We start from the raw sequence: 72089 nt of genomic DNA on the forward strand, positions 1-72089 counted from the left end.
TTTTTCTCTGCATCCCCATCAACAGAGAATTTTTGAGGGAACTACGTATCAAAATTGGAAGATCAAATACTCGTTCAATTAACACAACAACAATGAATTCATCAGGTATGTTTTTGTCGTTTTCATTCTTTAATTTTTTTCTTTGAATCAAGATGGGAGATCCAAATAATGTCAGGATTAGTAAATTTTGTACACTTGGACCATACTTTTCACTACACTTAAAGCATAGGCCCAATTATCTCCTCTGCTCGATTGTTTGATTCTTGTTGAAGCCTGGGTCCATAGCATTCTTGGCTCCGCCTTGACTTGCTACCCATGTTACACGCTTGAGATTACCCCAGAAGATGCATTTATACCTTTACTAGGCTGCATCCACACCTTATTTTTCTTGAATATAGCCTTCCATGTCAATTGTTGCAAGTTGGCCTTCTCTGTCGCTTGTCTAACTGATGATGGCCCCAGCATCTTGACCACCGATCGCAAATCATCTCTCAACCCGTTAATGAAACTCGAAACAAGGTAAGGCTCAAGCAAGCTCGGATGGACCATTCCTATCAAAGCCCTCAATTTTTTGAACCTCCTTAAGTAATCTTTCATCAATCGATCTTACCTCAATTTATTAAATTCTTCCACTATGTCTACCATGTTTTTCTCACTGAATCAGCCACACAACTCTTCCTTGAATGCCACCCAAGACACTACTCCCCCATCTGATTGCTTCTAGCTTTGGTACCAGGCGTCGGCGATGTCATTGAGATACACTACTGCCATCGTCACCTTCTGCTCTTATTTGATCCGGTATAATTCAAAAAATCGCTCACAACGACAAACCCACCATCTTGGCTTCACCCTCTCAAAGATTGGAATTTCCAATCAAGGTGTGGGGGTATGGCCAACACTCAAAGAAGCCAAACCTTTGCCATGGATTTCCCGTTCCCATGCAACCTTATCCTCCGCCATCCTCAACCCCTCTGGCTTGGGCAAAATTTCATCCTTGTATAAGATTGATTTCGGCCTCGATCTTGGAGGGAAGTCCTCTACTAATCGAAATTGCGGCAAGGTGAACATGTTAAACATGTTGATCTTCTATTTGCAGAAGTCTGCCTTTTCTTAGCCTCTCTCCAACTCCCTTATGCTATCCCTCAGGGTCGCCATATCCTCCCGACTTTGGTTCTTTATGGTCTCGATGTCCTCCTGCGTGCGCGCCACACCTGACTCCAAAGCCTTTATACGCGACTCAAGTTACTTCAAACTCTTACCTTCTGCCATGGCTTGAATCATTTGTTACCAATTTTCGACTGTTCGTAACCATTACTCGTCCATCGTTACTCGTGCCTGGGAGTCGCTGAAGATCAGTGGCTCTGAAACTAAATTGTCAAGCCCTTCAATTAAGGACTGGGCAATTAATGGAATTCTGAAAGGAATTCTGAATGAAAGATAGAAATTTAGGGAAAGAAAGAATGTGTGAGAGAGAAAGAAGAGAACGAGAGAGGAAAGAAATCTGTTATTCAATTAAAACGTAATTTCCCTTTCTACAACAACCTACTTATTAGGCGTGTACCACATCTGTTGGGAGGCTTATTGTCCTTCCCGCTAGTTACAACAACCCTCCTTCTGTTATTTCTACAATTACAATCACTCACTTATTACATTTATAAACCCTAAACCCTAACATTTTCTTATCTCTCTCTCACTCTTGATCTTTCTTTAAATCCATTGTTATTTGATAGTTCCAATTGCTTTCTCTTTCTTTTTCTCTTGAATGTCTCAACTCTTCACCATTGAAGTCGACTAGTGATGGTGGCGCTTGAAAAATCAACTATTTCCTTTTATTTTTTATTTTTTGTTATGTTGTTTTTTTTTTTATTTTAATTAAATATTACTTAATTATGGTATAATCCATTAACTTGATTAAGATTATTTATGACAATTATTTCATTTTGATTAATAATTAACAACAATAGCTCTTAATATTAATGGAGAAGGTGTGAATGGAAAGAAACGAAACCATAGAGACTTTCAAGATTACTTCTGAAGTAGATGAATTGTTCTTAAAAACAAGTTAAATCATAGGAATGTATATGTCATTTGCCTTAAATATAATTAACTGATGTTATGATATTAACATTATGCACACATTTTTACTTTTTAATATTATTTAACTCATATTTTAATATTTTGCACTCATTTCTGCTTTTAACATTTAGCCTTTATTCCAAAATAGACATGAAAAAATGCACTAAATACCGCCATGAGTACCTTAAACCTTATAATAAACCTCAACCCCAGGTGAAGAACCAATGGTGGAGAAGAAAGATTGGAGGTGTAGAAGAGAACAAAATAAATCTCCACCGCACGATCAGCTGTGATCTCTAGTAGTTTGCCCCAATTGTTTTTTCTTTTCAAATTCTTCTATGAAAAAAATAATTTCAAAAAATAAAAATATATTTTTGGAATTACATATTTAGTTTATGTTTAAAGATTAGAAAATATACTTTAATTAAATGTGTATTTCTTGTAATAGGTAGAGGAGGCTTAAAATTTAGGATTTATATTTTATTTTTTAAAAATAAAAAGATCATTATTATTTTTAAAACGTAAAAGATAATTCTTATAATTAAGATGAACCTTACAATGGTTAGCCTATAAATATACTACCCCTGGTTAGCTTTACTTTTTAGATATGCTAGATCAGTTAATTATTATTAATTGTTAAAATAAAAACTAAAATTGTCCTATAACAAACTTAGTCCAATTATTATAAATTGTAATATATATATATATAGATATAATGAATGCAGTAAAAATCAAGAAACTTTGAATTTTAATATTTAAAGATAAAAATATTTATAAAATATAAAACTTAGTAAAAATCCAAAAATATAGAAGAGAAGCATGATTAAATAAGCATAAAATGAACATATTACAAGGTTGAAAAAAAGAGAGAGAGATTTAGATATATGGGGCCTTGTAGCCTAATGGCTGCTTATCAAAGATATTGTTCTTGTGAAATAAATAAAGAGTGATTTATTAAAACTCCATTATCCAAATAACTTGAAAACAGTTCATGATTGGTAATCAATGGTATTATATTATTATATCAATTAAAAAAAAACAAGTTCAGACAACTCATTTGAAAGTCCTAATTAATGGTAAAAATTCTCTGAAAAAATTTAGGTGTTTCATTAAGTATATGCCTCAAGTGCTTTAAGAGTGTAAAAAGCACAGTGCAACACCTAACATATATAGACCACAAGAAGGCAGTGAAAATGCATGCAGTTCATAATAAGAATTCTCTTTTCTAGCTTTACTTGCCATTTAACTATGATAGATACCATACAGAATTATAATTCATGATAACAAAATTGCTACTCATGCATGAATCCTCCTCATCCCTAGTTTAGAATGACAGATTATGCTGATTTTTTTTTTTTTTTAAGAAAAAAAAATGATACTAATATCTGAAACAGTGGAGTTCACTCTACTCCCACTTTTTCCACAAAAATATATATTATTGTAAAAACATTGAGGATGTATACACACATAAGCACACAATCAACTAATTGTCTTCAATCCAACCAAAACATATTACAATGAACCATCTTACAGATATACACTACTTTGAAATGTACACATCACCTCCAAGAGTATTGTAAAACCATAAGCTATGGCTAGACTCGTGCTATATAGACATGCTTCAAAACTACAAGGAAAGGATCTTCTTGTCATTGAGTAAACTTCTTCAGATGAGCCCCCAACTTTGTTTCATGTCATTCTGAAAGTTTAAGTAATATAATAATGAGTACCTTGACTCAGTAGGCATGAAAATTAAATAAAAAGGAAAAAGGTACCACTCCACATCTAGGCATAATAAGGGGGAAAAAGGACTTGTGCTTGATGATAATTTTGTCCAAAGATTACTTGTTCTCTTCATAAATGGACATCGTAAATGTGGCATTTTATTGGTCAATGGTTGTGTTGTAGTGGACAAGCATTTCATATAATTGTTACATGTCTTGTGCCATTAAGACAGGAACTATATGTTCGCTATACTTGTTTGAGAGAAGTGAATTAAGGCATGAAAAGAATGAAAATGGAAAAGCGATTGGACCGAGTAATGTCTTGATAGAAGTATGAAAATGAATGAAAGAATATGCATTTTATAATTAACAAAATTATTAAGATCCAATGTGATTATCAAGTAAGAGAAGACGCATAACAAATGGAGAAAGAGAATTTTAATGCCTATTTAAAGAAAAAAGGACATGTTTAGCGTTGTGAAAATTATAAAGGGATTAATATTATGAGGCACAATATGAACCTTTCGAAGATAGTGATTGAGCAACAGATGAGATGAAAAACCGAGTCGTCTAAATATCAATTTGTTTCATGCCTAATAGGTCAATTATGGAGGTTACATATTTGTCAAGGCACTTGACAAAAAGGTCAATAGATAAACAAAAAATTACATATGGCATAAAAAAAAAGTATATTGTCACGACCCAAAAAATTTCCAAAGATAGATCAGTAATATGAATTACATGTATTTCTATTTTAGTTGTACTCTTATGATGTAACTGTTAGTTTCTTCATTTGTAAAGCCTATAAATAAGCTAAGATAGTTAGAGAATGACATGTTTTGAATGATAACTGAATTTAGTTATTTCTTTCTCATCAATTATCTCTCAATTTCCCTTTAATCTCTCTCTAATCTCTCTCTTTCTCTATTCTATCTATTATCTCCCCTCTTTTTGTCCAATTCTCTTTCCAATCATTTTGTTCTTGGTCCTAATTTCCTCAGATTCTTCTAATTTCCAATCCAAACCCTAGGTTTAATTCCTAGGTACCGGACAAATTGATATCAAAGCCAATGTTCCTTGGCTATGGTTCTTGCAATTTTGATAGTTGATTTCAACAACTCGACAGAATTGATCGAGCAGTGACTCGTGGATTTCGACAAATTCAATAGAGTGGGCGAATTTAAGAATCACGACAATTCAGCGATCTCGACAGCTAGTAGATTTAGGCGATCTTTGATTAATTTGCGACTGTGAATTTTGGTCGTTCTTGTTTAGAATTGATAGAGAAGCAAGCCGGGCGAGTTTCAATTGTGATTTCGATAAACTCTCTTAGTCGTGACAGAACTGACAGACTTCAACTACAGCAGTCACAATCCAAGAAGGCAACTTCAGAAGTAAGTTCGACGAATCCAATCCAACAAAACGAGTTACGAGATCCAGACGACTTTTGAAGGCTGATCAAATTGTTGAACTATACAGAACTTTTGTTATGTGGTTTTTGACTTCTCTTGCTCCCGATTCAAGTGTTTGAGATAGATCAAGTCACAAGAAGCAGAGTGCAGCAATACTGGACTCGGAATTGAAGGCAAAGCAAAGTAGTTCATAAAAAATTCTTGTTTAATTTTTGAAAGAGAGGACTAGACTCACTTAAGAGGCGATGGAAAAGAAATTGAATAGTGCAATTGATCGATGGCGCGAGGAAATCGACAATCGGATGCTTGAATGGAGCAATCTAATATGCAACCATATGCAATAGTTTTTCATAATGTTTTCTAAGATGTATCATGTAATTTCGATTAAAGGACCAATCCTCTATGTTGATATTGGAGCCTGAATGGTTCCTTAGATTTCAAACTTACCGAAAATTGAGGGCCAATCGGATTTGGAACACAACATTGATTCATTAAATATCTTGGTTATGAAATAGGTTGGAGCTATTGCAGGTGATGCCTGTGATATGAATTCGAGGTTGGATCAAGTCTTTGATGCTCCACATGTAGTCAAAGAAGTTTTGATTAGGCAATCTAAATCATAACTACCTTATATTAGCTCTAAGGAAGTTAATTGCTCACAAGGATGATGAGGTCCTAAGATTAGAGGAAGATCGTCTGCCTGTTCAACATTTTTTTGCTATAGCTAAAGATTTTGTTAGACAATCCTTTGGGCTCAAAAGAGCCAATATCGAAGATGATGACATGAAGGGAACATATATAAATAGAGGTTGTGTTCCATCACTAGCTTTTCTTATGGTAACTGGTTGGATGTTTGAACTTCATACTGATCATCATTTGCATGTTTCAGCTACCAACTACGATAGTCAGGGAGAGTGGCTAATCATGTTCTTAAATGGGAGTCCAATCTAGGAGTCCAATCTTGATTGGATAACTATTGTAGAAAGTGGTTATATTTGGTTCGAACTCAATAAGATTACTTCTAGTGAAGTTCTAGATCAACTTATGCTTGGAAATGATTTTGTGAACCTAAGAGCGAAGATGAAAAGGCCTACAAGGAGAAAGAAAGAAAGAAGAATAAAACATATAAAGAACGTTGGGATTGGATGAGAGTAGTGGCCAATCGCTATAAGTTCTTGGGGACAAGAACTCTTTCAAGGAGGGGAATTGTCACAACTCCAAGAATCCTCAAGGAAAGATTAGTAATATGAATTATATATATTTCTCTTTTAGTTGTACTCGTACTCTTATGTTGTAACTGTTAATACCTTCATTTGTAAAGCCTATAAATAGACTAAGGTAGTTAGATAATGGCATCTTTTGAATGATAATTGAATTCAATCATTTTCCTCTATTCAATTCTCTGTCAATTTCCCTTTAATCCCTCTAATTTCTCCTTTTCCCTGTTCTGTCTATTATCTCATTTTTTATTTCCAATTCTTTATCCAATCTTTCTATTCTTAGCCCTAATTCCCTTGGGTTCTTCCAATTTTCAATCCAAACCCTAGGTTAACCCCTAGGTACATGACATATATGAAAAAATGTTTGTTTAGCATTATTGCAAAATTTTTGTTGTCATGAGCCTTGCTTATCTAAAAATCACGTTTGTAATAATCACTTCTAGGATGAAACAATTTAGAATCTACCACATTATTTGAGAAATGTTTTTCATATTATTATGTGTTTGGCTATTGATTTTAAAAAGAAAAAAAAAAGTGTTGGCAACAATCAAACAACAAAAAACAATATTGGCATAAACAATTTTTTAGATAATAGTATTTGGATATAAATGTGTTTTGAGTAAATTATACTCAACTCTCATGTGCTTAGCTAACTTCAAAGACCTTCTTACCATTTGAGAAATTATAATGACCTCTCCTATTGTTAAGAAAAAAATGTGAAGATGACCATTTTGCCTCCGTTATTCTCTTCCAATTAAAAAAATTAATATCAATTACACTAAGTTTGGCATAATTACAAGGACCTCCCCTCTAGTTTGAGAAATTCCAATGCCCTCCCCTTGAGGTTTAAACCTTGTATCACCCTTCTTGTTAAATGACAATTATATTTTTTAAATGTCAAAAATGCCCTCATATTTAAATCTTTCTATCCATCTTCTCTGCTCTTATCTCTTTTTCTCTTTCCTTTTCCAACTATTCTCTTTGACAATAGTGCTATCTTGTTCTCTTTTTCTTTCTCTCTCAATCTTTGAATCGATCTTATGTGGTTTACGCAAAGCCTAACTCAATCCTTGGATTCTTAGTGAACCCTAAAATCATTTTAGGTTCTTCTCTGGCCATGTTTTTTCTTTGATATGTTCTTTTATCTCTTTCTTTCTCTTTCCTCATTTTCTTCTTTTTCTTTTTATTAAAAAAACCAAGGCGTGGGTTGATCCATCTGCAAAAGAATCCCTTCAATGGCTGGGGTTCAATGTGATGGTTGGCCTAGCCATTGTTGGGTTTCATCTATCAATGGGATGGCCATTCGTGGCTAGCGAGCCACCAATTGTATTTTTTCTCTTTTATTTTTTAAATTTTATCGTACAAAGGAGGGGAAAGAGAAAAAAATAGTGAGGAGAGAAAAATTATAGGGTTAAAATAGTCATTTCACATTAGTCTTAATGGTAAAGGAAATTTTTGTAATTTTCCAAACCAAAAAGGAGGTCCTTATAATTAAACCAAACCTCCAAGCTCGTTAGTGTAATTTACCAAAAAAATAAATTGGGCACCTAACACTAGTGATGTTAAGTTTCACAAATGCGGCCAATGGTCACCATTAGTTAGCCACCAAAAATTTTATTATTATTTCATTTTAGATAAATTCAACACTTGTTAAGATTTGGCGAAAAGGCATAGACCACATCTATGTTATCAGAAATAACATGAACCTTTTTTTTAATTAACAAATCACCAAAATTGAACTTTTCCATTTTCACTCTCCTCTCATCTCTTTCCCTTACCTTTCTCTTTCCTCTCCTTCTCACATTGATGGTTCGCTGATTGTCAAAGATCCAATCACTGCTGAACACAAAGGAACACGCTATCTCTGTTATCTCTTCTCCTTTCTTTCCTTATAATCTCATCTCCCCCGCCTTTTGTTCAACGATAGCGAAAGGTTTGCCTATCACCAAACTAATATCGCGATAAGGTTACTAGAAATTGAAACCTTATCGCAATGTGGTTACACCATCACCATGTTGACCTAAGAAATTGATAGAGTAAAGGGGGAGGGAAAGAAAGAGGAGATGAGAGAAATATGGAGGAATTTCACAATGGCATTTTCTTTCTCAATCAAAAACACCATTAGTCACTCTCCCCCCCCCCTCTTTTCCCGATGCCCTGGCCCACCCCCCATTTTCCCGGTGCCCTGGCCCAAACCAAAATTAGGCTCTCTCTTTGTCTCAATAAGGAACCTAGATTTGGGTTCCTCTTAAAGGTGACATTGGTGACTTATAATTTTTATTTATTTTTTTATTTTTTCTATAATTACAAGGGGGAAAGCATTTTGGAAATTTGAAAATTAACAATCATGAAGGACAAATGGGAAAGTGATCCGCAATTATGAAAGTAAAGGGAAGTAAATGTTATTTTTGAAAACATATGGGTGGTCGATGTCTTTTTCCCAAACCTTAGGGGTGCAACATTAAATTTACCTATTATTCCAAAAGATAGAGAAGTAAAAATAGAGGAGGAAGGGATGGATAACAAAGTCTAATAGCCAAATGGTCATAGAAGAGTCTTATGTACAAAGAGACCACAAATAACTTGACACAAATAGTAGATTTGAGGGGACTAATGTGCAAGCTTGAATAAAGAAATCTGAGAAAAAGTTCAAGGGAAGTGAGGACCTTTATGGGCTCAACAACACTATGGAACCTTTTTTCACTTCCAAGATGATGGAGGATATATCCTCCAAATTCAAGCTACCTCAACTAAACCAACAACAACATAATTGAGGTTCTAGTAGAACACCTCAACTATTATAGGTATGCCATGGAGTCTAGAGGAGCAATTAACACCTCATTGCATAGATGCTTCTCTTTGAACTTGAAAAGGGGAGCAACGAGTCAAACTTTGCAACCTAAGAGCATTCATAGTCTGAAGGAGTTGGCAAACTAGTTCTTGGCAAGATTAATCTACAACACGAGGGAAACCAAGCCTTGTACCACCCTATTCAAGGTTAAATAGATAAGAGATGAGACTTTGAAGCAATACATAGAAAGACTAAAAAGTACCAACCTTCAAGCACAATCAAGAGATGTGCCGGGGGGGGGGGGGGGGGGGTTGGGAATTAACCCTTTAGAGTAGAGATACAAGGAAGACCCCCATAGATCCAAGGAGAATTAACCCTTTAGAGTAGAGATACAAGGAAGACTCCCATAGATCCAAGGAGATATCTGAACGAAACAAGCTTGAGCTTATGAAGCCTATGCTAGCAGGTACATTCTCTTAATCTTTGTTGCATAGGATTCTAGTAGAGATCAACGATGATCCACATCTTAGGTGGTGGTAGTCTATGAAGCCAAACAAGTTAGATAGGAGAAGATACTATGCCTTCCACAAACAACATGATCATGATACAAAGGAGTGCAAGGAATTAAGGAATGAGATTGGAAATCTAATTAGTTGAGGCTACTATAAAAGGTTCGTAGTAGAGAGGGGCTAACATAAGGAAAGGGGCCAAAAAGGTAATAACGGGGGTAATAATAAAAACGACCAACCATGGAACAAAATAGGCTACTAATAGTAGGGGTCATTCCTTTAATCATGGGGGAGAATAGTAGGCAACTAATGTATGTATTAATCTCTCAATGAAGTAACAAAGACTTTTTTGCTCACATGATATCCTTTTGAATTCATTTATCTAGTGGAATCATACTTATCAAGCACTATAAGATAATAGTTGAAGGGCTAAGAATTAGTATTAAGATACTAAGCTAGTGGTAAACCTCAGCAACTTTAGGAAAATACCACTAGACAATGAACCTACCCACAAGGTAGGAAGCACATGGTGAATCTTGATCTCTTTGGAGAAACATCACCCAATAATGAAGCTACCTACAGGGCAAGAAACACATGGTGAACCTTGATCATCATGGGGAAATAGTACCTGACAATGAACCTACACACTAGGTAGGAAGCATGTGATGAACCTTGAGAACATTGAGGGAACACCACACCATAATAAACCTACCTAAAATCGGTAAGAAATGCTCTTGGAACAAACTTTGAGGAACAAACCTCTGCATCACACTAAGTGAGAGATCTCATGGTTTTACCATGAGGAAGAACCTAGAGGGTTACCACAAAGTTGGAAATTCTATCAAGTTTAAGGGAGCCTAATCCCAAACTCTATGCAAATATGTGAACCATAGGGATAGTCCAAAAACCTACATCATGTCATCTACTTGGGTTAACTAGGGGGGTTGTTTAGGGTATAAGGGAGGATAATGCAACATTGGTACAAAATTTCGCTACAAGTTAGGTCAAGAGGTTAACATGTTGCTTGACCTCTCTAAATGCGGTGCCACCTCTTTACCAAAACCATCCATTTGTTCTCCATGTTTCATACTGAGCCTAACTAACTATAGGGCCTAAAGAAGACATACTTCTCTTTTTGGTTCTTGCCACCTCTTAACAAGGCTATGAGAGCCAATTCTAGTAAGTTCTTAGGCGATCCAGTCTTAGGGTCCCCGATTGCATAAAAGAAAAAAACCAAAAAAAAAGGCGAGAGGGACCATTGACACCTTGTGACAAAGTAACAAAAAGGCCACCAGATTTTGCCCTAACACAAAGCAATTTGTGAGCCAAAACCCATGCATACTACACCTAGCTCATACTCAATCACATGGAAGAACTCCAATTACTACTATATCCTTGGGAAAACAAAAAGGCCACCAAGGAAAACAACAAAGTACAACAAGAAAGAAATACATTTGATATATAATTATTACTATATCCTTTGAATCATGACAATTCCCCTCTTTGAGAGAGCTCCTGTCCCCAAGAACTTATAGCAACTGACTTTTGTTTATTCATTCTACCCATGTTTTCACTATATGGTTTATCCTTTGCCTTATTTGGTTCCTTTCTTTTTTCTTTTTCCTTTTTTTCTTTCTCCTTCTTGACCTTTTCTCTTTGTTCCTCTTTTTCTTTTTCCCTTTTCAGTCGATCGGTATTCAAAGCTCTCCCCAAAAATCTATTTGCTTTCCTCCTAACAACAATTCTAGTGATTTCTTTGATCTTTATGCAATCATTACGCCAATGAGTTTTACCAAGAAGTATTCCGACAACAACTTGCTCTTCCATTATCTTCCGAACCACACCTTGGTTCTTCTGTCCATTTCATTTCATTTGTTCCTTCTACATCCTCCACTGTTTCAAATCATGAATATACTCTTGAAAATTTTCAATGCGATCACATTTTTCCAGGCGCGAGCATCTTTCATCATCCTTTAATTGATCTCTAATTTTCCTCCATTAGATGTTTACTTTGATTAAATCGTAGGTTTCCAAGAGTTGGTTGCATTTTAATCCATTTCGCCTATCCTCCTTCGAAACTTTTTCCTACTCCTTTATCTAAAGTTCCACCAAGTAGCTTTTGAGCAGATCATCATATTCTACAGGTCGCTATATCACCTTGAACCGTTCATCTTCAATAGATTTTTCTTCCAATGTTGTCGCAGCAGTGATATTTCCAACACCTACCATTCCTTTTTTGGCATCCTGAAGTGCTTGATCCAATTCAAGTCCTTTCTCATTTCCTGCAATTATCATTCCTTTCTTGATTTCTTGAATTGCCTGCAATAATTCATTAGTTTCTTGTAAACCGTAGCTAGTAGGTAAGGATTCCAGCTCCTGTTGGAATACGTTCTGTAGTGGATTTTGGAGGAAAGTCCATGGGTAGATTGACCTAAAGTATCTTTGAAAGCTTACTCATCAATTCGTCCAATCTTTGGCCAAAATTATCAGGACTTTCTCTGTTTTTATCAAGTTCTCTTTGTACACTTTCACTAGTTGTAGCACTTTTTGCTTGATAGCAACTCGCCTTCGCCTGAGCCTGCCTTAAACTTAATTCTAGAGTGTCATTTCTCATCTCAAGCTACTTCATTCATGTTCCTTTTGCCATCGCCAATGCTCGCCTAAAACTTTGACTTATGTTCATTGCTAGGATCACCTGAAGAATGCCTATCTCACAACCAAGAATCGACCACAAATGATCGCCTTTGATCGCCATCGCCTATGATTAGCAATTGCTCAAGAATTTTGCTTCCAACACTTGCCTTCTTGACTCGCCTTACTTGCAATTTAGCAACTGAAGACCATCGGCTCTGATACAAAATGTCACGACTCAAGGTTTAACTTAGGGTTTGTAAAGGAATTTGGAAGAAATCAGGAGAGAAAGAATAGAAAGGGACGGAGAAGACAGAAAAATGGAGGGAGAATTCAAAGAGAACAGAGAGGGAAGTCATCATATATCATTCAACAACTGTCCAATTCTCTAGATTTCAGCCTATTTATAGGCTTTCTAGCCTTTTAGTTATTAGAACAACTGAAAGGTACAAACAAGGAAAGCCGCAAAGTACAAGAAGAAAGAAATACATCTAATATACAATTACTACTATATCCTTAAGGTTGTGACAATACCTTGCTACAAAGGTAATTTTCTAACTACCAACTACTTGCAAAAAATCAAAATCAGAGTCCAAATTTCTACATTTTAATATTTAATTTTATAAATTAATTAAAAGATTTTGTTCTTAATTCATTAATAATAATAAACTTTATAATTCTATCATTTTCCTAATAGTGAGTTAGCACATTGTTCCTTACAAGTTTAGTACCATTATGTATCTTTGACAAAATGTCAAGGTACCTTCTTATTTGCTTTTTTGTTGGTTTTTTAAATAAATTTTTTACATTATTTTTAAAAATAAAATTCACAAAAATAATGTGACAATTTTATTTCTGGTTAAAATGATTTTAGTGAGTTTTCCATTATGAATGTATGTAGATAAATATGAAATCATTTTAAATAAAATTCTGCATATGCAGTATTACTTTTGTTTTTGTTTGTCATTTTTTTCCTTCAATCCCATTTGGTTAGACATAAAATATTTTCTAGTAAAGTGTTTTACTTATTTTTTGGTGTTTGGATAACAAAGAAAGTAAATTTTACATCAAAATATGATTAGATGATTATAAAATATTTTGCATTCCTCTATTTAATGTTTTATGTGATTATAGAATTGCTTTAGATAAAAAAAAGTTGAATAAATTATAAGACCAGCTCTATTGTAGGGTACAAAATGTTGAGCAATAAAACATAAATATATACAAAATACCAGTGCAATTGAGATAAGAACATTCTAGTAAATGTGTAATTGTATAAGGAGAGACAAAATTAGAAATAAATGTATCCCTATTAAGGATAAGATACCTTGAGAAGCAATTAATTTGGTTTGGTCATGTGTGAAGACAACCAATAGATGCTCATTCAGGAAGTGTAAATGAAATGAAAAAAAAAATTGTAGTAAAAGAGGTAGAAGACGACCAAAAATTTTAAAAAACTTTCAGAGATGACATAAGTCATAATGGTTTCATGGTCTTAAATAGAGATGAATGGCGAATTAGAATTTAGAATTTATATAGTCAACTCCATCTAATGAAATTATGGCCTATTATCTTATTGTAACATTTCTCATGCCCTCAAATCCAAATCCAAATTACCATATAAGAATCTCAAAGTGCTAGATGGATAGACGATAAACCTTTCAATACCTCATACTAAAACCTTGAAAACTAAATAAAGACCAAATAAACTAACTTCATTAGAACATAAACCCCTATTAGAAGAGCATCCCAAGGAGCAAAGGATAACCCTGCGAAAGTACCATAGTTACAAGCCTTTTGCAATGGACACACATAACTAATGAAAATGTTCTTTTATGGGTGCTTTCTTTTTAATATATAGTTATTAATAAATTAGATCATTTTGCATAAATATAGTTATATATTTTTATAAAACATTTGTGCAATTCAATTTATGATCATCAAAAGCCTTGATTTTATTAGGTGGGGTTGAAAACATAGATTCTAATACTCCAAGTTATATGTATATATAATATTTATGCGCTACTAATAAAAAAATTAAAATAAAAATACAATCACTATGGATAATTATACACATTGAGTTTTTGCAAAGCATAAATAAGTTCTTTTGTTTTCCTTACACTGAGATGAGAATTGGGAGTTTAGTTGCCGATAACAAACTAATACCAAATAATACTCTCAAGGCAAAAAAAAAAATACTTATATTGTATATTTCACATGACGAACAAACAAAAATTAATTTAAAAAATTATAATAATGCCTCAGAAAAACATTTTTTTACTTTCAACTCTTACCATCTTTGAATTATTTTTATAAATGTGTAGCAAAACTGTGAGCTAATAGTAAATCACCATGTGACTAAGAGACACGTGTCAGATCAAGTTCCATGTGTTTGACAGGCAAACATTTTGGGTGAAGTCTTTGATGGACAATAACCTTAGGTGTGCCTAACCGCCCTTGCAGTTACTCAATAGACAATTACTAATGGATAGGGACACAATTGTCGTGCTGGTTACTTTTAACTCCACTACTCATGAACAGACAATACTGACCATACTGAAGCCATATCCTGACAGTCAAGAAACGGTTACTTATAAGTCATGCACATCATCGTAGAAAGGTGGTTACCAGTCATGGCAGATGGTTACTTGGCATGGCAACATGGGTGAAGAAAGGTACTGACTACTCGTCATGGTGGATGAATGAACATTAGTACTCTTGGGAGACCGTTACCATTGGCAGATGGGTGATGGGGCAAAAGAACCCACACTCTGGAACCATAAGATGTCTAGCTAACACATTAGCTAGGTAGCCTCACCATCTGAAGACGGTTATCCCACATCGCACTGGACGGTTACCTACTGTCACGGCAAACGGTTGCCTTGCATCATGGCAAACGAGAACCGATACCAACATAGGGAGACAACAAATAGGCGACAAGGAGAGCTCGTGATCCCCAATCGTTAGTGACCAGTTTTACCCATTATCTCTTGTCACTAGGTGACTTCAACGACTAGAAACTTATAACGCAGAATATAAAATGACATTCATAATGATGGAATCAGGTATGCCTAACTACATTTCTGAAACTCTTTCTTCTTCTTTCCAACTGTTGTTTATTCCAAACTCAATCGAATCTGACTTTTAAGCAAGAATCGAAAAGTTTATCCTAGACACAACCTGAAGTAACTTTTTGTTCTTGTCCACAAGTACTTTGACCGTCACTGCACAACCTGAGGCACTGCATTTCTACCCTCCGAATCTACTCAACATGTTGTGGATTCCAACAATAATAACATAATCTTAATTTTTTTAATGTCATCTCTAAGTGGCACTTCTAACTATCAATACTATTATAGCATCTTGTATAGCACACATCATTACTCATAAAAACAGCGTCTGGGTACGCAAGATTCTCCATTTTGCAAAGGTTAGGAAAAAGTCATATTTGTACATAATCTTCCCCTTGCTATTTTTACAAAGAAATTATTTTCACAACTCAAAATAATTTTATCATATAACAATTAAAACAATTATGTGTTCATGTTTCAGTTAATAAGTGAAACTTAAAATTTTAGAAGGGTATAATGACAACTTGTTATTACATAACTAGTGTTCTCAAAAGAAAAATAAAAAGGTAGGATCCATTTGTTATGGTGTGCATGAGAGGACTAAACTAGCAGATGTAAGGGATGTTAAAACGTTTCATTTTGGAGGCCAACTTGAACTTCTTTATGTTGTATGCTGAAGACGGAATCTTAGTACAATCCGCCACAAGCTTGACAGCGTAGAGAGCATTTCTTTCGAGCAAAAAAGTTCAAATTGTTCACTCCTAGTACGAATATACTGTAATAATTAAGAACCCAACAGCTTGCTATTCAATTCACAAGGATCACTTCCCAGATTTAGTTATGAATGGAAGACGGATGAATTTCTGACTTGTTATGAATGCAATTGAAATGGAATGACAAGATCAGGGAGCCAATGGCTCTCTTTTTTACTTACAAGGCCGCCCATCCTCTAACCAATTTTAATGTAGAAGGCATTCCTTCTTATCATGATCACTTTCAAGTTTAAATAAAGGAAGAAAGTTGTGTTTAAGTAGTTGACAATTAACAAGAAAATCGTTTAACCTTCCCACCTAAATTTAAAACCATGGTAAAGGAGCTACTTCAAATTCATTAGGGAGTTAGGTATAGAGGGATTTTAAAATGAAGTCATTTGAAAAACTTGCAGTTTAAAAAGCTTGCATCCTTCAAATTCTTCTATTTTTTGGGTCCAAACTCACTCTGAAATTGGACAAATCAAATGCTCACTAAAAATGCATCCAAACAGCGAATTTGGAATTTCAAATTCCAAATGATACGGTCAAATGACCCTATCCAAATGCGACTGAAGGATTAGAATCCTGCCAAAAGAATCTTCTTGCCAATAGCTTAGGTCTTAAATCCAACTATAATAAGTAAATATTCTCCAACAGCAGCACCCTAGGAGCTTTTGTTAAAGCCATCATCCCACAGGTACTAACATCCAATTAATAACATCGAAGTTGCCACATCTTCCATTGCATAATTGTAAACCGGCACCCACCGACAGAGCATCCCAACGGCAAGTTTTCTTTGAGTTGTTCAAATTCATATGCAAAGAGTGACAAAGTAAATGCTACCTTGTAATTTAATAGAAAATTTTGTTTTATATTTGCTTCCTTCGGATGTGATCAACTGTTAGTGATGTATGCCCTAATGCTAGATTTAGATGACATCTAATAGGCTTGCAATAAATACATTTAATATATCTTTGTATATATCTATAAAAAACAAGTTTATCTTCATTCATAAACTCTCCAATTTGATATATGAATAAGTCCCTAGATCTCTTGTATATAATTCTTATTCTTAAAATGTTAAGACTATGCGATGAGATTCACTAATAACAGGATTTCTTAAATGATTCTTGGTCCTTAAATTAATCGAATGGGGACTTTGATTAATCAAGTATGGACTAGCATAGGGTTTTCAACCTTGCTTAGTATGAATTACTGATAGTTAAGAATGGTGAGTCATATACCATACAACACGAAGATGTCTCTAGTAAACTTGTGAGTGGTTGTTGGAGAACAACGCACTGAATGTGACATTGATGACTAATCACATGACATTGTGGATAATGGTCATGTCGTTTAGTTGTGATAGTGTAGCTAATCCTTAGACTTAAACTAACACGCTTGTCTTGTGTATTAGTGTGTGGAATTTATTAATACGTCGAACCATCCAATTGCGAAGTGGAGATTTTTATCTATGTGGTTCTGTATTGTTAGTATATGGAGACAGGTGATCAGGGATATGATCTGTCACCCTCGTCGTTATTGATGAGGTGAACGTCCTATGTGGTCTACTATTAGTGTGACAGGATAGTCCATGACCAGAACATATTGATTGTTCAAGAAAAGTATTTCCTGATATGTCATCTAGTCATGCTGATAAGATCTAACACATAGTTACTGAGTTTATTATTCCATGACTCTCGCTCAGTCGGGACATTAGATGATGGAAGGATTATATCACACAGTAATCGTTAACTATTATAGGCTCACTGGAAGTTAAGACTTCATTGTCTTCTATATTATCCTAGATCGCTGCTAGGCGCTTTCCAAGACCTCTCAGATCGTCACCAAGATATGGAGAGATTCTTGTGATAGGTCAAGGAGTGTTGGCCGATGCCAAACGAGTTTTGATGCTATCTATTTGCTAGTAGACAGTGAACTTATAAAATCACACACCATATAGTGTTTGCATCTGGTATTGGCATTGTGCACTCATTGTGTCTTGGTTATGTCATTAAGTGTTAATGGCAATAGTATGTTAACAGTTAGCGTGTTGGATCACTGAGAGTCGACTGTCTTGTGTAAGCAGTTGATTGGCTTGTGGTTGGGATTCAACTCCCAGTGTCGCCTCACCCTTCCTTAGTGTGGTCCATGTGACACGAAATTAAGGAGTTGGTAGGGTGGTTGGGCAGAGCTTCAATTGGACGTGGAGGTGAACAGAAAGGTGGGAATTGGCTTGGCTTCTGCTCTTTGTTCCTCTTCTATTTTTCTATTTCTTTTGTTTTCTTCCGTTAGAAATTAACAAAGCGTGAGTGTCACGCATGGTAAGACACACGGGTGTCGATGATTCGGAATCCTCAAGCTAGCATGGAAAGAAGTGCACGAAGCGGTACCAGGTTGCACGCTAGGTGTGGACAGAATAGGCCCTCCACACTGTGAGGAGGATTCGGTCTCAGTATAGAAACAGTTTATGTACTCATCCTGACATCGGGTTTCAAGTATTTCATTTATTGTATTTTATGTGATGAAATAATGTATTGCTTAAATCTCCAAACTGTGTATGGTGTGTGTATTTGTAGCTTCTACTATGTATGTCAGATGCATATAAAAATTTTAATTTTGTCTGCACCACCATACATGAATTCCATCAACTTGGGCAAAACAAAAGATAGATTGTGGAAAATGGTTAATTTGGAAGTTTAAGTACTCTCTCCCCTTCTCCCACAAAAGATGTTGTGAATATGGTTTTTTGAGGCATCTAATAGAAAGGATAGATAACATTTATATATTTGAAAACAGCCTATGTAAGCCACCAAGAAATCTTGCCAAAAAAAAAGAATTCAAATTATTTATATAAAAATTATTAAGGGCGTGTATCATCGAGCAGAGAGTAAAACTTGTAGGTAAAAATTATTTAAATACTTTATATAAATTATTTATTATTTATATAATAAATCATAAGGTAAAACTTGTAGGCAGGATACAAAAGCTCTTCCAATTAACAACTAAATAACATCAAGTATTTGTCATGTTCTTGTGATGGGCAAAGCACATCCAAGTTAAGTATGTTATTTGCAGAAGATATTGTCTTGGTAGATGAGACAAAAGAAGACAAGAATATTAAACTAGAATATTGAAAGAATAACTTAGAAGTCAAAGTTTTAAGTTCAGCAGCTCAAGAACCGAATATATGGAATTATAAGTTCGGCAAAATAAAAGTATGGGTGATGCCATGGCAGGATTTCAGCATTAAGTTATTCCTAGAAAAAATTAATTTCACTATCTTAAATCAATTATTCAAAAAGAATGAAAGATTATTGAAAATGTTATTCATAACAATAAAGTAAAATGGTTAAATGGATACATTTTATGTGTTTGAAAATCTTTTATGGTTAAAAGAAAGTTTTACCGTATGGCTATAAAACCATCTTTATTATATGACTTTTCAGGTTAAAAGAAAGTTTTATCGTATGGCTATAAAACCATCTTTATTATATGGCTCAAAATGTTAGACAATTAAATACCAACATATGCAATTATGATCACAATTGGGATGATTTTACAAAGGCTATGCAGCTATACAAGAAAGATAAAATTGAAAATGAAATTATACCTAATAAGGTTCTATTGGCACCTACTAAAATAGTTTAGACATATAAGAAGACCAACAAATGCATATATGAGACAAGTAGATGAAACGGGAATTTTATGGTTGGAAAGCTAATCATTTAGCCGATTCCACTTGGTTGTTTGCTCTTGGTTCAATGATTAAGGAGCTGGAGGAGCTCCAAATACTTTGTGGTGTACCGAGTAGCGAGTTTAGGTATCTTCTTTTTAGTTGAGATAAATTTTTGTCTTCCTCATAATGCTGGGCGGTTGGGTATTAATGTAAGCCTCCCATATTTACCCTCGATTATTGTCTACTTAATTAGTCTCAGCAAAACTCGCATTTGATACTAGCAATTCCTCAAACCCCATATTTGGGCTGATATCATCCTCTATAGATGATGGCACAATGAAATGCACAGCTAGGAACCTATGCATACTCAAGCCAAGGGTGGGTTAATTCATTCATCTCTATTGAGGTATTAGGCAATGTTAGGTTTTAATAGGGCCTTAGGTCTTGATGTCATTTCCTGGCCCTCAATTCCACTATAGTCAATCTCTAGCCCTAAAGTGGTCAAGGTCGTTCCTCATGCCCTGCAAGGTCGAACACTTCCTAGTTTATAAGAGGTTGAACACTCATCTTATTAGAGGTCAGGGTCTTCCCAAGCTATCACTAGGCCAAGGTTGTTCATCATCCCTTGAGAAAGGAAAGGGGTTGTTTCTTGGCCCTTGCAAGGCTAGGTCTTTCCCCAGCCCTTTTATGATCAAGTTCCTTGCAACTTGTTTCCTCATCAATTGAGCTCCTCAGCCATCTAAACCAAACCATGATCAACTCTTTACCTTAACTATCTTATATTATTCTTCATTGAGTTACTCATGCCTCTCAAGACTTCATTGTGTCCATATGATCATTTTGAGGCCCATTTATCAATACAGTAGGCATGTCCTAATCGTTATTAGATGGCTTTGTAGGCCCATTTGCTTAATTGATCCCATGCCTCCCATAGGTAACCTTAACTGTGCACAATAAGCAGACCCTAAACATATCAACAATCAACACGTGAAGCATATAAATGCCAAGACCTCAAAATATGGGGTACCGACATATCTTAAGAGCATGGTGTTATCTTGGCCTCTACATAGACCTTACATATATCATGAACAAAAATAAATATATACATCAATAATCTAAACTTCGTCTACACAAAATACAACATATTATTCACAATTCACAATGCAACTCATAGATCCCAAAATAATTGAGCATACTTTTAGGGCATATGTAGACCCTATCAAGGGTAAACCTCTAAGCATCTTAGTCCTAGTCACAATTCACAATATAGGGTACCAACACATCTTAAAGTGTTAGCTACAGCACTGCATGGGTCAGTACGCACAACGCCTAATATCCATCGTTTATGGCTAGGACTACTAGGGTATCTAATCCCATTCACTCCCCTAGCTTTTGTCTCTTAGTGTTAGTATCGGCTTAACAGAGTGTTTTCGTTGTTGTGTTCCTTTCGATCTCTACCCATTCCCTTTGCCCTTTCTAGCTTAGTAGTTTCCACCACTTGTTCAAGCCCTGGGATTTGACAGCGGACTTAAAAAGCCACCTACGTACAGACACTATATGTCCAATCTTTCTAGACAATGCTTGCATCCTTTGTATTACTACAACTGCTAGCACATAGTTAGCCTTAGCCAATGCTTATTACCTAGATACCATCATTGCTTCTTCTCCAAGAAAATAAGTTTACGACCCATGGGCCCTCTACCTTGACATGGCATTGCTCCATTAGTCTTTCCCCCACTGAGGAAATTCCCCATTGTTGCCTCCCATAGAAGTCTAGGCCATGTCTTAGTCACAGTGTAGCTGATCATCCTCTCAGACCAGCTATTAATCATCGACTTCGTAAGCTATTACCTCACCAACTAGCTAATCGGATGCTAACCCCTCCTTAAGCGGATTCCTCCTTTTGCTCCTTAGCCTACGGGGTATTAGCAGTCGTTTCTAGTTGTTGTTCCCCTCCCAAGGGCAGCTTTTTACGCGTTACTCGCATGTCTGCCATTGAAACACCACTTCCCATCTGACTTGCATAACATGCCGCCAACCTTCATCTTCAGCTAGGATTGAACTCTCCATGAGATTCATAGCTGCATTACTTATAGCTTCCTTGTTCGTAGACAAAGCAAATTCAGAATCGTCTTTCATTCCAAGGCATGACTTGTATCCATGAGCTTCATATTCACTTGGAGTTCACTCTTAGAAATATAGCCATTTCTACCCCCTCACATCAATCCCACAAGCCTCTTATCCATTCTCATTCAATCACGATGGGGGAGCTAGTCAAAATAGAAAAAACTCATATTAGTTTTAGGGATAATCAGGCTCAACTAATGACTTCCACCATGTTAAGGTGGCTCCTATAGCCCATGCAAGAATGGCCTACAAGAGCTTAGTAAGACCACATACACATAAAAATGGCACCAATGCAACCAAAAACCTTTTTCATCAACTAGGTATCCTTATGGTCACAAGGTAAACAACATGCCTGCACCCCCAGGATAACAATCCACTTCCCAAGTAACCCACATGCCCTTAAATCCAACTTGTTGGGATGGGTCTCACTCTTATGTAAACCTTGGCCCCCAAGTACACAGTTTATTCCTTCTATGATGCTCTCTATAATAAGAAGAGAGTTAAATTCCCCTAAAAAGCCATCCAAAATATAGTCAATCCCCCCAACATTACCTTTTTTGTATAGACAACCACCTTGGATGCTATGCTTTTCCAACAATCTTAGGAAACATAATCAAAGAGTAATTGATTAGTGTTTCATGTGTAAAGAGAGTAGTGAGTCTGTAAATCATCTCCTCCATTGCTCCTTGGCAAGATTGTTCTTGTGTTTTATGTACATGATTTTAGGTGTATAATGGGCAATCCCAAGTTTAATTTTGGAATTTTTAAATGTTTGGACTCAAAGAGAGACACGAGTTAACTAGTGTACAACTTGAACATCATTTTTTTTTTTTTTTTGTTTCTATTTTTTGATGTATAGGCATTCTTGGGACCCCGTAGATTATTTTGCAATAGGCACATCGTACAAATGGGAAATTTTTTTAAAAAAGGGGGTAAAATTTAAAATTTTACATGATTTGACAAATTATCTAAATCTTACTAATAAAAGATAAGAATAATATATATATATATATATTGTATGGGCAAAATCCATGTTACTCAGTGAGCTTCACTCTCCTCATTCAGCACCAATAAGTTTTGCTTGGTAATACAAGCCATTATTATTGAAAATTAAAAAATCAAATTTATCGATTCAATTCATTTTAGTAGAATTTCATTGTATTGACGATGAATAATGTGCAATCAATTATCAATTAGAGATTTCTATAATTCATCTCCAAGAAATTGCAATATCAAATCTCTTAACTACAAAAGCCTAATAAAACCTAAAAACTCTTGACAAGCACCAAGACATAAAATTAGGACTTGAAGTTCAACCTAGGAGTGGCAATGGGACAAGACTAGGTTCTAATAATTGCATCCCTGGCCTTGATGCCCCAACTAACTAATATTCTATAAAACCATTATATCCCATGTCATTCCTAAATGTTTGTCCCCCAATTTTTTTTTTTTTTAATCTTCCTCAACCTCTTTTAGCTACAAAGCCCTTTTTGTATGGCAACAAATATTCAAATTTCAAACCAAAACTTTAAAAGCTGAAAATAGGAAATCTTTAATGTGAAATTCTAAATCTAATGGTGGACATTATGGATAATCAGTTCCATAACAGAAAGCAACTAGGGGATGCAAACACTTATAAGAAAATGATGATATTATTTATTCTAGAAAAAGAAAAAAATCTCACCGAAGACACCGACCATGTGTTATGAAGAATATATCGGCCTCCCATTCAAAAATATAATGTTCCTTTTAAACTCTAAAGGTAAACATTTGTCACACACTTCAAGAATGTCTATGCCCATCGCCTAAACAAAATACACACACATTACAAGTTTAAGAACAAGTGCAAGTAAACTATAAAATTAAAAAATGTATAATATATGGCTTTAAGACATGCCATCCTTACCTTATACTCCTTAATTTCATTACCTTTCAAACAAAAAACTTAGTTTGTTTACTAATATAGTTTTCTAGAACAAATATTAGGACTTCTTTCTAATATTTACATTGTGAAGAAATTTTACTACTTGATATGGTAATATAAATTTACTCATAATGCAATAACAATTATAATTTTATTCCTATATTAATTTTGTACTTGTTTATTAAGTATCTTCTCAGTGCCATGTCCTCTAATAAAAGATTCCGGTACCAAGGCCCAAAGGGTGTCTGTCATGCTGTGTCCATATCCTGCTTTTCAAGCAACCAGCAGAAAAAGACTACTGTGCTACAATTTCAATTGGAAGTGGATTCAACCAACCTGGGGTTTCTCCTTATGCTTAAAAGGCCAGTGTGTGCAGCTTCCTTAACATCAGCATCTCGCTCTTTTACCACTTTCAGAGTGGGGCCCAATCTGAAGGAAGTCAATGGATTACCTGACATCAGGAGAAAAGTTAAGTTTATATACCTGTCACAAAAACAATTCAGATTATATAGAAATTGACCGCCACGCTAAACTAAAGATAGGCAAGAAAGAATAGGGAAAAACAACAAGAGATCTAGGATATTTGGTGCACAGGCTGCTTAATGAGAAGTTTGCCTCCTTTTCTTAGTTCATGTCCATCCTTGCGAATGCAAGGATACAACCCAGAAACAGAACGGCAAGAAAGTAGTGTGAAGGGTGTGATCATGTTAGTAGAAAAGAAGGGGCAATGGTCATAAAATAAAAAGAAAATAAAAAAAGCTAATGCACATACTATTATTTCAGATCAGCTAATCTGATAGCCAGAAAGATTTTATTCGATGAGAGAGAGCTGATAGTTTCTCTTGTTCATATTTCCTGAAAATAGATACAAAGAAACCCTTCCGGGAACATCCAAACTCATAACTGAGTCATCTTTACCTATTATCAATAAACCAGGGGAAACCAAAGATGAGACCCGGGGAGGGGGGGACTACATTCAAACTACCTTAATAAATGCAGCCAAGGTTATCTTCAGTAACTAGTCCAGCTTGATGCAAATTTCAACACACATTAATTCACACAAGCTGCAAACTTGGGAGAACCATTTAGCTCAGGATGCATCTAAATAATTCACATGCAGTCTGCTGATTTACTCTTCTAATAAAAAATTGAGTTTACAACACTCAACAGTTCATTTGTCAGACATAATATAAAATTTTTCCAGGATTACAATACAGGTCAAACATGAATCCTTCCCCGACTTTTGCAATGCTCTAAAAAATTGGTAAAAAATGCTGTATTGCTAATTTTTCTTCTCACTGGACACACCATTCTCAATTTTGCCATCATAGCCATGATAGGGAACTTCAATCATGGGTCTTGGAATAGGGCGACCACCAAAGTCGTTTGGAAAGAATCCAAAATCAGGGCCAAAGTTGAATTTCACAACACAATTTGGTTGATTGGGAAGAGTATACATTGAAGCTGCAGGGTAGTATCGGCCACCATAAAGATCCTGAAATGCAACTCCCTGGCATACCCCATTTTTGAAGAAAGAGATTTCACTTCCTGCAAAGAGAAAGCAACCCATTACCCAGCTTACATCTCTAGCTTTACAAATTACTTAAGAAGTATAAAAAGAAAGAACTATTATAATAAAAAGTCAACACCATATCTAACACTAAATAATTAGCAAAAAACTCAATAATTTCATCACCAGATACAGAACAAATTCCATGTAAAATAAATTGCAAAACCAGATAAAACCAGATACTTCTGGTTAAAAATGGAAATGAACCAGATTTTACCAGGTTCCACAGTAATTCCAATTCCCACTGGATAATTGTTACCTGATCAATTTATATAAGAATTAAACAATAATTTATATTCTAAAAATCTGTGTCCACGATCATTTTTTCGCACCATATAGGTGTTCCACATATGAGATTAGAATTGAACTTTTGAAATGAAATCATGCCAAAAACACATTGATAAATAAAGTTATTCTGAAAATTCAGAAAAGGGCATTCCCAGTGAATGAGGTTCCTTACTTTGCAACAGCCTGGAGAATACAGTTTTTATATGCAGTGACAATCTAAAATAAAAATAAAACATCATTTATAAATTATAATATGCTTAAATTTAGCATGGGAAGGAGCAAATGTAAAGACTCGTCAAAAAAATTTAATTTTTACACCAAAAACTTGTATCTAAATAGAAAAGCAAGATTATATATAAGAAAGTAATATAAAATTTAGGTTAAATTGGCCCTAGACCTCCTCTCGTTAGGGCCATTTGCATCAAAATCCCCTTATGGTTGATTTTTATCCCTGGAGGTCCATGTAGTTTACTTCTTTTTTTCTTTCTCTCTTTTTTTTTAGATGACATCCCTCCATTAGTTTTTGGCATAAATTTCATCAGTTAAACACAAGTAGTTAGATTAGATTTAATTAGATCCTGTCTCTCTAGTTACAAAAAAATTATTAAAAGAAAAAAGGAAGCCATTGGTGATGGCCGACGATGGCCGACATCAGTGGTTATCATTATGCTAAACCCTATCACAGTTGGGGTTGAACGAAAGGCTGGGAGAGGGGGGGAGATAGGAGTTCGGGCCTTTTCAAGCTATTTCAAGAGACAATTTGATCCCAGGAGATGCATTTCTGACTGTTAATGGGATTCAATTGCCAGAAACAACAAGGCCTAGCGTTGTTCCTCAGGTTGTTCATGTCATTAAAAAATCTCCAAAAGAAATGTGTTGATTAAAATTGCAAGAGGGCAGCAAGGTTTTGAAATTGGAGTCACCCCAGATGAGAGAGAATTCAGATGGCCAAAATTAAGATTCACAGGTTAGGCCGAAGAATTTCAGTAGCTCTGAATTACTCAGGCCACAAGTGGGTCTGACATCTAATGTTTTGGACAGCTTTGTCGGTCTCTGTGGTTCAGAATTTCCAAATGTTGGTGCAAAATTAGATATCTTTGTTGGTGATGTTACATGAAAGCAATCACAATTGAGTTCACCATGTTTGTTTAAGTAATCTCCTGCTTGTCTTACATAGGGAATCATCTCACAATCAGCCAGCGATGCCTAGGTTCACTGAACCCAGCAGATGGGTTCGAGAGAGGAGGGAAAAGGTGAAGGCGAGGGAGAGAGCTTCAATCTCTTCGTCTCCACTGACTAAACCAAATTCATCTTATTCTCCCCTTTTTTTTTTTTGGGCCCTAGCTTTAACCCAAGTGTTGAGTGTGGTTAGGATAAAAACAAAATTACATCATTTAAACCACTGCACCGACATCATCAGTGCCAAAAACTAGTGGAGAAGGTGTCCAAATAAAAAAAGATAAAACCACAGAGACCTCCAGGAACAAAAAAAAGCACAAGGGACGTCCATGCAAATTGTTCAAACCACAGAGGATCTGGGGGCAATTTACCCTATAAATTATTTAAAATTGTGTGCAGAGCAAGGAACCCATGTACCCATCACTGGTTGAAATTAATTTTTAATCTGTTCTCACCTCATTTGAGCTAAGGTTTTGAAGGGAATCGTCCCTATCTGGCTATTTTGCCTAAAGGAGAAATCATATTGGTCTGAATTGGCAACTATAGACATGACTAATTAGAGTTTAGAGGTTGACAGAACTTGGATTGCCAAAATCTCTACTTTCTTTAAATTGAACTTTGATAGAAGGGCTGGTGGTTTTCTTGTAGAATATATTTCCCTTACCTCTCAGCGCTACAAGCATTAAGGCACTGCAAGAGACATTTGAGATAGCATTGAGAATAAAATTCATTAGTGCTACCTGCTGGTGCATGCAGGCCTTACCAATGGTGGGTATTTACTTTCTCAGGGGAGTACAAGGATTATCCAACAATTGATCAATTCATGAAAAGAAGTCTAGATATATATATATGTAAAAAAAAAAACTTGCAAAGGTCTAAATCCAAAAGGCAAGGTACAGCATTTAGGCTCAAGAACAAAATCAGAACAGGGGGGACTGAGTTAAAATGTATGTGAAGCATACACAGAGTTCAGAACAATTAAAAATTTCTTTCTTGAACTTTCTTGTGTCATATACATAAGAAGACTGCCAATAAGGGGCAAAAGATTAGAAAGAGAAAGCAAAACTTACAGCAAAAAGATTTGGAAACATACAATTAGGACCAGGTTTTTTACCTCTTAAAGAAGGCATGCCAAGAATTAGTAGAATTGGGGCTATTTAACAGAGCCTTCTTAGGGAAATGGCTTTGGTGGTTTGAGGGGGGAAGAAATTATTTTTGGTGGGGAAAGAGGTTATTTTTGGTGGAAAGCAAAATAACATCATCTCAAGACTTTCAATCCCGTTATTAGGTGGACTCAGCTAAATAAATTCTCGCTCTCCAATCATCTTTGTCCATGATCATATGTTCTATGTTTTTGGCGGAGGGTGACTTGAGCGTAAAAATGGGTGTTCATCAAGATGGCGGTGTTCTATGTTCACTAGCTCTCCTTCTAGTGGTAGCTTGTGGAAATATTTTACGAGGGTGCAAGAATAATTTCTTCAAATTCATCACTTTCTAACACCTAGCGCAAGCATAGACCTCTTTGTGAGGTTTTCTTGGCTTGTTTTGGCTCACTAGTTCTAAGGAGGTTTTTGGTGAGGGAGTGTTTCTTCTCTTCCTCTAATGGCATGTCTACTCTTCCCATTTCAGACGTAAACTCCAAGATTGATCCATTATAAAATCATCCTTAATTGGACAAAGGAAAGACAATTGTCCTTAAGAGTTTACAGAAAGAGGGGTGAATGTTCAATTTGTTCATTCTATTAAGTCCCCTACAATAAAGAAAAATTGGGTGGAAAGTTTCAACTTTCAAGGAGATTGGAAGCCCCTCACTGTAGCCTTCTTTTCCTGCAGTTTTCTTCTTTCAGTTCTATCCCTACACCCTGATAATCCAAGGAGAGGAAGAAGAAGAAGAAAGGATCAGATGCTAGATGATGTTGGACAGCTGCTTCATATGAAAGAACACAGAGTCTATGGATCAACTTGTTTTGCACTATACTATGGTTGAAGATATTTGGAACCTCATTCTTACCATTCCCAAGCAGTGGATTAGTTTTGCTTGGATTGACACTCCTTTATGTGGCATGTATGGCACCTGGGAGACAAAATGGCTTTCAAGGTCATAAAGAGAGATTTATAATCTGAAGGAACCATTTTCCTTTGCCTTTTGCTGTCATTACTCATTGTGGGGAAATTATCTTTCCTTTTTTTGACTCTTTCCTACTTTGTTTGATGAATTTTCAGCTTAATTTAGTAGCTTGGGCAAGGCTTAGCCTCTTTTGTGCATGTTTTGCCCCTTTCAGAGTGCTTTCTTCTTGTTATAGACTCTAATAAGCATTAAAAAAATAAATGACAATTGCATGCTGAACAACAAAAACGTTATAGAAGTCCAAATGCAATTAAAAATGAATCTTATGAATTATAATGCGGAGATACCAAAACTATAAGTCCACCATCAATGATGAAAATCAATGAACAAATAACAGTTTATGGCTACAAGAATCAAACCAGGCAAAACTGATAAAAACATTTAAATTTGAGTAAAATACACCAACTTCAACTACATAAAAGAATGTTAAGAGTGTAGAAACTAAGTCACTTACCTGGCACTACTTTAGGTGGACCTTCTTTCTCATCTGGTGCACAAACATACCTCTGCCCCTTGTACCAAACAAAACGAGGAGGCTTCGGGGCATACAAGGTTCCCTCAGGCAAATTTATGTAAAACCCAATTACATCGCCTTCTTCATACCCTTCATCGCCATACTTCTCCCTCAAAGCCTTGTGTATTTTACACCCATCAATATCCCGATAACCAAAACTATTTGCATCATATCCAACTGGTGCCTGCAAGTCCCCTTTCTCAGTCGACCACCCCAGTCTTGTATGTCCTGTCTCCCCCAATTTCACAACCTTAATCTCAAAATACCAAGCACCCTCCACAACCCCTCTAGTAGCCCTAACCATTCTATAGCCTTTTGCACTACCAGCGCTCAACCGATCATCACTCAGTTCAACTTTCTCGGCTTTGTATACCTTGGACAAACAGATGTTCATATCAGGGGTATCATCAGTTTTATCAGGGAAACGCGGAATCGGAGTGATTAACCTATTGTCCTCCGGTTGGGAGTTGTGGTTACTGGACTTGGTCTTCTTCTTACCTTTCCGGGATGTGGATTTCGTCCACACATTATTGCCCTTCTTCTTCGACTTCTTAACTGTTGTGGTGGTTGCGGTGGCTGTCATTCTCTTCATTCCAGTCTTTGGAAGTAAAGTTGCCGCTTCTTCATCGCCCAATTGCTCTCCATTCGATGTCAATGACGAAAGTTGCTTCTGCTTCTTCGGCAGGGGCTCTTCCTCTTCGTCATCGCCGTCGTCTTCAGATACTTTAGTGAATTTCGGCGAATCGACAATATCTTTGTCAGCTGGGGGCGACGATTTCTGGGGCTGAGGATTATCGGAGGCTTCGTCGTCGGACATAGATGTATCTTCGGAAGCAATAGGTTCTTTCACGTCAACTAAGGGTTCGGTTTCCGTATCAGGAGTTGCGGCGGATGTGTTCGTGGTTTCCGTGGTCGCGGCCGCGATAGCACCGCCATCGGTATCGGTAGCGACCGTGTTGGATGGGGTCGGATCGGTGACGCCAATGTCACTGTTTTCCTCGTTGTTGCTGTCGTCGTCGTTCTCTTCGCCATTGTCATCTCTGTAAGACGACCGGAAGCTACCCATTCTGGACAGAGAGGGAGAGGGAGAGAGGCCCCCGGGGGGGTGGGGGGATTGAGTCTTTATTAGGGTTTGGGCGGTGAATGAAACCTTCTGTCTGTATTTTAGGTCTCTGTTCTGTACCAGGTGGAGGTGGCGGTTTACCTTAATTTATTATACTTTCCTTAGGTTTTGGATTATTAGGTTAATTATGTTTTTGCCTCGATTGGATTTCAAATTGGATAATGGATCTTAAGTCGTCGGTGCGGTTGCAGTCTATCGCAGTCAGTAGGGAATGATCGCATCCCAAATCTTCATATCCTGTTAATTAATTCCTTAGCTCTCTTTTTTATTTTTAATTTTTAATTTTTTTAAAAAATAAAAAAATGTTTTATTATTTTTAAAAATATATTTTTAAATATATAAAAAAATCTAAAACAGCAAAATATTATTTTAGTTATTTATAACTAAAATAATTTCTAAATCCAAAACATAAAAAACACAATTTATTTTTTATGTTTTATCTCTAAAAAATAAAAGAGAAAAAATAAGAAAAAAATTAAAAAATAATTTTTTTTAAAATTATATATATTTTTAAAATTTAAAAAATATAGTATATATATATTATAATTAAAAATATAAGATAATATATAGTATATTATTAAATATATTATACATATTATATATAATAATATTTAATATAAATTATCATCAATAATTTATTATTTTATTTTAATAATAAAATTTTATTAAAAAATTAATTTTATCATTTAATAATCAAATTCATTAAATAAAATATCATAAAATAATTTTTCTCAAAATTCTAAAATAAACATTTTTTCTAATTTTTTCTTTTAAAAATATTTTTTTAAAATAATAAAAAAATACATTTTCAATTTTTTGAAAATTAATTATCAAAATAGAAAATTAAAAACGTAAAGAGAATGAAATCTTAGATGTTCTGTTCAAATTCAAAGGGTGCTAAAAATTTTAAATTAATTAAAATATTATACTATTTTTAATAGAATTAAAAATACTAACCTCCTTAGCTTCTTGGACAGGGTGTGCTATTGGGCTTTTGATGCCCCTTGTAAGGTGGGCTTGTGCCATTGGCATTTGTAATGGCCCTAACAATAGACATGCTAACATAGTGACTAAGTTTTAGGGAGCTTTTGGTACCCAAAAAAAATAAATTTAAATTTATAAAAATGTTAGGTTAAGAATTTATATTTCATATTTGGTGTGATTTTTTAAAAAAATAATTTAAAAAAAATAACATTCACAGGATTTATTTTTAATCAAATATCCTACAAAATGATTTTCACAAAGGGTCGAGAATCTTGCATTCCCATATATTATAAAAAAAATTTAACAAATAAAAAAATTAAAACACCCCTTATTCTCTTATACAAACATAATATATTATGTTTATATACACACATGCGTAATGTGTAAAAAAATGACATTTTTTGATTTCTTAAAGAGATTGTAGGTCGTAGTATTTTATATACTATAAGAAATTTATCATTTTTAAATAAAAAATTAAATAAGGATAATTTTAAAAAAATAATATAAAATTTTAAGAATGTTGTATTTAAACCAAATATAAGACTACGTTTTCTTTATTTTTCAATTTTGAGTTTTGAATTAATTCTTATTTTTTTATAGTTTGGTTTTAGAAAATTAAAAATGCATTTTTTTTGTCATTTTAAAAAATTATTTATTAAAATATAAAATTAGAAAGCGCGTTCTCTTTGAAATTTTGAAAATAATTTTTTAGTAATGTTAATATATTATTAAAAATATATACATTTTAAAGTTAATGAATTTTGAATATTTTTTATCATTACAGTAATAAAATATAAATAAATATATAAATAAATGTATTTTGAATATAAAACTTGTTTTGAATGAAAGTACTCAAAATAACTTTTTGTTATTTTGAGTTTTCTTTATAATTTTTTTTATTATTTTCAAAAATATATTTTTAAAAATAATAAAGATAACGTGTTTTCATTATTTTAAAAAATCAAAAATTAAAAATAACTTAAAAATAATAAAAAGAACGTAACCTAAAATTTTAAAAAAATCTAATATTTTTTAAAATATTTAAATCTAATAAAATATAAAATTTCATAAATAGTTCTGGGAGTCAAAGATTCTAAGAGTCTTAAAAATTATAAATAACGTTCCATTAAAATAATGTTTTATATTTTATTATTAAAAGAAATTCTAATTATTGCAACTTTGCACTCAACGTGACATGTTTAGTTCACAACGGAGGTGTACAAAATTGCACTCAACGTGACATGGCAGTCGATGCATTTTATTATTATTATATTGAATAAATTTTCTCATTGCTCGACCCACGGGACGACGCCTCCAACGACTGGGGGACACGTGGATAGCACGGGGGCGGGGGGCAAGTTTGACTTGTAGTTTGGGTTGTCCACGCACGCGTCTGATCCTAGACACGCATCTGTATGCATACATGTTCGGTGCGCAGAGAGAGAGAGAAGCGATAAAAGCAAACGACGAGCCACGCATTGAACGTGGGCCCATTACGTGCTCCTTGTGTCTCTTATTCTTTCTCGAGAATTCTCCACCAAATTAGTTGATCGAAGGAAAGCCGGTTTGTTTATGTGTCACGGCTGACTCTGTTTGATCAATCCGTGTCATCACCGCTGTGAGCGAGGGGCTTCGGTGATCTCTCTCTCTCTCTCGCTCCCTCTACGAGCCCAGCCATGGCTCCCAATTCCACTGTATGAACTCGCTTCTCAATTACGCTGATCCTGATGTTTCTTGTTTCTGTTTTTGGTTGGATTAGTCAACCTTTCTTGTTCAATTAGGGTTTTTCCGACTCTTCTTCTAGTTCAGATTTGTTCGGCGATTTTGACTGGCAGGAGTTGTTATTCTACTGTTCCATTGCGTCCATCTCTTCCATTTCCTGTTCTTGTTGGTCTGTCCCTGTGTTTGCTGTTCTTTTTGATGGCTGAATATTGTATATATTATATTCAGGTTAAGGTTAACGCAGTGATTGTAATAGTTAAGAGCACTTCTTTATGGTTTAATTTTCTATCTAGTCATAAAACTGTGAATTTTTAATTGATTGTCAAGTTTAATGGTTTGGAGTAAAGCCTTTGGACGAATCAATTTGCAATCAACTTTATTGCTTAAGCAATCACATTGTGATGGGCTTGGACAACCGCATTTGGGAGGATCAGAGTGCCACTAAACCTTGTTGTATATGCTGGCCAGATCAGAAGACTCAAGAACTTATTTCTTGAACTCCAGTGGATATCTCAAATAGAATCTGGAGGGAAAGAAGCTTACATTAGATGTATGCTCTACTAAGTCTTAATTGTGATTTTTGGGTTCAGAAAAATTAAAGATAATTTTGTTTGAGAACATTATTTTATGGTAGTAGGGGGAAAAAAAAAGATGCAGTGCCACCCATTAAGTCACATAATCGTATGTGACACACCATAATAGTATGTGTTATTCTCATAAAATTATGTATATACAAAATAATTTTCATAATATTGCATTTCAAAAATATTGGTTTTAGTATTTCAACTGACAAATCCGACTTATTGTGCATCTTATACTGATTTCATAGTTTGCTGCTAAGATGCAAGTGTAAGCAAAGACCATGCAGAATGGTCAAAACTCAAAAGTCAACTGGGAAAAGAATCTGAAATCTTCCATTCTGTATTTTGAAGGACAACTATTATCTTTTCTTGTATTGGGAGGAAAGCAGTAGAAACAATACTATTTTTCTTAATATCCTGTATAATATTGGGTTTTGGAAGCAAGCAGTAGAAACAATACTATTTTTCTCAATATCGTGTGTAATATTGGGTTTCTTATATACATGTATAGCAGATATTTCTTGTGTGAAGTTGGTTGGAAGAACTTTTTGATATCCCAATGCAGGTTTGATGATTTTGACTTATGAGTCATGCGTACCAAAGGGTTTGATCTAGAGAGACCAAGACGCAATTGTTTCTTTATGCAATACTAAACTTCTGTTCACTTTAGTGACTTTCTATTGTTTCATTCTTTTTACCAACTTTACTCAGTGGGATTAATGTTTGGTGGTGTTGTTCCATCCATGCAATTTCCTTCGTGTGCAATTGTTACTCTGAAGTCCTATCTATTTCACACTATCTGATTAAGTTTTTACTATAGCCTGCCATTAAAACCACAGTAATGTTAAGATTATTAGGACAAAACAAATTGCAGTATTTCAATTATTACACCAGTTGCATAAACCTTGCCTTAAAATTGATTTTTTAGTATTATATGTTAGGTTTGCTGATCAAATGAAAAAGAAAGGTTATACTGGGATGCCTTTTTAACTTCTTAATTATCGTTACGCATGAATATTCTAGCATGTATCTTATTCTTCCTGTAATCTGAATATAAGCAGGGAAAATAATTGTCAAAGTAAGTCCCAAGTATTCAATTGAAAATTTGCTTTAAGAAACTCAATTGTTTGTATGTTCTTGACTCCAAAACTTTTTCAACTCGACTTTGTTTCTTTGTACTGAAGACTAATTTGAAGAATTGATGCCTTGTACAGGGTCTGGCCTCTACGTGTTTCTTCTTAATTAATTTTCATTACTTACCAAAAGAATCTAAAGACTAATTTGAAGAATTGATTCCTTGTACAGGGTCTGGCCTCTACGTGTGTCTTCTTAATTAATTTTCATTACTTACCAAAAGAATCTAAAGACTAGTTTGAGGGAACTAGTTCTATTTTAGTCCATTAAATATCTGTTGCCTTCAATACCAATGCATTGAAAGTTTGGCATTTTTCTGTCTTAAATGTACCTGATCTTTGTCAATGAGGCACCATAACATAATGTGGAGTTCTCTTAAATCTTCTACTAGTTTAAGCTTGATCTCTGGATTTTAAGAACTGGGTTGTCTCCGCAAAAAGGATGGGATGAAGTTTTGGTTGAGTTATTTAGAAGGAATGAATTTAATCTCGGTTTAATTGGCTTGAGAATCCAGTCCCATTTTGGAAATATAATGATCCGTTCCCTGCTACACTTGTACTTTGTTTATAGCTTATATGTTAAAAAATATATAATATTATGAGCTGGGTTATCTTGTGTTTGTGTAAGACGTTGAACTTTCACTAAACTCCACTATTTCAACTTCATTCAAAATCTGTATTTCTATTTGAGATGCTTTGGCTACATGAGTGTCCATATATTTTATTAACAAGATCCCGGTTCCTTGTTTAATATCTAGCAAGTGGTATGCTTATACTTATTGGCCTCTTGTAACAGGGAAGTGCAAGTGTTTCCGGACAAGAGAATGGTTTTGTTGATTCAATTTCGGTCTTGAACCATGAGAAGGCAGTGGAGGAAATTATTCAGCAGCCATTTATTCAGGGAAGTGAGGATCATCTTATAGAGTTCTCTGAAGCGATGAGGAGTATGATTATACTTATTTTTCCTGAAACTTTTCATATTGTTAAGAGGACTATTTCTTTACCTGTTAATCTGGTTTATGACTTTTGATGATAATCTACGTTTATATATTGTTGTGATTTGTTTTAGCTGTTGCAAAGGCATTAAGGCGAGCTGCTGAAGGGAAGGCTTATGCTCAAGCTGAGGCAGCTGAGTGGAAAAGAAAATATGAACTTGAGAGAGAAAGGAATCTTCTGTTGGAGCATAAAGGTACTAATAGTTATAAATGTATCAATCATGTGCCTGAAGATATTGAGAGGAAACTAGTGATGGTATTGGAGGTGTTTCAACATTTCATGCTGATTAAAACTTGTCATCTGAGTCTCATTGTCAGGTCCTCAGATCTGACAAGGTCAATTTTCTGCTAATTGAGAGAATTAGGGCAGAACTTAGGGAGAAATGAGAGGAAAACAGAAGTAGGCAAGAGGGAAAGCAAGATCAAAAGAGAGAAATTGAGAGAGAAACGGACAATTTCTGGAAAAATGCTTCGATCCTCTTTCATTCAGCTGGATTATGTTTTTATACTAATCCAGGCAGTTAAGTTTGGCACCAATAAAGCTGCCAATACAAATTACAACTTTGAACAAGCTTGTTACAGTACCACTGCTGTAACTACCATGCCAAAAATATCAAAAAACACTTAATACAAATGTTAGGTTCTTGACAATCTCCCCCCCCCCGCGGAAAAAAAAAAAAAAAAAAAATTCCTGTCCTCAAGAAATGGAGAGAAGGCATGTAGCTTGAGGAAATTGAGTAAGCAGATCGGGTAAATACTCCCAGGTATTATTATTAGGATGGTGGTGAGACCATTGAACCAAAACCTGTACTAAGGGAGTTCCATGCCAGTAAATGACTCTTTTGTCCAAAATAAAGGCCGATTCCACTGTAAGAGGAGGATCAAGAACAAATGATGGCAAAGAAAGACTAACCAGCTGTGTTCCCACTGATTTTTTAAGTAGTGAAACATGGAATGCTAGATGAATTTGAGTATCAAGAGGCAGCTGAAGCTGCAGTTCAAATTTAGCTACAGTAGGAAAAGGGCCATAGAATTTAGCTTGGAAACCTGCCAGCAAGTAATAGCCTGATGGGAGTGTTTCAACTTAAGATATACCATATCTCCCACTGCAAACTCCCTTTCACTTCGTCTTCGATCAACAAACTGCTTCATCCTATTTTGAGCAATTGCTATTTCCTTTTGTAGCACCTGTAATACATCCCGTTGCTGCTGTAAATAAGTGTCAACTGCAGTGTTAGGAACCTGAGCCTGACTTGTGATTATCTTGAAGATATAATTGGGAGAACAGGAGAAATAGAGAGAAATGGAAAGAATCAGACCAAATAACAGAGAGAGATCAAAGATTAGATAAGGAAAATAGAGAGAGAGAGAGAGAAAAAAGGGAGAATTTCATATAGAAGGGAATAACTTTTAATTCATACAAAAAACATAAAATCAGCCAAGAGGTTATAGCTTTATATAGGAATCTAACCAATAGTTATTTGTGGTAGTTACCACTCCCCCACTCCCAATAACTGCTCCTAAACACTACACAACTATCTCTAATTTGTAAATAACTAACTAATAAAATTTTGCAGAAATAAAAATAAAATATAACTAGCCTAAACCGTGACATTCTCTCCCCCTTAAAAATTTATTGTCCACAAGAAACCTTATTGTCTGGCCCACCATGTCAGCCAATCCCTATAGCATCTCTCCCTTCTTCACCTTCATCCAATCCTTCCACATTCAGCAATTGTCTTTTGCACTGGTGGCCTGGACTGAATTTCTCTCCACATTTGTATCACAACCCTTGCTGCCTCCTCTCTCTGATCCATAGCCAGGGATTTTGCTGAAGTATTAACCCTAGGATTCCATCCTGATGTTGCAATCCCCAGATTTCCTTCCAACTGCTGATCCGTTGAAGGTTGAATTTCTGTTGGGATGTGGTGCCTTTGGAAGATTGCTTCCAAGGCCATTTCTTGTAATCTTGCCTTCTCGGCAACCTGCTTAATAGTTGCAAGCTGCCTCATCTTAATTGTGGGCCTTAGTTCATCTTTTAAATCTCTCGTAAAGCTGGAAACGAAATATTGTTCAGTTAAGGTTGGCTGTGTGTCGCGACCCCAAGCATGACAATTCTCTTCCTTCCAATCCGATGAGAATTAGAAGGATCAAACACTCAAACAGAGAGCAGAAAACAGAGAGAGAATAGAGAGAAATAAGAGAGAAGAAAGGAAGGAGGAAGAACAGAGAGAAGAGAGGGAAATGATGTAGAATTCTGATATTCTCGTTAGTTGCAATCCATCCCAAGGATGGGAGAATATACACAAGGCGTTTGGGAGGAGAGATTCTCTTGCCAGGGTGGGCCCTACACACTAACAAACTTGATATTCTCCTAACCTTCTTGCACATGGCAATAACTACTTCTACATTAGGAATTACAGCAGTAAAAGTAAATAAACTAACTTCTGCATTAGGAATTACAATAGTAAAAGTAAATAAAAATTTAAATGAGCTATGGTAATAGTCTTTCTCGTGACACTGTGCATTCAACATTAAGGACCTCAGTTCCTCAAAACGGACTTGGTAGTCTAATATTGATCCTTCCTGTTTCAACTTATTGAACTCCTCAATTGTATCAACTATAGATTTCTCTCCAAACCTGTCACAGAGATCTTCCACAAATTTGGTCCAGTTTGCCTCCACCCTCACCTTGCTCCACCCTTGGAATGAGGCATCAACCATGTCATTAAAGTAAGTTGTTGCAAGGTTAATCTTCTAATTTTTGGCCACATTATAATATTGGAAAAACCTCTCACACCTCCTAACCCACCACCTGGGTCTAACACCTTCAAATATGGGAATTTCCAACCTGGGTAGAGGTGTGTGTTGGTGATTTGGGTGGGATCCCCTTATTTGGAATGCTGGGTCTATTACTGGTTGTTCCTCATCTTCCTGTGACGTGGAAGCATGAGTAAGAATGTCTGCTCGTGTCAAGATTGGTTTTGACACGGCTCTTGGTGGAAAATCTTCCGGCAAGCTGGCCTGGGGTAACTTGGAAAACATCTTTCAAAACCCATCCAACCTATGGCCCATGTTAGCTACTTCTTTCTCCAGCGATTGCACAGCCTCTCTGGTGGCAGCATTGGTGGCTGTGTTCTCCTCCCAGCCACGACCCAACTCTTCCTCAGTCTGTCGCAAACCCATCTCCATAGCCTCTACCCTTGTCTTTATTTGCTTCGTGCGGGTTCCCTTTGCCATTTCTTCAGTCAATTTCTTCCAACTTCACCCTAAATAGCCAACATAACTGCCTCTAAATTATGGTCACTGCCTTTGTACTGCTTCCAGGAACCAACTTGTCTTGCTTGCCTGCAAATTCTTGAGTGAAAATGCCTAGATCCAGCCAAGAATCAGTGCTTTGATACCAATTTGTCAGAAACCAGAGCATAACTTGTGATTATCTTGAAGATAGAATCGGGAGAATATGAGAAATAGAGAGAAATGGGGAAGAATCAGATAGAATAAGGGAAAATAATGAAGAGAGATGGAGGATTAGACAGGAAAATAGAGAAAGAGAGGGGGGAGAATTAGAGAGAAACTCATAGAAAAGGGAGAATTTCAGATAGAAAGGAATAACTTTTAATTCATACAAAAAACATAAAATCAGCCAAGAGGTTACAGCTTTATATAGGAAGCTGACCAGCAATTATTTGTGGTAGTTATTGCTCCCCCCACTACCAATAACTGCTCCTAAACACTAGACGACTATCTCTAATATGTAAATAACTAACTAATACAATTTTGCAGAAATAAAAATAAAATGTAACTAGGCTAAACCATGACAAACAACTACTAATGTAGATCCCAAAGTGGCAAGTAAAAGGGGAGGTTTATAACCATATAAATGAAATAGAAACCCTAGGGCACAAATAAATGATAGAAATAAACAGGAGAGAAAAAAGAATGAGAGGAGTCATAAATTATATTGCATAGAAAATGAATACTTCACCTTAGAAAAAGAACCTAAGAGCTGCTTAAATAGGGAACTCATTACACATGAAAGAGGCACTGTCTCAACAATAACTAATATAGCATAGTAACACTAATGCTAATACAACAGATATATTACAACAACCAAACAACATTAGGAAATACACGAAAACAAAAACAACAATAGCAACAACAAACAATACTATCACAAAACTTTAGATGCTTCCACACACCCCCTCAAATCAGGCTCCTGGAAGTTAAGCACTTATTCTTGGGCAGTCCTGCAGTAACCCTATAATCATCGTACACAAGGGACATCTTCAAACCAAGCTTTTGACATAGAAACAAGAATTGGTCTCTAGGCAACCCTTTAGTGAGAATATCAGCCACCTGATTAGATGTTGGAACATATTTGATCTCCACTTCACCACTTTCTACCTTCTCACGAACAAAATGTACATCAATCTTGACATGCTTGGTTCGAGAACGAAATACTAGATTCTCAGCCATGCTCTTGACAACCAAATTGTCACTCCACACTATAGGAGTAGCATCACACAGATATCCTAACTCCAGAAATAGAGATTTTAGCCACATCAACTCAATCACACCTAGGGCAACTGCTCGGTACTCGGTCTCCCTAACTAATCTAGCAACATCTGATTGTTTTGTGGACCCCCATATAATAAGATTTCTTCTGAGATAGACACAAAAACCACTAGTAGATCATCTAGTCACTTTGCAACTAGCATGGTCTGCACCTGTGTAAACTTCTAAGGACAGATCATCCGGTGACGGAGAGAATACCAACCCCAAGCCAATAGCCCCTTTAAGATATCGAAGTAGTCTCTTACAAGCTAATCAATGTTGAGACTTAGGATTGGACATAAATTGGCTCAATTTTTTCACTATAAAGGCTATGTCTGGGCGAGTATATGTCAAGTACTGCAAGGAACCAATAAGAGTTATGTACAAAGATGGATTAGAAAATGACTCTCCTTCATCAGTTAAAGAAATCCCAGCAGCCATAGGAGTCGCACAAGGCTTGCAATCTTGCATAGCAGCCTTTTTCAACAAATCAACAACATACTTGGACTTAGTTAGATATATACCACTGCTATCCCTATATGCTTCAAACCCTGGGAAGTAATTCACAAAGCCAAGGGTCTTAAGAGCGAAATGTGTGTCCAAGTCATGAATACACGATCTAAGGGCTGTGGAATCCGAACTTGTGATGAGTATATCATCAATGTATACCAAGACAAAGAGCACATAACCAGCTGTCTTCTTGATAAACAAAGAAGCATTTGACACAGCCCTAACAAATCCCTAATTCTGTAATGATGTTCTCAGTTTCATATACCAAGCTTGAGGAGTTTGCTTAAGCCCATACAAAGATTTCTTCAATCGACATACATGAGTAGGAAACTGAGAGCTTATAAACCCTTCAGGTTGAGCCATAGAAATAGTCTCAGTTGGATCTCCATTAAGGAAAATGTTGTTGACATCAACTTGTTAGATCTCCCAACCAAAGGTGGTTGCTAAAGAAAAGAGAACTCTAATGGTTGGAGCCTTAACTATCGGGTTGAAAGTTTCAGCATAGTCCACTCCTGGAGTTTGAAGAAATCCCTTGGCGGCCAGTCTGGCCTTATACTTAAGAATAGACCCATCAACATTATACTTCACCCGAAAAACCCATTTATAGCCAATTAAGTTCATATTCTGAGAAAAAGGAACCAACTCCCAAGTATTATTTCTCTGCAAAGCTATGTACTCCTCTTCCATGGCCTTAACCCATCGTGAGTCTAAAAGAGACTCCCGAACTGAACTAGGTTCAAGGGAACTCGCTAAGGCATGAGGGAAAGGGGCAACTAGTTGTTTAGACTTTGATCTTGTGATCATAGGGTGAATGGAAGGTGTTGGAATAGGTTTAGGCTTGGGTAGAGAGATTGGAGGTTCTGGTGACTGAATAATAGAAGGTTGGAGATCTTGTGAGGCACTAGTAGGCGGAGCCGAACTGTCACATGTACCATCGGAGACAACACTAGACGGTGCTGGGGCCAGAAACTGTGCTACTTGAGGACACATTGAAGAATTAGAAGAGGAAGAGATAGGTTCCAAAAAGGCAGTAGAATACCCATTTAATCCTGATGACTGAGGTAGGGAAGAAAAGGAAGTAGAAAACAAAGTGGGGTAGGGAAAATTACTAGGATTGAACTTTATATGTCTAGATACATACACTCTCCCTGATGGATGCAAGTACTTATATCCAATTTGGGTGTGACTATAACCAAGAAAAACACACTTGGCAGAATGGAAATCAAATTTGTGCTTGTGATAGGGACAAAGGTAAGGAAAGCAAGCATAACCAAAAGATTGAAGGATTGAGTAGTTAGGTTGTTTGTGATACAACAGTTCAAATGGTATACAGGACTTTAGAGATGATGAAGGAAGCATATTAATAAGATGCACTACTGTTTGAAAGGCTTCCACCCAAAATTTAAGAGGTATATGAGCATGAGACAACAAGGTTAAACCCATCTCAGCTATATGGCTGTGTTTCCTCTTTGCTACACCATTCTGTTAATGGGTGTGTGGACAAGTAAACCGAGACTAAATACCATTGGCATGAAGATAAGGTAAGAAAGCTTTAATTCGCCCCCCCCCCCATTGTCAGTTTGTAATGCTTTGAGCTTAGTTTGATACTGAAGTTCAACAAACATGTGAAAAATAGTAAAGATGGTCAAGGCATTAGATTTGAGTTTTAGGGGGTAAAGCCACGTGTACTTGGTGCATATATCCACAAAGATTATGTAGTATCTAAATCCTTCAATGGACACAACAGGGGCAGGTTCCCATAGATCATAATAGACCAATTCTAGAGGTTTAACAACAGTAATTTCGTGGCTAGCAAAAGGAAGTTGACTTAATTTTCCAATCTTACAAGAATTACAAAAGGACATATTTGAAAGTGAACAAGAAATGCCAATTTTATTCAACAAAAATCTTAGTACATTCATTGATGGATGTCCCAACCTATCATGCCACTGTTGACAAATTCTAGTATTCTGAACTACAATTACATCCCTTGGCAGCTCATGACAAAATGAGTTCTGCCATTTACATGAATCTTGTTTATTACATGTAGCTAAAGAAGAAAACACTGAAGGAATAGATGAATACGCTAGGGATTGGGTAGAAGTGTTGCCAATAGCAGAACAAGTTGTTGGAGTCAGCCGATAGAGCCCATCCTTAAGATGTCCTCGAATTAGCACCAGTTCGGAAACTTTGTTCTTAATCAAACAAACATCCGAATGAAATTTAGCCACAATATTATGATCATGAGTAAGTTGTGACACACTAATCAAATTTTTCTTCATACTCGGAACATGAAGAACATTAGGTAATGGAAGAACTAAATTTGGTTTAGACTTGGCTTGAAAATAACTAGTACCAACATGAGTAATAGGTAGTTGCTTACCATTGCCTATGGCAACTTTGTCCCCACTGGTATAAGGAGCATGCAATGAGAGTTTGTTTAGGTTTAAAGTGATGTGATTAGTTGCCCCAGAATTAGCAAACTAGGAGATATTTTAATGGAACTGTGATAGCAAGAATTGTACCACCACTGGGCCAAAGAAGTCATTTATGCCAAACCCTTGGCTATAGAAAATAGAGACAGCAAAGATAAGTCTCCAAACATTGATTTGTTCTTTCCGTTTAGTCATCTGATTCTGGGTAATAGGCAGTAGACATATGCAATTTAATGCCCAAAGATTTAAAAAGTTCTTACCACAGTAGGCTTGTAAAAACCTTATATTTGTCAGAAACTATGGATTGTGGAACTCCATGTAACTTGGCAACATGATCTAAGAATATCCTGGCCACTTCTTGAGCTGTAAAAGGATGTGAGAGACTTAGAAAATAGGCAAATTTCTTAAATTGATCCACCACCACCAAAATGCAATATTTGCCCTTTGATTTAGGTAATCCCTCTACAAAATCCATAGACACACTTGTCCAAGCCTGTAAAGGCGTTGCTAATGGCTGTGATAAACTAGGAGTTGCCACTATTTCATGCTTACAACGTTGGCAAACATCACAAGCCATCACAAAATCCATCACATTTTTGTCATGACCCAAGGGTAATTAGTTACCTTAGTTTGTTAGGAGTTATTTCTGTTATTTTGTTATTGCACATGGGCTGTTATTCTAGATGTTTCTTTCAGTTGTATAGCCTATAAATAGGCTATAGTATGTAGAAAAGGGCAGGCTTGAATTGAATTGAATGAATTCTAATTCTTTCTCTACAATTTCTCTCTCTTTCCCTCCCCCCCTCTCTCTCTCTCTCGTTCTCCACTGTTCCATCCCTTCTCTCCCTAATTCTATTCAATCTCTCCCTCCGAATTCTACTCTTTCTCCCGTGAACTCTTCTCACTTCCCTTTCTAACCTTAATCAAATCCTAGGGTTGTGACAAATTGGTATCAGAGTAGTCCATCCTTGGTTGTGGTTTTGATTCGAGTTGAAGATCGATGAAATTAATTCCGGTGATTAAGGCCCCAGATCGAGGAGTCTGGAGACGATTCTATTGATTCCGACTTAACGGAGTCACATAGCAGATCAGGGCGAATTGTGGCGGTTGTTCCCTAGAGGCTGATCCAAGTCACTGAATAAAAGGCGACTTAGCCCAGACGATTCCAGTGGCCTGGGGAATTCGACGGAATTGGAGTTCTAACAATTGAATAAGCCAAACTTCCAGAAACGATCCAAGTAGGTCGGAAATTACAGTCGAATCGGACCAGAAGATTTCTGATTGTGGAATCCATTGTGACTGGCCCTTCCAAATGCCGAAGCAGATTTGGCGGATCTGAAACCATTTGTTTGGAGACTGAACTGAGCTTGAGATCCACGGCCATGGAATCTCGGAATTGAATCTGACGCATGAGAAATGGAGTGTTGGCTCGAATCTGAAGGAGAAGCAGGAGATTGGCTCTCGACAGTGAGTTCTGGTGATTTTGAATTAGAGGTGATCGCAATTGGTTTAGGAGCCTTGGACGACGATTGGGTTGAGAAGAACCACCATTAATTTCTATGGGGGTTCAGTTGATCGATCTGGATTGAGTGAGACGAAGGTGACATAATAGGTCTGGCAATTGTGCAGCGGGTTCCTCACGGTGGTGCAATGGGTGTCGCGGCCGTTTTCAAATTACGGTTGGTGATTGGGCAGAAACAGAGGAAGGATCCGAGGTGAGTCCAACAGTCTGGGCGAATGGATTGAACACCTCCGATCGAAAATATCGCCCAATCGGGATTGGAAGGAGTTTTGCTGACAAAGGCTACTGAACGTGAAGGATCGCATGAAGCAATCCTGGACACAACAAGGAATGGATGGAATAGTTGAGTCGATCCATTCGGGAGGTTGTGCTGGAGGCGACTTGGCCAAGTGGTTCTGACAATGCATTTGGTGACTCTTGGTTTGAAATTCAGTAAGTGTTGGTTGGAGCTTGTGGATGAGCAGATAAGACGTCTCCGAAAGAAGGTTTGACGATTCATCGAAGCGGAAGGGCAGGTTGATTTACGACTGATTTTTCTGAGGCTGTTGCAAGTGTTGTTAGTAAGGCAAAGCAAATTATTCTAGCGAGTCCGATTGCTGATCAAAATCGAAGGGGAGAAGTAACTGTCGGCTTGGAAGTTGCAGTTAGTTTTAACAGAAATTTCAAGCAGCAATAGAAGGATGTATAGAACTGCTCCTCCTTGGTCTTCGAAGTGTACTATTCAGGAGATGTCGGCCATGGGAAGCGGTGCACACATGAAACAAGTGGAGCCTCAATTTCAGCAGAAGAGTGCTGCATTTTCAGTTGGTTAGAAGCAATAAACAGGGGAAAAGAAGTTTGAGAATGAGATCAACCAATGGGATAAGAGAGCAAGCAGTGGGGTACATGATACGAGCAAGGAATTTGGCCTTATGATACGTGAGAAGTTGCAAAAGTTTGCGATGATACTTATTAAGAAGTATCATTATAACTTTTCGGTGGAATACTTTGATGATTACCACGAAAGTTTTAACAAGGAGGAATTCCTTGGGGTGGAGCAGCCGAAGGAGGAGACAAGATTACGAACGACTGATTCACTGCCTACTCTAGACTTTGGGTAGAAAAAGAAGCATTCTGATGGAGGCAGCAGTGACCAGAAGGATGGTTGCAATATTGGGAGTAATTTTGGTGGTGAAAAGCATAATCTCGAGGAAAATTATATTGATCAGGTTGAGAGGGCAGCAGATCAAAAGGAGCCCACGAATCTTTTTTGAAGGAGAAGTGCGTGTAGAGAAATATCTCAACAAATACGAGAAAAAAGAAGCTGTTGGATTACTTGCATGGAATCAAGAGGAACCAATTGAAAATTTAGTCAATATTAAGGAAGTTGTTGCTGGAATCAAAGCCAATTTATCAATTGTAACTCAAGATTCAGAACATGAAAGTAGATTGGATGAGGAGATCTGTATAGATCACACTGTACAAGAGTTGGAAGCTGATAAATCGGGTGCTAATTAGTTTATACAACAAATTGGAGGTAAGAACTACTACATAGATGGATTTCATACATCTAATAGTCTGGGCAGAGATATTGTTTCATCAGATAATTGGGCTGCAAATCAGGTCAGGAAAGAAGGCTGGGATGAAGGCCTTATGGCAGCCACTAAGGAGCTATTGGCTGGGATTGAAATCATAGCAGCCCCTAATTCCAATGCTCATAGACAACATTGGTCTGAGCACCCAGGGCAAGTCTACAATTCTTCATCACTATATTTCCAGGATGTTGATATTTTTGTAACATAGCTTGGCCATGGGTTGAATGGGGAATACAATAAAGGCAGCTATGGTTGTAGGTCCATTATCCATCCTTGTATTGGACAGGGAGACCGATTTTGGTCAGCTAGCTATTGCAAAAGGTGGGGGCATCGAACTTGAACTCAATCAGATTTCTTCAATTGAAGTTCTAGGCCAAAGTATGCCTAGGATGGATCTTGGAAACCTAAGAACGAAAAAGAGGATGCCTAAAAGGTGCAAGCAAGAAAGAAGAATGAAACGGATTGAGAAAGCGGGTATTGGATGAAATGCAATGAATAGTTGCTGCAAGTTATTGGGGATAAGAAAGAAAGAAAAATCAGATAGAGAAGGCGGGAAGTGCATGAATAAGAACGGCTCAGCGTAATAAGTTTCTTGGGGACAAGAAACCTTTCAAGGAGAGGGGATTGTCACGACCCAAGGGTAATTAGAAGGGCAATAATGTAATTAGTTACCTTAGTTTGTTATGAGCTATTTCTGTTATTTTGTTACAGCACATGGGCTGTTATTCTAGATGTTTTTTTCAGTTGTATAGCCTATAAATAGGCTATAGTATGTAGAGAAGAGCAGGCTTGAATTGAATTGAATGAATTCTAATTCTCTCTCTACAATTTCTCTTTCTTTCCCTCCCCCCCCCTTTCTCTCTCTTGTTCTCCACTATTCCATCCCTTCTCTCCCTAATTCTATTCAATCTCTCCCTCCGAATTCTGCTCTCTCTCTCGTGAACTCTTCTCACTTCCCTTTCTAACCTTAATCAAATCCTAGGGTTGTGACAATTTCTCTTTAAATGTGGCTAATAAAATAACTGCTTTACCTTGTGGTACGTGTTTCGAATACCAGAATGTCCCCCCAAAGGTGATCCATGCCAAAGATTGCAGAATTTTTCCCTTGAGTTGATCACAATCGCCTATCACCAATCTGCCATGGAACCTAATTAATCCATTAGGCATTGTCTAACCTGGTCTACTAAAAGAATCAATTGTCAACTGCTCCAACAATTCCTTAGACCAGTCAGCTAACTCATTTCTAGCTGTCACCTCCTGCAACCAATCGGGAACAATAGAAGTGATGGCTGCAGTAGTACCTTCTTCAAAACATATGGACAAGGCATCAATAGCTAGGTTTTCCTTTCCTTTTTTGTATTGGGTAGTATAATCAAGACCCAACAGCTTAGTCATCCTCGTCCATTGTAGCTGGGTATGCAGTTTTTGTTGTAGCAAGTATTTTAGGCTCTCATGGTCAGTCCAAATAATAAATTGACTGCCTACCAAATAATGCCTCCATTTATCTACAACTATTAAAACAACCAACAATTCTTTGTCATATATGCTTAACCCCAAATGTTTAGGAGCTAAAGCTTGACTTATAAAGGCTAGTGGCCATCCTTCCTGCATAAGTACAACCTCAACTCACAAGTTCCTTGCATCAATCTCCAACACAAAAGGTTTATTAAAATCTGGTAAAGCCAAAACTGGAACTTCACTCATGGCCGTTTTCAATTTAACAAAAGCTTCTTCAGCCCGAGGATTCCAATTAAAATTATCCTTCTTCAACAATTCTGTCATGGGCTTACTAATAACTTCATAATTCCTAACAAATCTCCTGTAATATCCAGTTAGTCCCAAAATTCCTCTCACAGCCTTTACATTAGTAGGTCCTGGCCAAGAAAGCATTGCAGCCACCTTCTTAGGGTCAGTACTTACCCCAAGATCGGAAATGATATGTCCTAAATATTCCACTTGCCTTTGAGCAAATGCACACTTTTGACTTCTTCACATACAATTGGTTAAGTCTAAGGACCTCACATGTAGTTTTTAGGTGGTTAAGATGCTAAGCAAAGGTAAGCTATATGCAAGAATATCATCAAAGAATACTAAAATGAATTCTCATAAATAGGGTTAAAAAATTTGGTTCATGAGAGCTTGAAAAGTGGTTGGAGTGTTAGTTAGCCCAAAAGGCATAACTTTAAATTCATAATGCCCTTGTTGAGTATGAAAGGTTGTTTTAGGAATATCTTCCGGTCTCATTTGAATTTGATGATAACCAGATCTTAGGTCAAGTTTGGTAAAAACAGTAGCATGTTTGAGTTCATCCAAAAGGTCCTCAATAATAGGAATGGGAAACTTGTCTTTGACTATTATGGCACTTAATTGATGGTAATCAATGCAAAATCGCCAAGAATCATCTTTTTTCTTGACAAGTAACATTGGTGAAGCAAAATGACTATGGCTGGGTTGAATGATGGATTTCTGTAACATGTCTTTAACTAATTTTTCAATTTCGGTCTTTTGAATTGGTGGATAACAGTATGACCGAATATTGACTAGTTCGGTATTAGGTTTTAGTGGGATGGCATGGTCAAATAGTCTTTTATGTGGTAAGGATGTAGGTTCTACAAAGAGGTCCTCGTACTCAACTAAAAGCATGTGTAAAGAGTCAAGTTCATGTAGCAGGCCCATCAGCCCATTTCGTCCAGCCATCAGATGAAGACCAAGAGCCAAGTCAGTTCACTTGATCTGGCTCCTTTAATAGATACATAATTGCATACATTATGTATTTCCTTTAATTGCTCTTTTATTTCCAGCATTCATGTATCTCTTTATTTCCAGCATTGATGCATTGCATTATTGCTTGCATTCATGTAGATGCTTAAGTTACAAATCTGCATTCATGTACTTAGGCATCTAAGGGGTCATTGCCAGCCACTATATAAGGCTTTGATCTCCTTTCATTTGAGGCTAATGAGAAATCAAAAACGTAACTAGTGAAGTGTTCTTCACAATCCCGATTTCTACCTTCTATCCTGTGATAGTTAGGCAAAAATCACCCTTCCGGGAACCAGGGCATCCATCATTCCCATTTCAGTTGAGATTGGCTGCTGATAGTCACCAATAACTCACCAGATTGCTCCTGTGATCCTTCCATTTCGTCAATGGCCTGTATGGAAAATAGCTATGCCACTTGTGCCAGCTTGTTCTTCGACATCTTCTGCTACATTTTTCCTGTGATCATCTTGCATAAGCCCGTATCTAGGCTGCCTGCAAGAGTCAACTTCCTTCCATCTTTCTCAAAAGTGACTTCCCATTTTTGAAGTCAAAGATGATTGGACTGACTAGTTTCATCCAATCCACTCCCAAAACTATATCTGAACCACCAAGTTTCAATAACCTCAAATCAGTTGCAAATCTCTCCCCATGCATTTCCCACTGAAAGTCAATACAAGAGAATTTGCTGATCACCTTACCACCATTGGCCACAGTCACTGATAATGGTTGAGTGCTTGTAAGCCTGCAACCTAGTTTCTTGGCTGTATTCTTGTCTAAGAAACTGTGTGTACTTCCATTGTCAATCAACACCATTGGCTTATGGTTGCGTACCTTCCCCTCCACCTTAATAATCTTGCTGTTTGCTAAGCTCCTTAGAGCATGCAGTGATATTTCACCATTATCTGCTTCTTCAATTTCAGTTTCAACTGCTGGAACTTCCTCCACTTCTTCTATTTCCTCTTCTCCTTCCAACAGTAACAAATGCCTCTTACACTAGTGTCCCGGGCATGTATTTTTCTCCACATTTATAACATAAACCGGCTTGCCTACATTGCTCCATATTGCCAAATGCATGTATTTTTCTACACATTTATAACATAAACCGGCTTGCCTACGTTGCTCCACATTGCCAAACTTTCCTCCTGTTGGCTGATTTGTAACAACAGTTGGATGAACTGTTAAATTCTTGAAATTCTAATTGTTCTTGGCTGCCTCTCTGTTAAATCCACAATTCACTACCACTATATGGTTTCCTGGTTGACTGGAATTTGAACTTGTTCCTCTTATATAAATTCTCTGCTTCTTCATTAAGGCTTCTACAGTGAGTTCCTGTAATCTAGCACTCTCAGCGGCTTATTTTACAGTCTTCGGCTGTAACATCTTAACTGTAGGCCTCAATTCTTCGCTCAAGCCACTAATGAAACTTGAGACGAAATATGCCTCAGTTAGGTAGGGATTTAAGGTTTAGCATCAAGGACTTAAGCTCCTCAAACTTTGCCTGATAAGTTGAACAGAGTTCTCCTGCTCAGTTTATTAAATTCTTCCACAACATTGGTCATGTTTCTGTCACCAAATCGTTCACAAAAGTCCTCCACAAAGTCAGTTCATTGACAATTATCTCGTAACCAGATCCATCCTTGAAACCACGCATCTGCCACATCGTTCAAATAAGCAGAAGCTAGAGTTATTCTTTGCTGATCTGGTATATTATACAAGGTAAAAATCTTTTGACACCGTCTAACCCACCACCTAGGGTTTCAACAGTCAAACATCGGAATCTCCAACTTGGGCAATGGAAAGTAAGGCTGATTAGATGTAGCCTGTACCTCCTGGCTCCTCTCTACTATTCTTTCAACTACATTTTCTTCCATAGGTTCAATTTCTAGTTCAGAAGAACCAGCTGTTCTAAGATTGATTCCATTTCCTTTTAAAATTAAAATCGGATCAGATTGCTCCTTAGGCGGAAAAGCTGCAGGAAGACTAACCTGAGGCATTTTGGAGAACATCAACATGAATCCATCCAGTCTCCTTGCCAAGCCATCCGTAGAAGCTTCAAATTTTCGATCCAATGAAAGAATTGCATTATGATTTCTGCTGGATCCTGCTTCCAGCGAGTCAGCACAAGCTTGAAGATCGGAGACAGTTGCATTCACCTGCCGCAACTGAGCTTCGAACTGCTTCATGCGAGTTCCATCAGCCATGGCGAAATTCCACAAGAAACTGAATTCAGTGGCCTAGGAACAACTCTAATACCAAAATGTCAGGTTCTCAGATTTGACAAGGTCAATTTTCTGTTAATTGAGAGAATTAGGGTAGATCTTAGGGAGAAATGAGAGGAAGATTGGAGAAAGAGAGGAAAACAAAAGTAGGCGAGAGAGAAAACAAGATCGAGAGAGAGAAATTGAAAGAGAAACAGAGAATTTCTGGAAAAATGCTTCAATCCTCTTTCATTCAGCTGGATTAGGCTTTTATACCAATCCAGATGGTAAAGTTTGGCGCCAATAAAGCTGCCAATACAAAGTACAACTTTGAACAGCTTGTTACAGTACAACTGCTGTAACTACCATGCCAAAAATACCAAGAAACCCTCATACAAACATTAGGTTCCTGACACTTATCAAAAGATCCCTAACCATTCAGCTTTGAAACACGTATTTTCCTTTAGCTCAAGTCATTCTGAGGCATGAAGTTATGTTTTTTTTACCTTTAGGGGTGGATGTGAGCTATAGCAATGGTAAGTTTGTCCCTTGTAACATGGAGGTCATGGGTTCAAGTTGTAAAAACAGCCTCTTCGCAAAAAAGCTAGGGGAAGGTGTCAAGTCTCCAAGAAGAGACTTGAAGTTTCCGTGATTTAAGAGAACGAGAGAGAGAGAGAGAGAGAGAGAGAGAGAGAGAGAGAGAGAATTTGGAGGGAAAAGAGGAGAAGAATTGAATTTAGAGGGAAAGAGATTATCATTCAAATTGGATAACTCCCATCCTCCAATACAAGGCCTTATATAGGCTCTTCCCACGGCATGTGATCATCACCGTGAGGCTCCTCTCTAACTACTTACATGCAAGTGGCCATGTGGCTATTTTTATTATAAAAATTTCAATAATACCCTTGGGGTCCTAACATTTCCCCACCCCTAGAAATAATTCTTGTCCTCAAGAATTTAAAGCAACCTTGCAGCTCTTAGGAAACGATCTAGTAGCTCCGATAGGTACTCCCATGTTGTGTGATTGGGGTCTTTCTATGTCCATCTCACCAGCACTTGAGTTAAGGGCACTGAGCCTTGATATAATACTCCAAAATAGCTTGGGGTTCTACTACTCCTTCTTTCTCTTCATTCATCTGTGGTAAGTTTGAACTGATAGTAGCCTGGGGCCCAATATACCTTTTCAGGAGGGATATGTGGAACACTAGGTGCACGTGGACTCCTTCCAGTAATCTCAGTTTGTAAGCCACCTTCCCAATCTTTGACTCCACCTCATAAGGTCCGAAGTACTTGGGGCTTAGTTTAGATGCAGGAATGGTTGTAAAGGACTATTGCAAGAACCTTATCAACCTTAGAAAGACCCTATCCCCCACCTTAAAGGACTGATCACTCCTTTTTTGATCCGTGTGTTGTTTCATTTGATTCTGGGCTATACTTAGCTCCTTCTTTAATATCCTCAGAACTTCCTACCTCTGCTGGAGATACTGTTTCACCGTTTCCATGGTTGTTGTTGCATTAGATAGGGTTGGAATTAGAGGTGGCTTGTAACCAAACAATGCTTCGAAAGGGCTCCTGTTAATGGCACTGTGGTGGCTTGAATTGTATCACCACTGGGCTAAGGACAACCACTTATGCCAACTCTTAGGCTTAGTGTGACACATGCACCTCAAGTACCCCTCCAAACATTGGTTGGCTCTCTCGGTTTGGCATCTGTTTGTGGGTGGTAGGCGGTGGACGTGTAATCCTACTCTCAATCTCTTTTACAGCTCCTTCCATAAGGTGCTCGTCAAGATCTTGTCCCTATCCGAGACAATCAATTTTGGCACACCATGGATTTTCATCACCAAGTCCATAAACACCCTTCCTACCTCCTATGCACTAAAAGGATGGGTTAGACTGATGAAATGTGCGAACGTGGTCAGTCTATCCACCACTACCATTACCATTTATTCCTTCCTGATGATCTTGGTAACCCCTCAACAAGTCCATGGATTCTCCTTCCCATGCCTACTCATGAATTTCTAGGGGTTGTAGTAGACCTGGGTAGGTTACACTCTCATGTTTACATCTCTGACAGACTGAACATGATAAGACAAAATTCACTACTTCCTTTTTTTTGTCCTGGCCAGAAGAATAAGTGTCTCACCTTGTGGTAGGTTGCCCTGATGCCCGAATGTCCTCCAATTGGTGATTCATGTAAGGTTGTTAGTATCCTCCTTCTCAATGCTTTGTCATCACCCACCACCACTCTTCCCTTGAACCGCAACAACTTGTTAGTAAAAGTGTACCATGAAGATTCTGATCACTGCATTGCCAGGCTTTCCATTAGATCCATGATCCATGGTGTCTGATCATAGCTTTCGGCCACTTCTTTCATCCACTCTGGAATTACTGTCGATATTGCTTGACATTGTCCAACCTCTTCCTTCCTTGATAGAGCATCTACCACAACATTTTCCTTTCCTCTTCGATACTTGATGGAATAGTCCAGCCCCATCAGTTTTGAGACCCCTTTCCTTTGTAGTTGAGTGTGCAATTTTTGTTGGGATAAAAATTGCAGATTCTCTTGGTCGGTTTTAATTATAAAAGGGCTGACTTCCAAGTAGTGCCTCCATTTTTCAATAGCCCCTAATACTGCCAGTAACTCTTTATCATACACACTCAAACCCAAATGCCTTGGAGCTAGTGCCTTACTAATGTAAGCTAGGGGTCTTCCCTCCTGCATTAACACAACCCCTATTCCCTTATCACTTGTGTCTGTCTCCACTATGAACTTCTTAGAGAAATCTGGTAGGGCTACCATCGGGGCCTCTGTCATGGCTCTCTTGAGGGTCAGAAAGGCATCCTCTGCCCGGGGATTCCACTTAAAACAATCCTTCTTGAGGAGTTCTGTAAGGGTTTTGCTAACGAGCCTATAATTTTGCACAAATTTCCTGTAATATCCCGTCAAACCCAGAAACCCCCTTAGCTCCCTTACTAACTGTGGTCTAGGCCACTCGATCATAGCCTCAATCTTTTGAGGTTTAGTTCCCACCCCTTCCCCTGAGATAATGTGTCCCAAGTACTCCACCTCTATTTGAGAAAAAGTACACTTGGATAGCTTAACATACACTTTGTTAGAATTCATGCTCTCAAATGTCATTTTTAGGTGGGTTACTGGTCAAGGTCTTGGCTATATACAAGGATATCATCGAAGAAAACTAGGATGAATTTCCTTAGGTAAAGCTGAAATACTTGGTTCATCAAGGCCTGAAATATAGCTGGGGCATTGGTGAGTCCAAAAGGCATCACCATAAATTCGTATAGTCCTTGATGAGTGTGGAAGGTTGTTTTGTGTATATCAGGGGGTGACATCCAGATTTGATGATATTCGGATCTTATGTCCAATTTGGAAAAGATTTTGACCCCATGTAACTCATCTAAAAGGTCATCAATGAGGGGTATAGGGAATTTGTTTTTGATGGTCTTGGAGTTGAGTTGACGATAGTCAACACAAAACCTCCATGATCCATCATTCTTTTTCACGAGTAATATGGGGGATGCAAAGGGACTTTGGCTAGGGCGTATGATGGTTGAGGAGAGCATACTAGCTACTTGTTTTTCAATCTCCTCTTTTTGTATGGGAGAATATCTATAGGCTCTCGGGTTCACTAGTTCAGAGTGGGGTTTAAGGAATATTGAATGGTCTAAGGTTCTTTGGGGTGGCAGGGTATGGGGTTCAACAAAAAGATCCTGAAATTCCTTTAACAGTAAAGTTAGGTTATCCAAAAGTGGTACCTGAGTGGTTGATTGGAGTAGTGCCTAGCTTCCCATCCATGGAAGATTACTTTCTATAACTCTGCCCTCTGGTTCAAACTCTTCCATTGCGTGTATTGAGTATAATTGAGCTATTTGCCCCCTTTTACTTTTCATCCATCTCTATAGCTTCTCCCCCTTTATCCATTTGCATAATTGCATTCTCCCTGCTCCATAGTACCCTTCAAAATGAGCTTAGAATTTCCTCTTTCCACAATGACTTCCAGTTTGTTGAAGTCAAAGGTGAGAAGACTAACAGTTTTCATCCAATCCACTCCCAACACTATGTCACAACCGCCTAATTCTAGCACCCTCAAGTCAGTTGGGAATGCGTGTCTTTGCATCTCCCAACAGAACCCTTCACACCTTTTATGGCTATACATCTTACTTCCGTTAACCATAGTCACTGAAATAGGAGTTGTAGCTGTTAATCTACACTTCAACTCTAGGGCAATAGCTTCATTTAAGAAGTTGTGGGTGTTGCCACTGTCGATCAATACTATTAACCACTTTTGTCCCACCTGCCCTTGCATCTTTATAATTTGACCCGTAAGCCCTCCCTTCAAAGCATGGAAGGAAATTTCTCCTCCTTCCTGCTCTATTTCTTCCTCCCACACTAGCCCTTTGATTTTATTAAACTCCTCTATCACATCCGCCATATTTTGTTCCCCAAAGCGAATACACAATTCTTCAGCAAAATCGATCCATCTTGCTTCCATTCCTCTTGATCTATACCACCCTTGAAACCAAGCATCAGCCATATCATTGAGATAGGTTGTGGCCAAATTGATCCTCTGGTTTTCATTGATTTGATAGAACTGAAAGAACCTCTCACACCTTCGGATCCATCACCTAGGCTTAGATCCTTCAAAGAGAGGAATCTCTAACCTCGATATAGAGCCTTGGTGAGCACGAGGGGAATTGAATTCTCTTACTGGTTCTGTAGCGTCCTCGCATGATGAATTTCCCCTTTCTAGCTTCCGGAACTGGCTTGGGGGAAATTCATATGGTGACCGGAATTGAGGGAGTGCAGACAGCATGCTGACCACACTGCCTATCCGCTGTCTGAACTGATCTAACAACTCTCTCTGCCTCGCCAATTCTCTCTAAACTCCTTCTTGGGAAGAAGTCATCTCCTCCTTCATCGCGGATTATCCTGGTCTCTTCCCTACTCTGTGCTACTGCTTCTTGAGTTTGAGTCATTCCGAACTCCATTGCTTCCAGACAATTCTCCAGTTGTTTCAATCTAGTTCCTTCGGCCATCTCTGTTATCGATCACTTCACCTCAATCCATCCGATTGAACTACTTACTGTGCTCGGAATCACAGCCAAGGATGACCGGCTCTGATACCAATTGTCAAGTCTCCGAGAAGAGACTTGAAGTTTCCGTGATTTAAGAGAACGAGAGAGAGAGAGAGAGAGAGAGAGAGAGAGAGAGAGAAGAATTGAATTTAGAGGGAAAGAGATAATCATTTAAATCGAATAACTCCCATCCTCCAATATATGGGCTCTTCCCACGGCATGTGATCATAACCGTGAGGCTCCTCTCTAACTACTTACATGCAAGTGGCCATGTGGCTATTTTTATTACAGAAATTTCAATAATACCCCCGGGATCCTAACAGAAGGTTACATATAAATACAACTCTCCTCCGACCTTTGAAAGTGGAAGCCTTGTGCATTGGGGCTGCCCTTGTATCATTCTCAAGCATTCATATATGATTCTCAACTACCTACCTGACTTAGTGGGGTCAAGGCTTGATATATTGTTGTATCATTATGAAGCATTTAAGCATAAATTTTACATGAATTCAACCATAAAAATGACCTTACATAGCTTTTCACTAGATTGATATTGAGCAGTTTCAAATTCAAATGTTTGCCCCATTGAACTTTGTCACTCTTGCATTTCTTGTTATGATTCTAGGACTGTACTTGTGCATGAAAACAGAATATACTCATAAGGTTTCACAAATGAAAAATCCTCCTAAATCTTGTATGTAATGTCCTATATTGTAACTGCTTTACAAAAGCAGACATTTAATCAAAACGCCAAAGAGTTTTTCAAGTAATGGCCTTTGTTTCTACAGAGCTTATATACAGTATATAGTGTAGGATCGTAAGGTTTCTTTACAATTGGAGTAAATTAAGGCTTCTACCATTCCAGATGAGAAAGATACATGTCAACAGATACATCATTACATGCATGCGTGCACTTCCTATCCTATTCCCTATGGGAGAAATTCATGTATTTGCCAGACCAATTAACTACAATATTGAATCACTATTGATTTTAAAATTGCAATAATGCTTGTAACATATTACAACTTTCCTTCCAATTTATAGAAAATTAACAGAGCTCCCTATTTCACAATTATGCATAGTATACCATCTATCAACTAATATTTCATACAAGCTCAAATATAGGGGTTATGTGGTGTTATTCCTGAACACTCAAGTCTCAATATTTTTTTGTGTTGGTTTTGCCCCCTTATTGTGGAGGGCTCTATTTTATGTAGCTTATGTCTGCAATGCAACTTTTTCATCCATCATCTTACCTTGGATTTGCATGTCTCTCAGCGATCTCATCCAGAGTACCTAATGGTGATCGTTATGGTGAGATGAAAGACAACTTGGCAGGCCAACCTGTGCTGTTGAATCAAGCTAGTGAGGAACCTGAGAGGTGCTGTGGAAACCATGGAATTTGCTCCTACGAGGTTCTTAAGGATGGAGAACCTAATTTTGATTGTGATTCTAATATGGTTAGAATGATGAAAAAGGTAGCTTCTTTTGTCACCTGAATAGCAGACCTACTGTCTCATAAGAGTTCAGCACTTTTGAAACTGTAGTTATTTACCATTATCTGCACTTAGAGCATTAGTCATTAATTGGGATCATGTAGACTGAGAATTTTAATTAGTTACTTTATATTCCTCGAGCTGTTGATTCCTATCAGACATGGGTTCCGAATGGGTGTATGGACCTGTTGAAGCTTGTGCTCAGATAGCTGTGGTTGGTTGTTTTTGGTTACGTTGTATGTTTCTACTGCTTGCCTTTCTCTACCACATGCATAGAGAATCTTTAGAAGAGGTTGCATAGGCTTAAGTCATCAATGTCATTAGCATTGGTGGCGAGTAAATTACATATTTACATTTAATGCTAGTAAAACTTTATTCTCTCTTTCAGGCATTATTTAAGTTATCATGGTGTTGCAAAGGTGAGAATGATGATCAACAAAAACATGAGGTTGTCTCTTTCGAGAGGGGGAATATAACCACTGCAGAGCGCAGCAGCAAGCAGGTATACATGCTTCTTTCTGCTAGAACTATTGGATTGCTGCAAATTTGAGTCAGAGGATGGTGTATGTTGTCATTGTTTCCATGTTACTCTAGAGTTCTTAGCCTTGATAAATTATGTCATTCTGAGAGTATTGGTCTTAAACTCTTTCATTTTGCTGTTGCCTTTATGGTCCCTAAATGAACATATTTCAATTTCAGATCTCTTTGAAGTGGGAAACTCCGCCACGCACTGTGCTTATTATGACTAAACCAAATTCAACATCTGTTCAAGTTCTATGTGCAGAAATGGTCAAGTATGGTTGTTAACGCATTCTTAGTTTGATGTTATGTAGATCTGAACCTTTGCTTCATTATTATTGCTAGAGTTAAGCCTTATGAATTTCAGAACACTGTATTATAGGTGCCATGACTATTTTAAGTACATCCTTTGCTGTTTTCCACAGTCCTAGCAGGTCTCTGGAAATATTACTGTTGTGGCTGGTTAATTGCTTGTCATCACTAGGCTAAAGTGTACTTCATTTAGGCTATTCAATAGCCAAATAAGTTTTTGGGTGAATTGGAGCTTTACGTTCATGGTTAAGCAAATAGACAAAGTGAAGTCATTCTTTTGCTATTTCCATCTTCCAGGTTTCCTGTTATCCCAACTTAGAGCCTTCCTATCAAAAGAAGCATTAAGACTGAAGGTTGCAACAGTTTGGGCATTCAGTTGGATGTATATTAACATGAAGTGCTTTATGAAACACTTTTCCGCCACGCCTGACCATGAGTGTTTCTGAATCTATATGTTTCTTCTTTTGTTTATCGTGCCCTTTTATTTCTTCTTTTCTTGTTTGACATTGTTTGGAGCTTATAGCATGTCATTCATTTTGCTTTGTTTCTGATTTCTGTACCTTTATGGTTGAATCAGAGGATCTTGGTGAAATATTATGAGGTGCCTCATTCTTCTTGCTTCACCCACAGGTGGTTGAAAGAGCAGAAAGATTTGAACATTTTTGTGGAACCACGAGTAAGAGAAGAACTTCTAACAGAGTCATCCTACTACAATTTTGTACAAACCTGGCAAGATGGTGAGCTTCTGCATCTTCACAGTCAATTATTTATGCTTTTTTAGTGCTAATTTAAAATATTTTTTCTTACATATACATATTTTTAATTTCACAAATTTATTCTTGATGTTCTATTGGAAAAAATTATTGAGTGGCTTGTAACCTTTTATTGGATCATTATTGCCTAGATACTCATCACATGTGGTTATTGATATAGCTGACCCCACCTGGTGGGATTAAGGCTCGTGATGTTGTGGTTTGGTGTGCAATAGAGATGGTTGCCTCTTCTGGATATTGATATAGAGTTAGCTGTCAAAAATCATGATTGACAGCCAGGATATGGACCTACTGGGAATAGTTGGCAAGTTAAAAGTTGTTATTAGAAATGACATGATTATAAGCCAACACAAATTTGGGATGTTATGCTTGGAATTTGAGAATTCCTTCCCCCCCCCCCCGAAAAGAAAAAAGAAAAAAAGATTGAATAAATCACTATCTTGTTTTGCCCTTAGACTGATTCCCAAGAAAAGAGTTCGGTGTGGTAGCACTGTTTTTGATTGCATAAAATGTACAGAGTTTGGGAAAGACTCGGCAGTATATGACTTGCCATATGGTCTAGACACAACTTTAAGTTTCTTGTCATGATGCCCCTATTCCATGCTTTCCTAGTCTAGAGAGTGTTTAAAGATGCAGCATTTACGTGGGAGCTAATGATAGTTTTGATCTTTTAATGCATTGAGTTCTTTCTTGCTCTTCCTACTTGTCAACTTTTTATTTCTAAAACCTGTGGTCATGTCTTTCTGTTATGTATGTTCAACAGAGAAGGAAATTCTGCACCTGCACATGAAAGTTGACCTTGTTGTAACTCTTGGTGGGGATGGAACTGTCCTTTGGGTATGTTTCAGATTACATTTTGTATAGATTCAGGGAAATGTCAGAATATGTCAGATAGCATTTATTGTTAAGTTTCCAATAAACACATTACAATTTCATTAGCTTGAATATTCTCGTTTGAGATGAGTATAATGTAATTTTGTTGTGGTGGCACTTTAGCTCTGTTAGCAATAGAGCATCAGTATACAACTAAGCATGTGTTTCACCATCTGGAGTGATAGTAAGGGAAAAACTTTTCCTGTTGTATGGAGAGGTTCCTCCTGTGGTTGGAATTGATTGCCCTATGCCCATTGAAGCAGTCTTGGTGGTTACTCCGATGCCACCCTTTTGAAGTGATATTTCTTAAATTGTGACATAAGATACAAAAAAAAAAATTGATAAAAAAGCTTAAAAGATATAATCTAAACAATGTTTATACCTATAACTTAAAGAAAAACATACCAGCCAAGGGATTGGGTTAATAGAAACAGAAAAAGAAAAGAGAAGCAAACTATTAGATTCTTTTGTGGCAAATTATGTAAGAAAAAACATGCCACATGAGAAGCTGCTTCTAGTATTCTACTAACAATGTTGCCAGGACTACAAACAGCAATGTATCAAGCCTTTATCCCACCGTGGGGTTGGCTACATGAATTCTAGATTTCCATTCATTTCCATCCATTATCATATCTTCTCCATATACTTAATATCAAACCTAAGCGTCTCTGATCAAATTTTTATTTTTTGGTATTCCCCTACCTCATTTGCTAACTACTTGGAGCCTCTATTGGTCTTCTTCTCATGTGACCAAATTATCTTAATTGTGTCATTCGTATCTTATCTTCAACAGAATCTTGTTGCCAGGACTACAAGTTCAAAAAATTGTGACTATAAAAATCTTTTGATCTTATTGAATTGTTTTAAACGAAATTGGTTTTAATTTTTAGTTAATTAATTAATTTTCTTTTATGTTTGAAATCAGGAACTAAGTGCATGGAGTATCAACACATGATTTACATGTAAATCTGTCTCCATGGAAGTAGAAATCAACTTCATATTTTGAATGTTTTCCATTTGTAATTGTCCAAGAGAGGATTAGCCTCCTTGTGCACTTCTTTGTTGTTTCTATCTTGTTTATATTATTCTTTTAAATCAGTGTTTGGTTAGAAATTATTATCTGCTTTTCTGTCTGCAGGCAGCATCAATGTTCAAAGGGCCAGTTCCTCCAGTTGTCCCATTCTCTTTAGGTTCTCTTGGCTTCATGACTCCATTCCGTATCCTTCGTTATTTAACAGTGGTTTTCTTTTCTGTACGACTTTTATCCAATACAATTGAACCTTGGACCTGCTTGCTGTTCTGGTTGCACTTGTTATCTTGCCAGAAATCTTTGCCCAAAAGGTGTACTGAGACAACATCTGTTGAAATTAAACCCTGATAAGAACTGGCATCTTCTGCATGTTACTTTCAGATCAAAGGATCTTTAACATTATTCAGATAGTGAACATTACAAAGAATGTCTCGATTCAGTCCTTCAGGGTCCAGTTAGTATCACATTACGCCATCGGTTGCAGTGCTATGTTATCCGTGATGCTGCTAAAAATGAATATGAGACTGAAGAACCTATACTTGTTCTGAATGAGGTCACAATTGACCGTGGAATTTCATCATTTCTTACAAATTTAGAGTGCTATTGTGACAACTCCTTTGTCACCTGCGTTCAAGGGGACGGTTTGATCTTGTCAACAACATCTGGGAGCACTGCATATTCCTTGGCAGCTGGAGGATCAATGGTCCATCCTCAGGTATGTCTATTCACAGCTTTGTATCTTAACTTATTTTTGGGTAGCCTTGTATGATATAAGTAGCCTGATAATTTGAAGACAATCTGTTTGCTCTCTTTGATGAAGTTGTCTGAGGACACCATATGCAAGTTGGATATTTAACATGAGAGCATGTGGAAGTTGGTTTGTCTAAACAACCGAATTAACTATGATACCTGAAGCTTTGGTCTTACCCTTCAGATTGTATGTAATAGCTCACTTATTCTCGTATATAGTGCCAACTTATGAAGCATGAACACCTCATGTGTGCAGTTCCTATGTGCGACACATATTGGAGAATATACTTATTGGATACACCATATGGCATGCTTATCATTGGTTTTATTTCTGGACACTTTTAGGACAACAACATGCATGCATGTTTGTGGATTGGGCACTCAACGAGCATGCCTAAGAACACAATCAGGTTTTAGAATTATTTTGGGAATAAAATCTATGAATCCAATGTGTCTTTTTTTAAGAATAAAAAAACACAATTGAGTTCAGTATATTGTTGCTGCTTATATTCAATAATGAGGGTGAGCGTTGGTAGCAATGGTAAGGTTGCTCCTTTGCAATTGGCTTATATGCCATGGGAAGATTACAATTATGAAGATGCAGTACATATTAGCGAGCGCTAGGTATATGAAGATATTTATACTTCTTTTCAGATGCATAAATATGAAATTCAAACTCATTGAAGGTCATGGGTTTGAGTTATGATAACATTCTCTCTACAAAACAAGGGCATGATAGGATTGTGTACAAAGATGATCCTCCCCCAATTATTACAAAGTGGAGAGCCCCATTGTAAAATTGCATTTGTCAATATTATGATATGCTATTATTATAAAATGAATAGCATCTTCATATGGATTATTAGTATTTATTTTTAATATTTCTAGAACTTTTTCATTTTTATGTTCTTGAATACTAATAGTAAGAAAGATCAAAACTTTTAATTTAATTTTGTCATAGTCCTATTGTATCTATTCTCTTCCTTTTCCAAAATCTCTGTATCCAATTTCTGTTTCTATATCCCTTTCCATACCTGGTGTATATTTATGCTTCTTAGGTGCTCTAACATCCTGATGTTGATGCCGTGTACCTAGAGTTTATCCTAGGGTTGGATTGGGAATCAGAATAATCTAAATGAATTGGGACCAAGAACATAAAGATTGGAGAGGGAAATTGGACAGAAATGGGGGAGGATATTAGATAGAAATGAGGGAGAGTTGCAGAGGGAGATTGGGAGAGAAATCTAGAGAGAGAAATAAGAATTTCATTTATCAATTCAAGCATGAAGATCCCATCCGTTTAGAGTAGCCTTATATTGGCATATCAGCCTCCTAATTGAATGCATAACAACACCCATGTGCTTCTTTAGCAATTGCTAAAATATCTCCTAATAACTATTATAAGTCTATTACCATATTGCCCCTCTATTGATCCTAGGTTATGACAATTCCCCCTCCTTGAGAGAGTTCTTGTCTCCAAGAATTTGCAGCAAGTAGCCATTGCTCTTCATCCAATCCCAGCCTTCTCTATCTGGTTTATCCTTCTTTCTTTCTTTCTCCTTTTAGGCCTCTTTTTTTCGTTCTTAGGTTCTCAGGATCAATTCCAGGACTAAGTTGACCCAAAACCGCAATAGAAGAAACTTTATCGAGTTCAAGCCCAATTCAACCACCTCCTACAATAGTTGTCCAATCAAGATTAGTCTCCACTTTAAGAACATAATCAGCCATCGGTTCATCCCACCATGCAGAAGACAACTCGGATTTGCCAGTGGGAGTAAAAACCAACGCAACAGTGGAAGTTTTGTTTCCTTCGGCAAAATCGTTGACTTCTTCATCTATCTCCCTTAGCTTTCATGCCAAAACCCGCACTGGGGGCTGTTTGATACCTACTTTAACCCAAGCCAAGGATGACTCAGTTTTCTTCGGAACCAAAGACAAAGGAGCAATATCCTTAGGACCTTCTTTAACTGCATGTGGTCCATCGCAATCTTGACCCAGCCTATGATAGATGTTGTCGGTATTGCCACTCTTAGCTCCCGCCTATTTTATAACCAGCTTATCTAATGGACCAATGTTTTGTTCCAAATTCAATTGTTCCTTAGCTTTTAGTAGGTCCAAAATTGGAGGAAGGATTCTAGCACCAATATTCGAAAAGATTGATGGTCCTTTAGTCAGATTTTCCTTATCCAATGCTATTCCATTTCCCACAAATTTTTTTATCCAGAATACCATCAAATCCTTTAGCCCATGCACTAGCCACTGGGGGTAATGAGTTGGCCTTAGCTTCCTCTATCACTTCATCAAATGCTTCCCCATTATTCCCTTGCAGCCTTTCAGTAGGTGCATCTTGAGGTGTTATTTCTTCTTCTAACTTCTCCACCTTAGCAGGAGAATTCCTCTCCAATTCTAGAAACTCTTTGTTGCCTCCTGTTATTCCAAGAATTTCTTTTCCAAAGGAATTGGTGTGTTCCTTTAATTCTCCTTTTGTCCACACACCCTGGACCAAACCCCGTAATTGTTGTTGTTGTTGCCAGCACTGTCATTACAGTCACCTTCCTTGTCAATTCCACCTAAACCAGTATACTTCTTCCACTCCACATTAAAGGTAAACAGTGAAGCAGTTTCCCGCCATCTTGACTTCTCATTCGTCTGCTCCATTTTAAGGAATTCCTTTGGGTTGAAACTTCCACGATAATTATCAAGAATTCAACGGGAAAGCTGTTGTGATACTTCTTAGTCAATATCATTGCAAACTTCTGCAACTGCTTGTATAACATACGGCTGAATTCCTCGCACGTTTCATGTATCCCACTGTTTCCTTATGCCTTTGACTGAACTAATTATCAATTTTCTTTTCACGTGTCTCATGATTCTGACCAAACTCATGATTTCTGTTGAATCCAACTAGAAACACAACATTCTTTTGCTGCAATTGAGGTTCCAATTGTCTCGTGTGTGCACTGCTTCCGATGGCCGATTTCTCATGAACAAGACATTGTGAAGACCAAGGAGTAGGAGTTCTATACATACTGAATCCCACACTTCCCTGAGCTAATCGACTCTAAATTAGAATCGCCTCAATGTAATTTAATAGCCTAAAAGCACCCGCTCCCCTTTGTCTTACCAATTCGAACAAGTTAACGAGATTTCAAAGCTGAAATTTCGAGTTGCTCACTACATTGGTCTATTGTACCGCTTCTAACTTAGCAATTAGCTGCTTGAATTCGATTGTTGTGCTGATTGACCAACCATGAAATTTGTTAGTTCCAAATGATGACAAAAATATCCCAAGAGGGGGGGGGTGAATTAGGATTAGGGTAAATTTTTTGATAGATTAAAGACCTATTAATGACAGAACACAATGTTTCGAAATATTAAGGAGTTTGTTTCGAAATCAACCTTTCTGTTAAGTATGTTTCGAAACCTAAGTGTGTATGTTTCGAAACCAACCTTTCTATTAAGTATGTTTTGAAACTTTTCTCTTTGTTTTGCTTATTTTGAAACTTTTAGCTTTTGAAAACGTTTCTTTTGAAAGCATGAACAATGAGATTAAGCAAGTAAAATAATAAAGCAATTTGCACACGAGATTTATAGTGGTTCGGCACCCGCCTACTCCACTACCTTCAAGCTTACTCACTTGAAGGATTTTCAAACACAATCACTTTCACTAGTGATCAACCACACTAAGAGTTTTACCACGGTTCACCCTAAAACCTTACGCAATGAGTTTTTTCTGGGTTCAACTCAAACCTTACAACAGGATAAATAAAACTTATCTTTTACAACCCAACAATTTGAATGTAATAAAATACCTTACCAAATAGTTGTTACAAACCTATTGGTATGGAGTGAGGAGAGCTTGAAATGATGAAAGCGTCCGTTTCAGTTTGCTTCTCATTTTCACACCACAATGCACACCAAAGATTAATTGAAATGATCTTCTTTGAGAGCTTGTTGAAAGAGTTTCGTTCACTTGTGCTTGTGTATGTAGCAATATCTCTTGTAGGTGTGTATACTTGTGTATGCTTGTAAGAAGTACTTCTTGTCTTCAAAGAATTGATATATATGTACCAAGAAATAGAATTTTGGCTAATTATAACCGTTAAAGACAAGATGTTAAAGTAGATTTCGAAACAACACACTTTTATACAGAGGTTTCGAAACATCCAGCTTTTATAGCTGGTTATGCACTTAGAGACATAATGAGTAAGAGACAATTGCTTTTAAAACAAAATAATTTTGTTTTATTCTCCACTTACAAAGTATTTGAAATTAAAACATCAAGGTATGGAGATTAAGTCAAAAGGTGACTTTTAAAATAGCTTTTGAATTAAAATTCAAAAGCATGTCGGTTTTTCAAATATTCTGCTGACAGAATCAGATATTTCGAAACATACTATGAAGGTTTCGAAACATATTTCAAAACATGTTAAACATAGTTTTTAATGCTCTATTGACAGAAATGACAGAGGTTTCGAAACATACTATATAGGTTTTGAAATATATGCTTAGTTTTCAAACAAGTTTCGAAATATAGCATATAAACTTAGCAAACATTGAAACCTTATCAAAATACATTTCGAAACATGATAGAATGATGTTTCGAAACATGAAAAGTTAGTTTCGAAACATGATGCATAAATTTTGGTTTTTTCAAACATTTGAACATTCGTACCAAAACACTAATCATGCTTGTTTCAAAATATGAAAAAACTTATTTCGAAATATGAGATTCTCATAAAGATTTTTCATTCTAAGATTTGTTTTTCATCAAACACATTTTCTCATAAATCAAAAAATATGATACAACAAAATTTACTAGATCTGTTTTTCCTTTCCCAAAAATCGAACCGAGAGTCATCGGGAAGTAATAGCCTATGAACAATCATAAATTAACTGTCAGGAGCGTCATAACCCAACTGAGAGCTGCCTCCTGATCAACGCATCAGCCACAAGAGCGCTCCTAGATCTGAATTTCAACGCCTTAGATCTAAGTCCTCTTCTTGGATTGCCTGAATTGCTTGGCCCTGCTTGTTGCAAAATTCCCCGCACCAGCCAGCTTGCAATAGCCGATCACCGTTGGCTCTGATCGGCCTTCAACTCATATCGAAACCACAGCTGAAGACAACTGCTGCTGCCCAATCACCGTCCAACGCTGTCTAATGGTCGAAGGACCACTTGCTCCGCTATCGCTTCTTTAGTTCACCTGGATAGCTGGAATCAGCTTTGCTCGCAATCACTGCGGATTCAACGATCGCCTCCCCACTGATTCCTCCTTCTCACCCAATCACCGCTAGTCTTCACAATTCACCAAGAATCATTGGCATTGTTCCTTCTCGCTAATCGCCTGAATCTGCTTCAATTATCAGCTGAATTTTACTCGCCTGAAGCACCAACAATCACTTGGCTCGTTGGAGTTAGATGTGCTAAATTGCCTTGGTTCTAGCAGTTTCGATCGGAATTGCTGCTTGCTATGGATTTCGGAAACTTGCTGCACAACTCTGCTTCTGAGGTCACCCTCTTGAATCGCATGCTCCCGCCTGGAATCGCCATGCTTCCAGAAAATTCCTTCCGATAATCACTGGCTTGTTGCAACTCTGAAAATCACTCCAAGTTCTAATAGCGATTGTCGTGATGCAACAATCGCTTTTAGACTTATTCCTTACTCACCGGAATGTTAGCTCTGAATCGGATCATAAACATCTCAACAGCTGGGAAGAACTGTCGGAATTCTTTTCCCGTGACCGATTTACAGTGATTGAATGAACCGTTTTCGTCGGAATCTTAGCCAAGAACCATCGTCTCTAATACCAAATGTCATGTACCTAGGGTTTAGCCTAGGGTTGGATTGGGAATCAGAAGAATCCGAATGAATTGGGACCAAGAACATAATGATTGGAGAGGGAAATTGGATAGAAATGGGGGAGGATATTAGATAGAAATGAGGGAGAGTTGCAGAGAGAAATGAGAGGGAGATTGGGAGAGAAATCTAGAGAGAGTAATAAGAATTTCATTTATCAATTCAAGTATGAAGATTCCATCCATTTACAATAGCCTTATATTGGCATATCTGTCTCCTAACTGAATGCATAACAACACCCATGTGCTTCTTTAGAAATTGCTAAAATATCTCCTAACAACTGTTATAAGCCTATTACCATGTTGCCCTTTTATTGATCCTAGGGTCATGACAATTGCCTAGAAGCAATTCCTTTGTGCAGACAGTTTTGGTGCAACATTAAAGTGCTGCCAGGTAGCAATATGTGAGAGATTTTGTTATCCAAAACAAGTTGCTAGGGAATGAATTGGATATAATTGCATCTGAGAGGAAATACAGAATAATTAGGTACATGTGCATATATGGCCTGTGGGAGATAGAAGTTTTAGCTTATAGTATCATATCATGACTAGTGCCAGATGACCAAAATGTTGGTGTGGCAAGAGGGGGTGTGGTGAACATGCAGTCATGTACTTAATCCCAAAATCATTGGTTGGTGAGGTAAAGTGTATGTGCAGGATTGGTTCCTCTGTTCTACGAGGCTTTTTAAAATTGTGAAGGTTAAGCCCTAGAGTGGACAACATATTATCATGTGGACTAGGTTCTGAAGAAATGGTACTGAATCCTATGCCTATTCTGTGCAGCTGGACTTCATGGTTTAAGTGGGTGAAATGTGACGACCAAGATGACAGTGGCAAGAAGGGTGGGGTGAAAAATGAGTCGTGCTCAATCCTTCCTCTGGGTGTGAATGAAGGGTTATATATAGGGTTAGTGCCTAGACGGAATAAGTCCTTCTAAAACCTTACCAGCTCAAGCCCAGCACGCTAGTACGATATGAAACAGTTGATAGAATGGTATCAGAATCTGTGTCCAACTGGATTCTGTAGTTTGACCTCACATAGGGACTTGTCAGGCCCAAGGGGGGACTGCAACATCTAAGATCCCTTTAGCTTACACTAGTGTAATAAGTGCTGGATGGGTTGGAATATGGTGTTGCAAGAGGGGAAAGGCGAATTCTCTTGAACCCACATTATCTAGGTGTAAGTGAGGTAAGGTACTATATATGTGGGATTGATCTGCCTGTGGTATGAGGCCTAGAGAATTTGTGCCTTAGGACTAAAGCTAACAATATCATACCAATTGGAGTGGGCCATGACATGGTGTCCTGTTTTTATTATTTTGAAAGCTTGTATAAAGCTATTCTTGAGAACAGAGTTTAGAGCTTAAGCAGACTCTAGTATTCACATATACTAGCTATTCTTGAGAAGAGAGTTTAGAGATTAAGCAGACTTTAAGTATTCACATTTACTCTACTCTCTACATGCTTCTTTGCTTAGGTAACAACAACAACATATCCAGGCTTTATCCCACTATGTGCGGTTGGCTATATGAATTCTAGACTTCCATGTATTTCTGTCTTTTGTCATATCTTCATTTAGGTCCATACACTTCATATCAAACTTTAATGTCTCTCCCAAAGTCTTCTTGGGTCTGCCTCTATTTCTCTTTTTGACTAATTGTTCCATTTCATCAACTCTCCTCAAAGGAGCGTCTCTTGGTCTCCTTCTCACATGACCAAACCATCTTAGTCTAGTCTCTCTCATCTTCTTCTCGATTGACACTACTCCTACTTTATTACGAATAACTTCATTTCTAATTTTATCTTTTCTTGTATAGCTGCACATCCATCTTAACATCCTCATCTCCGCTACACTCGTCTTTTGCTCATGCTGGTATTTGACTACCCAACATTCTGAGCCATACAACAAGACTGGTCTTATAGTTGTCCTATAGAATTTTTCTTTCAGTTTTAATGGGATTTTTCCATCACATAACACCCCCGATGCATTTCTCCATTTTAGCTAACCTGCCTTAATTCTATGTGACATCTTTGTGAATTTCTCCATCTTTTTGAATCACTGATCCTAAATATTGAAAATGGTCTTTTCTTTGTAAGATTTTGTCTTCCAATTTTATTATAACATCCTCCACTCTTGCATTCTTACTAAATTTATATTCCATATATTCTGTTTTCTTTCTACTTAATTTAAATCCCTTAGATTCTAAATTGTTCCTCCACAACTCAAGCTTAGTGTTCACTCCTTCTTTTGTTTCATCCACCAACACTATGTCATCTGCAAATAACATACACCATGACATCTCTGTCTGAATATCTTTAATGAGTTCATCCATTACTAGAGCAAATAAATATGGACTTAGTGCAGAATCTTGATGCAATCCTATTGTAATTTTAAACGGTTCAGTATCCCCTCCGCATGTTCTGACCCCTGTCTCTGCACTGTGATACATGTCCTTAAGGGCTTGTATATAGGGTATTCGGACTCCTTTCTTCTCTAAAACCCTCCATAATACTTCTCTAGGGGCCCTATCATAGGCCTTTTCTAGATTTATAAACACCATATATAGGTCCTTCTGATGATCCCGATACCTTTCCATTAGGCGCCTCAGTAGGTATATAGCTTATGTTGTTGACCTACCAGGCATGAAACCAAACTGATTTTCTGAGACCTCTGCTCTATTACTCTCTCCCAGAGTTTCATGGTATGGCTCATTAACTTAATTCTTCTATAATTTTCTCAGTTTTGAACATCTCATTTGTTCTTGTATATAGGAACCAAAGTACTCTTCCTCTACTCATCTGGCATATTTTTTGATTTAAGGATCGCGTTAAATAATTTCGTTAGCCAGGAGATGCCCTCTTCTTCCATGCATTTCCATGCTTCTATTGGTATATTATCCGGTCTCATCGCCTTATGATTTTTCCTCTTTTTTAATGCTTGCCTTATTTCATTTGAACTTATGCGTCGATAAAATGTATAGCTCACGTTTCCTTCGGAGTTACTAAGATGTCCCAACCTAACTCTTGTGTCGCCATCATCATTAAATAATTTTGTGAAATACTCCTTCCATCTCTCCTTAATTGCTCCCTCATTCACTAATACATTTTGATTTTCATCTTTTATGCATTTCACTTTATTTAAATCCCTTGTTTTTCTTTCTCTTGCTTTAGCTAATTTATATATATCCCTTTCTCCATCTTTTGCATCAAGTCGTTTATATAGATTCTCATATGCTTTTGACCTTGCTTCACTAACAGCTCTTTTTGCTGCCTTTTTTACTTCTTTATACTTTTTTTTATTTTCTTCATTGTTGCACCGATATACAGCCTTATAGCAAGTTTTCTTATTTTTAATTTTCAATTGTACCTCTTCATTCCGCCACCAAGACTCCTTAAGGTTAGGGACTCTACCATTTGTCTATCCAAGAACTACCTTTGCCGTGCTTCTCAGGGCGTTAGCCATTTCTCTCCACGTTTGGTTTGTCTGTCCTTCTCCATTCCATTCCCTTCTACCCCTTAATTTTTCTTTGAAGATTAGTTGTTTCTCCCCTTTAAAATCCCACCACCTGATTCTTGGATTTTGTTTTATGTTATTTTTTCTCTTCCAATTTCTTACTTGGACATCAAGTACTAAAAGTTTATGTTGAGTAGTCAAACACTCTCCCAGTATCACCTTACAATCCCTACAA

General features: G+C 37.0%; 2 protein-coding genes across 6 annotated transcripts in view; one reads left to right on the forward strand and one right to left on the reverse strand.

Moving 5' to 3' along the window:
• Positions 1-3458: 3458 nt before the first annotated feature.
• Positions 3459-30779, reverse strand: LOC127797268 (protein TRAUCO). Of its 2 annotated transcripts, XM_052330008.1 has the most exons (5): positions 29536-30779; positions 25225-25464; positions 24253-24367; positions 23677-23797; positions 3459-3775 (listed from the first exon to the last, which is right to left on the reverse strand). In XM_052330008.1, exons 1-4 carry the CDS (start codon positions 30659-30661, stop codon positions 23785-23787), a joined length of 1494 nt encoding a protein of 497 aa, XP_052185968.1. In that variant the 5' UTR covers positions 30662-30779; the 3' UTR covers positions 3459-3775; positions 23677-23784. The 2 variants fall into 2 exon arrangements, with proteins under 2 accessions (XP_052185968.1, XP_052185969.1); XM_052330009.1 differs by lacking the exon at positions 23677-23797.
• Positions 30780-33131: 2352 nt separating this feature from the next.
• The window catches only part of LOC127798101 (NAD(H) kinase 1-like), a 66550-nt gene continuing 27592 nt past the window's right edge, over positions 33132-72089 (forward strand). For 2 of the 4 annotated variants that reach the window (XR_008022327.1, XR_008022326.1), the window contains exons 1-10: positions 33138-33396; positions 35935-36082; positions 36208-36327; positions 58068-58267; positions 58674-58787; positions 58985-59079; positions 59747-59853; positions 60653-60726; positions 61901-61979; positions 62200-62507. Coding sequence is in view for 2 of the 4 variants with exons in the window: in XM_052331417.1 (XP_052187377.1) it covers positions 33379-33396; positions 35935-36082; positions 36208-36327; positions 58068-58267; positions 58674-58787; positions 58985-59079; positions 59747-59853; positions 60653-60726; positions 61901-61979; positions 62200-62507 (1263 nt within the window). In the remaining 2 variants the exon portion in view is untranslated. Of the gene's footprint in view, positions 33397-35934; positions 36083-36207; positions 36328-58067; positions 58268-58673; positions 58788-58984; positions 59080-59746; positions 59854-60652; positions 60727-61900; positions 61980-62199; positions 62508-72089 lie in introns of all 4 variants that reach the window. The other 2 variants (XM_052331417.1, XM_052331418.1) reach the window with 2 other exon arrangements.

This window comes from Diospyros lotus, chromosome 3 (assembly GCF_014633365.1).
Source record: "Diospyros lotus cultivar Yz01 chromosome 3, ASM1463336v1, whole genome shotgun sequence".
NCBI lineage: Eukaryota > Viridiplantae > Streptophyta > Magnoliopsida > Ericales > Ebenaceae > Diospyros > Diospyros lotus.

Coding starts and splice junctions, on each gene's coding strand:
- LOC127797268 (XM_052330008.1), bottom strand. CDS start 30,661: ATGGGTAGCTTCCGGTCGTCTTACAGAGATGACAATGGCGAAGAGAAC. Junction 25,465..29,535: donor TCCACCTAAAGTAGTGCCAG/GTAAGTGACTTA, acceptor TTCTCTTTGCAG/GAAGTGAAATCTCTTTCTTC. Junction 24,368..25,224: donor TGATGGCAAAATTGAGAATG/GTGTGTCCAGTG, acceptor TCCTGATGTCAG/GTAATCCATTGACTTCCTTC.